The sequence below is a fragment of the Callospermophilus lateralis genome, chromosome 9 (assembly GCF_048772815.1).
Source record: "Callospermophilus lateralis isolate mCalLat2 chromosome 9, mCalLat2.hap1, whole genome shotgun sequence".
Taxonomy (NCBI): Eukaryota; Metazoa; Chordata; class Mammalia; order Rodentia; family Sciuridae; genus Callospermophilus; species Callospermophilus lateralis.
In genome coordinates, this window is record NC_135313.1 from 58345467 (window position 1) to 58406414 (window position 60948).

Genomic DNA, 60948 nt, shown 5'->3' on the forward strand with positions numbered 1-60948 from the left:
GATAAGATGCATGGTATTATTTCCACACCTTTTTATTTACTAAGAGTTGCCCTATGGCATAATATATGGTCTATCTTTGAGAGGGATCCATGTGCTGCTGAGAAGAACGTGTATCCACTTGATGATGGTTGATATATTCTATATATGTCGGTTAAGTCTAGGTTATTGATTGTGTTATTGAGTTCTATCGTTTCTTTATTCAGCTTTTGTCTAGAGGATCTGTCCAATGGAGAGAGCTGTGTGTTGAAGTCACCCATAATTATTGTGTTGTGGTCTATTTGACTCTTGAACTTGAGGAGAGTTTGTTTTATGAATGTTGCAGCACCATTGTTTGGTGCATACATATTGATAATTGTTATGTCTTTTTGGTGGATGGTTCCTTCTAACAGTAAATAGTGGCCTTCTTTATCCCTTTTGATTAACTTAGGTTTGAAGTTGATTGAGTATGGCCACTCCTGCTTGCTTCCGAGGACCATGTGAGTGGTATGATTTTTCCCAGCCTTTCACTTTCAACCTGTGTATGTCTTTTCCTATCATATGAGTCTCCTGAAGGCAGCATATTGTTGGATTTGTTTTTTTAATCCAGGTTACTAGCTTTTGTCTCTTGATAGGTGAATTTAAGCCATTAACATTTAAGGTTACTATTGATATATTGTTTGTACTTCCAGTCATGCTTATTTATTTATTTATTTTAATATGGCTCGTTTTTCCTTTTTGGCTATATTTTTTGTTCTTCCCTTTACTGAGTTACCTCCCAATGTTAGTTTTGGGTGCTGTTTTTCAATTCCTCTTCTTGTAGTGTTTTGCTCAAAATGCCTTGCAGTGCTGGTTTTCTGGCTGCGAATTCTTTTAACTTTTGTTTATCGTGAAATATTTTAATTTCATTGTCAAATCTGAAGCTTAATTTTGCTGGATACAGTATTCTTGGTTGGAATCCATTATTTTTCAGCGTTTGAAATACGTTGTTCCAGGATCTTCTTGCTTTCAACGTCTGTGATGAAAAATCAGCGGTTAACCTAATTGGTTTACCCCTGAATGTAATCTGCCTTCTTTCTCTCGTAGCTTTTAATATTCTCTCCTTGTTCTGTATGTTGGATATCTTCATAATTATGTGTCTTGGAGTTGGTCTATTACGGTTTTGTATGTTTGGGGTCCTGTAGGCTTCCAGGATTTGGCAATCCATTCCATCCTTCATATCTGGGAAGTTTTCTAGGATTATTTCATTCAATGAATTGTTCATTCCTTTGGTTTGAACCTCTATACCTTCTTCTATCCCGATGACTCTCAAGTTTGGTTTTTTTATGACATCCCATATCTCTTGGATAGATTGCTGGTGATTTCTTAGCATCCTTTCTGAGTTGACTATATTCTTTTCAAGTTGATAAACTTTGTCTTCATTATCTGATGTTCTGACTTCTATTTGATCTAGTCTATTTGTAATATTCTCATTTGAGTTTTTAATTTGGTTTATGGTTTCCTGCATTTCTAGGATTACTCTTTGATTTTTTTAAAAATCTCAATCTCCTGGTATAGCTTGTTCTTTGCCATTTGAGTTTGCCTATTTAATTCGTTTTCAAAGTATACTTTCATTGTTTGGACTTGCTGTCTAATGTCTTCTCTAAGATTCCGTTCCATCTGAGTTAGGTATGCCTTGAGTTCTTTCTCTGACCATTTTTCTGAAGCCTCTAGGTTCTCCTGTGAATTTAAGTTGTCCTGCATTGTTTGTAATCCTTTTTTCCCTTGTTTTTTCATGGTGCTCACGTTGCTTTCCAACTCTTTTGACTGCTATATTTCTGTTTTATTCTTTAAATTTGTTTTGGGTTTTATAGTTCCAGTATCTCTCCTTTGTGTTGGGAGACAATGTTTAGAGATGTTGGATTTAATTGTGATTTAAGGTAAATTCATTAGTTTCATTAGAGGCCTACAGAATTTGATGGCATGTATAGAATTGAGGTTTGAACTTAGGATTTTATGTTGAGGTCGGGCGCTTTGATGGTATGGAGGTTAGTATATGTTAGCTTCTTTGGGGGGTTGCTCAAATGCAGGCAGATATTAACAAGAGAATAGACAGGAATACTTGGAGGTAGTTAAGGGCTTAGGCGGACTATGGACCAATTCGTAGTATTCATCTATTTGCATTTAGTAAGTTGTGCGTAATCTGGGTGGTCATGCTTAAGAGAAAAGATGGGGAAAAGGTAAGGAAGCAAACCAAGAAAGAGAGAGGGAGAGAGGAAAGAAAGAGAAAAGAATAGAAAAGAAAAGGAAATGATAATTTAAAAACATAATAAAATGCAGTAAAATAAAGATTACATTTTAAAAAAATAATAGTATAATTGTAGAAAAGAAAAAAATTAAAATTAATAAATTTTAAAAAAAATTAAAAGAAAAAAAGGACACTGTTACGCTTCTATTTTCTTCGCTTCCAGTAGGTGGTGCTGTGCCTTCCGGGCCAAGATTTTTGCCCTCCGGCTGTAGGAAACAATCCGCGTGAGGCCACTCCCTCCTCCCCCCACTGGTGTCTCTCAAAACCTGTTAGCTTAGGTTTATTCCTGGTTTCTAGTCCCCTGGATTCTCCTGTCAGCCAGGCCTTTCCCAGTGTAATACCTCTTGGCAGTTCAAACTACACTCTGTGCCTGCAGTTTCCAGGGAGTGGAGCCGCGGCTTTTGGGAACCGGCACCTTATTGTTTTGACTCCCTCCGCTAGCCCCTTCCCCTAGAGCTGGCTAAACGGGTTTCGTTTCCGCTGCTGATGGGAGGGGGGAGTTGGGGGTCAGGTGCCTTTACCTTTTCCCATGCGTCTATTCACGCTCACTCTGTTAATCACGACCCCGGAAAGCCGGGGAGAGATTTTATGTGATTTCCCCGCTGTATGGAGGATGGTCTAGATGTCACAGACCTGTTCTATCGCTGAATGAGCTGCGATCAGTTGAAAACTGGCGATGGTGACGTCAGCTCTCCAAGATGGTGGCCGCTGGCTTCCTTGGTGGTCTGACCTGTGTGGAGGACAGAACTGGACCGCTTCCTTCCCCTGTCTCAAACCCAGAATTCAGCACTGAGCACAGTGAGGGCACAGCCGGCAGAAGCCCGCAGAATCAGCAGCACTGTATCTCTGTGTTGCTAGCTTGCCGTTTCTCTGGACGCTGTATCCCGTTGCACGCCGCAGTCTCTAGCAGCAGGGCGAGCCGCTGAATAAGCAGCTTGAATCTCCGGGCGAACAAATCTCTCAAGGTTGAGCCCCAGTAACCGATCCTCGGGTGATGGAAATCCTTCCTCTAGGTTTCGGTGCACCCCAATTTTGATGGAAATTCCTAACAAAATAGCTTTTGGCCGTTCTAACTCGTCATTCACCCGCACAGTGACGCGGTACACGGGGGTGATGCACTCCATTCGCCACCATCTTCTTCACCTCCATTTATAGGGGTCTTGACTGGTCATTATCACAGATTTTTACAACTGTGATAATAATGAGTCATAAACTTCCGGTTCCCAGATTTCTGTGGTTTCCCAAGGCTTTTCTTCACTAGGTCTCAGGTACTCAGTTCTGTCCCCATCTTGACATTTTGCTCTTCATTCCAGCTCTCTTTGGGCACAGTGGTTCATCGTATTACAAATCTTCCAGCCCTTCTCTTTTCTGGTCCCCATTTTTGCATCTTATTGACCAGAACATCTCAGAAGCCATCAAGTTATTTGCTGCAAATACCTTATTTCAACAACCTTTGTCTGACCATGTCAAACTATCAAAAAGAAAAAAAGGGGAGCTTTCTCTTTGTAGCATAATGTTTGAGACAATTTTATATGAAGTGTTTCTATCTCCTCTACCTGAAAGCATCATTGAGATGGATTTTATGTCTGATTGGAGCATGCTTCCCAGACCTAGTATTGTAAAACCAAAGGCATGTAAGTTTGCCCCTTGGTCATTATTAATTGGGCATACTAAGTGGAAACCTCTAGAATTGCCAAAGCTCACATCACTTGTTAGTCTGATAGATAGATAGGAGTGGGTGAAAAGAAAGTATCACTTTAATTAACGACATGTTAGAAGTTGGGGTGCTGGCACCACCAAATTCTCTATCTAAAATCCCTGTGTGGACCAAGAAAAAGGCTCTTGGAGACCAACAGTATTTTCGAGGCTTGAGTCTATGCCACCTACAGCATCAGCAATCCCTGATAGGGTTTCCAAGACACACACAAAAATGACAAGGCAAAGGGGACTGAAGCTCAGTGGCTGATCATGCAAATGTTTCTTTTTTTTCTTGATCATGATCCAAAAAAAAAAAAAAAAAGCCCACCTCAGTTTCCCTTCATGTGGGAGGGTTCCAATTTACACTAGTCATACTGCCACATGGCCATTTAAATTCATCATCAGCTCAGTGGTGATGACACACTGTATTGGTGATACCATGGAAGCATCAGAAACTGAAGAACAATCCAAAGCTAGCTCACATGCAGTAGTGACACCCACGGCTAACAGGATGGTTGACAAATCTACAAGGATCCTGGAGCCCACGCAATGGTGTCATTCTTAGGCATAACCAGCATAGGAACCACCTGTGACATTCCACAGCACCCAGAACAAGACTACTGTTGTTCTTTACCCTGGAAATAATTGTGACAGGATACTATTTTGAGATATTACCCAGAATTCCCTTTCTGAAAGGAAAAGACATGGTGCACAGATGGGCTGTTTGTACTTAGTGGACACAAGTTAATATCTCCTACCCATTAAGACCACCTGGAGAAAGGCTGGATTTGAAAAGCAACTTTCACAACAGCAGGTTATGTCCGAATTGCAAAAAGTGACAGCTCTGTCAACACTGGTCCTTTATGATTCTAATATGATTTCAGAAGTATCTGCAATTTGTACTTCCTTGGACCAGAGGTAATGGCAAAAGTCTATGAGTACTACCTCAGAGTGACCACTGGGATTTGAGGCCAGAAAATTTCCAGATGGGGCAGTGTGGTATGCATGGGCTTATATTATGATCTTGCTGTTTAGGATAATTAACTGAAACTGCCACTGTGGCCAAAGGACACAAAGTCACCTTGAAACCAGAAGCACCTATGATGTCTTGGGTGATGACCGGGAAACACCCTAATGAGAAGTCATTTTTCAGAAGAGCTGATGTTCTTAAAATGGAAATAATTGATACAGGAACATGCCAACTGGAGGAGTGCAGGGAGGATCTCACTGTAATCATGAGCTGGTGGCCTCAGATCCTCTAGGATCAACTTTGGGACCAGCTGAGTTTGTATCCTATTGTCCCCGAGGTGGTGGTGACTGATGTTCAGCTTTCAGCTGACTACTAAAAATCTGCTTGGTTTATCCTGAGCTATTTGCACTATTCTCCCTCCATACTACTCCACAAGGGTACACTGCTGGCCCCACCTGCCTTGCATTCACACAGAAATGGGGGGCTGTGTTTCTTGTGTGGTTAGCAAGTTCAAGACCAGCACATATGAAGAAAGGCACAATCTCCTCATGACTAGCTCTTCACAATGAATGGTTAACAAAAACAGGGCTTAAGAGAAGCAATGCTCAAAAGATAGGAACCAAGTAGAGTCTCTAGAATCGTGGTCCACATGTGACCACTCAGTGGCCTTCAGATATCATAATGATATCTCAGGTGACTGTCAAGTCATTTGTTGAAATCCAGATACCTTATTTCATCAGTCTTTGCCTGATCAAGACAAACTATCAAAGAAAAGAACAAGATGAGTCTTCTCTGGAATTGCTATGTAGAACTTTAAGGTTATCAGTCTACATCTGGTAGACTTGTAGCACCCTATTTCTTTGTTTAGAAAACAATTGAGTCCTTCTCCTGACTTTGATCATCCAATCTATTTCCCCTAAATCCATGAACCATCAAGGACTGTTTCAAGGTCTCATTGATCTTACCCACAGGTCCTGTTAGTGTCCTTGGATATAATTGTGACAGGATACTATTTTGAGATATTACCCAGAATTCCCTTTCTGAAATCTTTTTTAACTTTTTGTCCTTTATTCATTTTGTCAATGCATCCTTGCCTCAGGGAAAGGTTGTTATGGTGGGAAAGTAAAGAAAATTATTTTTTAAATTTCTGAAGCTTGTGCCTTTGAACATTAAAACAAAACAAAACAAAAAACCTAGACCCAAAGAGAGCTCATGTCATAAAAATTATGTGGGGGAAAGAATATGTCCCTAGCAGCACTGTTTTCCTTGATCCTGTCACACCCCTGCTTCCCTTCATCCCACTCTGTCTATTGAGCATGCAAATTTGCTCAGACTGGGGTGAAGGAGAGAAGGAGATGCTCAGTATGTATGGAAATCTGAACAAGGAGACAATGTGGGAAGCCTGTGAAAGAAATTGAGCTTGAAGGCTTGATGGTTTTCTCTTGCCCAGAAGGAGCAGAATGAGTGAACGTGTGTTTTTAAAAATGCATCTAGCAGCCCAAGACAACCTCACACACCTCTGCACTTCCTGGTACATTTTAGGAGATGGCAGAATAATTTCCCCTAAGCTTGAGAGAAGCACAGAAATGGTGAAAATAATGCAAAGATGGGGGCCTCAGTGAAATTCTTGGAGATTAGGAAGAAAGAAATCTGGATTCCTTTTTATGGTGGATACTATGGCACTTCATCCAGGATCCTCATTAAGGCGAAGGCATTTACTCCCTGATGCTGGAATCTGTAATTGCTGTAGGCAGGCATGGGGCGCACTCCTGAAATCCCATCTGTTCGGGAGGCAGGAGGATCACAAATTCTTGCCCAGCCTGGGCTATTTAGTGAGATCAGGCCTCAAAGTTAAAATTTAAAAAAGTGTTGGGGTGCAGCTTACTGCTACAGCACTTACCTGCATGTGTGAAGTCCTGGGTTTGATCCACACTACCAAAGAAATAAAAAGAGGTTCACATAATTGTTTCACTCAAAATTCTGCCCCTCTCAGGGGTGACCTGTATTCACGGACTGAAGCAGGAATAAAGTGGCCCAGCTCTCTCACCTCAACTCAGAACACCTCAGAAGTGCCATTTCAGCTCCAAAACTCCCAGAAGGATTGGTGGATCCTCAGTTGCAGCCACACAGCAAGAAGCTTCCTGTTCCTCCCAATCCAGGAAGCTTTGGGCTCCACCAATCCTGCCTTCATCCCTTCCTTCCAGGTGTAGCTCTGAGAATGCTCCCTAACAAGGATCATAACTCAGTTTTCTACTTCCTTCTGCTGCTAGGAAATGTATTCTCATTCTGCACACCTGAGCCCCAAACTTGAGAATTCTTCATTCTGCTTCAAGCCTAACTTTTCAAGATGTAGAGATAAATTAATCTAAATTTTTTCTTCACTCATCTTTGGCTTCAATTCTTTTTTTTAATATTTATTTTTTGTAGTTGTAGTTGGACACTATAACTATTTTATTTATTTATATGTGATGCTCAGGATCGAACCCAGGGCCTTGCATGTGCCTTTATTTTATTTGTTCATTTTTATGTGGTGCTGAGGATCGAATTCAGTGCCTCATGCATGCTAGGCAAGTGCTCTGCCACTGAGCTACAGCCCCAGCCCCAATATTTTTGTTTTGTTCTGTTTTAGATGCACGATGACATCAGTGTCCTAAGCCAGTTGGTAGAGACCCCTTTGCAAGTCCTATCTAAGTGGTCCAGTACTTTTCATTATTGAAGACTTGGAAGCCTCTGCTAAAATGCATTTAGAAAGAGTCTCATTTAGTGTCCCCTTAACTGGCAATAACCTAAAGAGCTATCATCGAGTAAGTGCTTAAATCATAGCATATCTGTTATAATGGAAAATTTTATAGTCCCTAAAAGTATTGTGGATGATATCTGGGTACTGACATGAAAAATGTTATTGCAAGAAAAAGAACAAGATGTTGTAGCATACTGATAGGCAAATAGGTTTTTATATCTTTATTTTTTTATTAATTATTTTTTTTTTGGTGCTGGGGAGCAAACCCAGGGCTTCATGCTAGACAAGCACTCTACCACTGAACTCTACCCCTAGCTCAGTGTTTTTATTTTTAAAAGAATATGTGATATGTGTTTGGTATATTGACATTTGTATATACATACATTTATACATACATATATGTGTATATACACACACACACACACACACACACACACACACACACATATATATACACACACACTTGAGTGTATATATACATACACATATGTTTATGGATGTTTAGAAAATGTCAGGAATAGTGCATAGACGTATTAAGAGTCATTATGGGCCTGGCACAGTGGTGCACATCTGTAATCTCAGTGGCTTGGGAGGCTGAGGCAGGAGGATTGCTAGTTCAAAGTCAGCCTCAGCAACTTAGTGAGGCACCAAGTAACTCAGTGAGACCCTGTCTCTAAATAAAATACAAAATAGGGCTCGGTATGTGGCTCAGAGGTTGGTGCCCTGAATTCAATTCCCAGTACAAAAAAAAAAAAAAAAAAGAGTCATTATGTCTGAGGAGAGGAATTATGAAGTTGAGGGGTTCAGAGGGGTATTATTTCTATTTACTACTCTAAAGTATTACTTGACTAAAAAAAAACCCAAGCATTATTTTTATGCATAATTGATTTTTTATTTCAAAAACTATTCATATGATTGTTAAGATGATTTTTAGCAGTATTCTGCTTCTATATAGTTTTCTTGTTTGTTAATTTGGTACCAGGAATTGGACTCAGGGGCACTCAACCACTAAGTCACATCCCCAGCCCTATTTATTTTATTTTGAGACAGGGTCTCACTGAGTTGCTTAGGGCCTAGATAAGTTGCTGACGCTGGCGTTGAACTCTCAATCCTCCTGCCTCAGCCTCCAGAGCTGCTGGATTACAAGCATGCATCATTCATTGCACCTGTCTCTATGCAGTATTAATGGCAAAAAAGGGAGTTGAAAATTTTTAAATTATTAGTATTATTTTTGTCACTGAAGAATGAACCCCATGTCTCACGCATGCTAGGCAAATGCTCTAGCTCTGGGCATTATGACTGAGCTCTACCACCAGCCCCTAAATTTTGTTTTAGTGGCTGAACAATTTAAACTGCTATGTGGTGACCAGCATGGCTATTAATTCAGAAACCAGATGTGGCAATGAGGGGATGAAGAAAAGATAGACACACGTAGAGAAAAACCTGGGGACAGGTGAGTAGCCAAGCCCCAATGAGGCTTGACTGACACTAGAGCTAGCTCAGCACGTTAATTATATAGGTTTTAACATCAGAAGGCTATTTATGAGAGAGTTTTAGCAAAGCAGGCCGTCTGAAAGATGCAGAGAAACTTTAAAGACATTGAGGTCAACTTGTTATGCCCAGAATTCTCTACCCCTGGGAGTTGGTGTCTGAATCCAAGGTTCCAACTATTAAGAGGCCCAAGCCTTTGCAAGTAGCCACCTCGGCCTGGTGTTAACCTTAGCAACTGGAACATCTCACTTGCTCTTTTGCATAGCTCCCAGCACAAACACAGCCATGAGGAAATCAGAGACCATGGTTCCAATGGTCTCTCGCTCTCCACAGGGCTGCTGTTTTACAATTCAGCATTTTTTTAAGGAAAAAAGCATAAAATGTTGGATATACTTCCAATGAACAAATTAGCAATTAACAATATTTTTCTCATAGAAAAATAAGTATTATAATATAGCATATTATATACTATAAGCATATAGTATAAAATCATATCCACAAAATTATATTCAATAGAAAGTCTAAACAGCTATTCCAGCTATAAGACTTATGAAAAATTAATAGAATTTAAAGTTCAGAAAATTTTATCTACAACCTCAATTTTAATGAAAATTTTCTTTGAATGTTTTTGAACTAGAAATAAATTATTATTAGACATCTTTAGTTGGTAGGTGTTCCATAGAAGCATGATTTTAAAACTACCTTTCTTGCAGGAGTCTGAACAGGAGACAACCCAGTAAGAAAGTCATTGGCAGCCAGAAAGGTCTAATAAGGATTTTATTTGTATTTGCCTTCTCCAGCATTTTCTTTTCTTTCTATCATCACCACCACCATCATCATCATCAGACTGGCTGTATCAATATTTGTTGAAATACTAGAAAAAATTCCATTTTGTTGAGAAATTCCTGGCAAGAACTGATGTGATAATATATATTTCACTGACACAGTATGAAAATATCAACAAGTAACCAGCTCCACATCTAAACCCTGCATGGGTTCGAGCCCAGGGCAGCTGCAAAAGATCTGTAACACAAATATTCAGACATCACTGTCCTCTGTTTACAAATATAGACCAACTATAATGAACCAAGCCCAAACCCTTATATTTGAGTCTGATTTTACTAATAAGTCCTGAAATTGATAAGGCAGTTGACTAAGTGGATGTCTGGTTGCAAACTGGTCAACAACATCAGAAATGTCAGCTAATTTTGGATTGACCACAGATGCTGGCTGCAGCATGTTATTGCTTCTCAGCGTAGGTCCCCAGTGTCACCAGCAGTGTGGTTGTAACTCCACTTGCTTGTCTTTCAAACCATTCCCAGGGAGCAGTCCACTCAGTTAAGATCATACCAATAAGTGACATCTTTTAGGTTTCATATTCAGTGGGGAGTACTGTATATTTAAGGGAACATGGAGTTTGAGTCAGTGTATTTGTTTTTTTTTTTTGCAGTGGGAAAGACCCTCTTAACAGCTCTCCTTCTAACCTCATAATTGTCTCTGTTTGTGTCACACAGACATGATGGAACCAATTTTCCAGCCACCCACAAGCCTATTACTCACCATGGATCTTTTGACTTGGTTTTTAATGGAGGAACAATGATGCTACTATGCTCTGCAATGCTTTGGATATGAACTCTGATCAGTGATTCTCCATTGTCTTTGTCAGCTATTTTGCTGCTGTGACTAAAAGATCTGACCAGAACAATTGCAGAAGAGGAAAAGTTTATTTGAGGGCTCATGGTTTCACAGGTCCTAGTCCACAGAAGGCCAGCTCCATTCCTTAGGGCTCAAGGGGAGGCTGAACAACATGGCAGAAGAGTATGGTGGAGGGAAGCAGCTCACATGATGATCAGAAAGCAGAGGGAACAACTCCACTCACCAGATACAAAGCCAAAGCCACACCCCAGTGAACCACTTCCTCCAGCCACACCCCACCTATCTCCAGTTATCCCTGTTAATACTGTAATCAGGTAATTAATTCACGGATTGGGTTAAGGCTCTCATAACCTAATCATTTCTTCTGTGAGCCTTCTTACATTGTCTCACATGTGAGTTTTTGGGGGACATCTCACATCCAAACCACAACATCCATTGTCCTCTGAGCCATGAAGTTAACATAAGTAATAACTAATATCTTCTCCAACAGTTATTTATTTATTTTGGTATCAGGATTGAACTCAGGGGCACTCCACCACTGAGCCACATCCCCGACCCTATTTTGCATTTTATTTAGAGACAGGGTCTCCAAATAAATGGGTTCGAGCCCAGGGTTGCTTAGCCCACTGAGTTGCTTAGTGCCTCACTTTTGCTGAGGCTGGCTTTGAACTTGAGATCCTCCTGCCTCAGCCTCCTGAGCTGCTGGGATTACAGGCATGCGCCACTGCACTCAGCTTCTCCAGCAGTTTTTAAGAAATCCTGGAGATGTGCTGCCCAGGAATTCTCCTTTGGGCTCTAAGGAGTGCAGATGAGCTCACACACTCCATTTATTGGTGACTTTGGCATCTGCTTCAACTTTCAAGTCAAGGCCACACCTTACCAGGATAGCCCCCCCGCCCCCCAGCTAAAGACTGACCCAGAGGAGGATTTCTGCCATTTCCTGTCATTCCTGCACTGAGTGGGTGTCCCCACCAGCAATCTTTACGCAAGACTCCTGTTAGTAAGACTGGCAGATCATCATCATCTCTGAGGCTCTCCCTGCTCAGTACTGCTTCTTCCCCAGTTCATCTCCACATTTTGTCCTAGTTCCCCAATCAACCTTTTACACTATCTCAGCATGTGCTTCCCAGAGGATTCAGCTGCCACAACTTTTCTGTATCCTAGGCTCTTATGAAAATACTAGTCAGTAACACTTGATTTTTACTGACAGGCATATAGGGCACCTATATGGGTAAAGTCCACTACAGAGAAAAACAATCAGGACATCTTCAAATTTGAACTTTAGGTTGTTAGTGTTGTTTGGATTTAGAAGAACACAAAAATATACCCATCACCTTAGGACTTGAATTTGAGAAATTTATCCATAGCTTGAAAATGCTTTTCTTTTTTTTTAAAAAAAATTAACTTATTTATTACAGTAATCAATGTAGAAAATCTCATGACATCTTTGGTTTATGATACTAATACTAATGGCTATTATTTATTGAGTATTTACTATATACCAGGAAATGTGCTAAGCATTTTACGTAAATTATCTCATTTAGTTCTAGAGGGCTATGTCTAAACAATATTAATTCATGAATTAGTTAATTGCTGTTAAGAGTTTCAGCATGAGCCAGGAAGTGCATTAGCACTGGATTTGGAAATTGCTATCTTGGCTATATAATAAATGTATTCATTCAAATGTTAATGTATAAAGGTGGATCTTGGGAACAGAAATGGAATAGTGCTTATAAATTTATGTCAGTAAGATATATGCCATACAAGTAAATGTGAACTTTCCAACTACACTATATATTTATAAAAACATTCTTTTCTCTATGATAAAACACCTTTTAAAATTGTGGGTTTGATAATTATGATACAGTTAATCGATATTCGATTTACATAATTTCCATCCATGTATTGCTTTTAAAATCTGACCCATTACTTCATAAAATGTGATGCAGAAAACATTATTCTTATATCAGGGAGTATCAAGGATGGGAAAAGTTGCCATAGAATAGAATCAGTCCTACTTGATAGCCAAGTGGGGACCCCTAGATATTTTTAATAGAATTGGATTTTGTCAAATGCTGTCAATTCATACTATCATATGATTTTTCCTCTTTAGCCTGTTCACATGGTAGGTTACACTGATATTTTTTGAATGTTAAACCACCAGCTTTGCTTGTATGGAATAAAGCACTCTTGGCTATGATAGGTACTTATTGTTATATTTGACTCTTTAATATTTTATTAAAGATTTTTACATCTAAGTTCATGAGAAATACTGATCTATAATTTTCCTTTCCTTTTTTTTTTTTTTAACTTCCTTTGGTTTTAGAATCAGGATACTGGTAATAATTCTTTAGTGAAACTGGGTCTGAATTTTTGTGAGTGTGTGTGTGTTTTCAAGTTACAAATTGAATTTCTTTAATGGTGAAAGGACTATGCACATTGTTTCATTGTGGTTCAGTTTTGGTATTTTGAGATCTTCCTTCTTATTTTTTTAAATATATTTATTTTTTAGTTGTAGTTGAACACAATATCTTTATTTTATTTATTTATTTTTATGTGGTGCTGAGGATCGAACCCAGGGCCTCACAAGAGCTAGGTGAGCACTCTACCACTGAGCCACAATCTCAGCCCTTCCTCCTTATTTTTAAGGGAAATAGGAAAACATTAATGAGAGAGGGACACAAAAAATATGAAGATCTTACTAATAATTTGAGAGAAAATTCATTGAAAGCAGTTTTTGTGTTTAAGATTTGACTATTAACTCATTAATCATAAATCTACACCCATAGCATGCAGTGTAGATGGGCTCTTTTTTTTTTTTACCTGTCACCCTAATTTCAGAGGGGTTTTTTTTCTATATATGCTACCTAAATTCCAAGCACAACAACCAAGTATTTCACTTGAAATCATACCTGAGTCTAAAAAAAATAAAATCTTCCTCTGCTATGAAAATAATGCTTTATATATGTTTGCCTTGTGTGTGTGCATGCTGCGGGTGGACCTTGCGCATGCTAAGCATGCACTCTCCACTGAGTTGCCCCCAGCCTGTGCTTGCTATTTTTATGGCAACCTGTTTTACTCAGGGTCCAAGAAGGGAAACGGGTTAAGAATTTCAAGTAGAGGGAAGTTGATACAGGGAATTGATTACACAGATGATAGAAACTGAATAAGCAATAAACGTGATTATGAGGTAACTCACAGACTAATAACCTCAGGAAAAAAACTTCTCCAGAAGGAAGACATCACACTACAAAAACTGCATACAAGGGAGAGCCATATGGGCCCTGTGCTCAGAGATTTGAAGGGGGTGTCATGGATGGAGGTTTCTAAACACACTGGATACCTGTTGGTTTCTCCAATGACTTGAAAAGACAAATCTAGCAGAGCCACTTCTGAATAGCGTAAACCTAAAATTATACATTAAATATTTCACAGCAAAGGACATAGACAAATAAGAAATAATTCAGTTGAAAGCTGCAAATTAAAAGTGAGTGCTTATCGTGACTTTTACTCAGCATCAGGAGACCGAGGTTAGCACAGGGCCTACTCAAATTTGTTAATGGATAATTCAGTTTACTTTTGGGGCAATGTGCCAATACAAACAGCAGGATAGTCCCTGCCAATAAAGATGAGCATCTAACAAAACACACTGCCCATTTTATAAACTTTATATCCAGGGATGTTTCCTTTGATTTTTTTTTTTGGGGGGGGGGTTTGTTCAGAATCTAGTGTAGTAGGCACCTCTGCACCGGCAGCAGCAATACTTAGATCGCAATTAATCAAATTCAGTTCACTTAGAATGCTGAGAAAAAGTAATTGAAAAAAAGAATACAATCTTATTTCCTTTTGTTAATGCCAAACAGAAATGCAGAGAAGAATCTCCAGTAAATTAACTTTTATTTGAGAATGAAGAGTAGGATTACAGTCCAGTAGACATGCATAGGCTGGAGAGGCCTCTGGTAGATTCAGAGTTAAAAGTAAAAGTTGGGGATTTTCTTAGGACAGAAAAATCCAGTTATGAAGAAAGCACATTGGGACTTTCAATGCTTGGCTGATCTGGTGAGCTCTGATTGGGGGACAGTAGCATTTACCATGTAAATTTAGTCTTAAGTTCATAGGTGGAAGTTCTGTGGACAGTTGCTAAGAAAAAACATATATAGTCTTAAAGATAAGGCAGGCTGTTTTTCTGGATGATCCTGGCAGAGCAGTTCCTGAAATAATCTTCTGTGACCTGAGCACTTTTGTCCCCCCATGGCATTCTCAGCACTATTTTAAGATGGGTATGACAAGAATGTTTTTACTTGTGTGCTCAATTGCCACACCCTTACAGTAAATAAAATTTTAGATTGGGTTTAATATGATACAGTCATGCATGGCTTAACAATGGAAATGATTCTAAGAAATAAGTCTAGGTGATTTTATCAGATTGACTAAGATGACTACAGTGTCTCCAGGTTATATCATCTTTTGGGGCCACATTGACTGGAACATTGTTATTTGCACACGACTTCTTTAGAGAAAAAGGTCCAATGTTTACATTGAAAGGAATAAAAGCTGTTTTTTACCTTGATTTAAAGGTACTTGATCAAGCACCACTAGGTTCCCCCTTCAAAGACAGAGAAGCTCCCATTTGGATGTTTTCCGTTATCACTTAAGAATCATCTCTGGAAGCTCCAAGTGTCCTTGTCATAGCATTCACACACAGCACCGTCCTGACTTTCCGAATTGAAATCAAATGTTGGTCATTTGCTGACATAGTGCTAATCCAACTTTCTATGGCAAAGATGTAATGGACCCGAACCAATCAGACAATTCCAGTACATCTGCCTTACGTTTGGCCCCGTTTGGCCAACACTATTTAAAGCTTACTGTAATGCCCAACAGAGGCCTGTGTGAGTGAAGCACTTGTAATTACAACTAAACCATTCCCATAATAATAAATACTGAATTTACTGTCTTCATTGAGGTGATCATGATTTTCTACTTTAATCTGAAGCATGATAAGTTATACAATTTTTAGATACTGAAACATCCTTGCATCCCTGGGAAGTGTCTGCCTTGGTGCATGACACATTATTTCTTATAGACTATTACACTCAATGCACCTACATTTTATCGGCAATTTTTCCATATATGTTCATAAATGAGATTGGTCTATAAATTAATTTTTCATATTGTCCTTATTCCATTTTAGATTTATGACTAATTTTAGGAAATGGGTCAGGTGGCTTCCTCGCCTTTCTATTCCCTAAGAACTTCTACATGACAGAAATTATCTGTTCACTGATATTTTTCCAGAATTCGCCCTTTAAAACTTTCTTTTGATGAGGTGGAATTGCAATTACTAATTCCATTTTCTTACTGGCTTTTGGTTGTTTTAGACTGCCAAAATTTTAGCTGAACTTTGGTAACACTGGTTTTTCTAGAAATGGATCCATTTCTTTTTCTTATACTTCCAAAAACTTTGTTATCAAGTTTATAGTATTCTCACAATTATTTAAAATCTGTATTTATAATTGTGTCTCTTTTAAAAAAAATCTAAATACTGTTCACTTGGGTCTTTTTCTTTCCTTGTTAGGACTTTGTCTGAAATATCCTTCTGATGCAGCTCACAAAGCTCAAGGGGCATCACCAGCTCCTTGCTGCCTCAGCTGTGGCTTCTCCTGGCCCATAATAGGGACTGTTTGCTTACTCATTTCTTTGTATTTAAAATATATCCACAGCTTTAGCAGTGCTATTTTGCTACACCTCCAAGTTCTCTTTAGTCTGTATTTTATCCTTTCACTAGATTTCCTTGTGTTGGTTACTATCCAAGCTGATTCACTTTTGCTTAAAATATCATTTTGAGAATGGACACAATGTTAAATTATCATTATGCATTTGCCAGATTTACAACTATAAGTGCCTACTGTACAGTGGGCATTAGACATACAGATAGTAAAAAGATAAAAAGAAATGATTCATATTAAATCAGATGTTTTCATACTGTAAATATAAAAATGATTATTCTCCTCTCCTACTGTATTTCACAATTACAGACGAACCATAGAGTATGATTACAGAAGAATCATTTTTGAAGTAAAGTTTTGGACACATAATTTCATACAAATATTTTCATACAGTACTATAATTGGTCACTTTTTTTTTTTTTTTTGCACCAGGAATTGAACCCAGCTGCACTCAACCACTGAGCCATATCCCCATCCTTTTTTTTTTTTTTTGTATTTTATTTAGAGACAGAGTCTCACTGAGTTATTTAGGGCCTCCTTAATTTGCTGAGGCTGGCTCATAGCTCACAATCCTCCCGCCTCAGCCTCCCAAGTCACTGGGATTACAGGCATGCATCACCACTCCTGGCTTGGTAATTGGATTTTTAGACAGTACTGTAACGGCAATCCCATGATAAGAAATCTAAGAGACCTGAGTTAAACTTCACAAATGTCCTGGACTCATAAGCTGTTTCCTAAAAGGACTTTTCAGTAGTTTCAATTAATTGTAATTAGCAACATTCCAATCACAACTACAAAATTTCTGACAATATTCTCTGTGACCACTACAGGCAGTGTGCTTCTGGACTCTCAGAAAATAATTCCTGAAGGAAGACAACTCTCACATGGGAGTTTACCTTACTGGAGCAAAACCAGTATATTTTTGCTCAAGAATGTTTGACTTAAAAAAGTAAAAACTAGCCGTCACTATTCCCTAACAGCCTTTTCAAGTTAACAAAAAGGGTAAAGTTTTGCATCCAAAACTGACAATTTTGCCTTCTGGTCTTAAAAACCTATAGTTAATAACTGCTGAAGAAATGTGAAGATTCTAGAAAAAAGTAGGTAGTATATTTAATTCTTCTTTTCAAACATATAAATTGGATAAATGGCACAATAGTTTCAGAATGACAGAACTAGGGCAGGGATGTAGCTCAGTGTAGAGTGCTTTGCATAGCATGCATAAGGCCTGGGATTCAATCTTAAGCACCAGGAAAAAAATAAAAAGGAATGCCAGAACTAAGCAAACTAGTGGTGTGTTCCTACATGCAAAAAAATCCTTCACATGTCATTAATCATATTATTTTTCAAGTGTATGGGATCTGACTGTAAGAAAATTAATTCCTGAAGCTTGAAGTTAATCATACATGATGAAAAGTTCCTCCAGCAAAAGCAGTGCTTGCAAACCATTTAACTCAACCCTGATTATCCATCTTTTGAAGCTTCACATTATGTACAATTAAAGGTATAAACTGAAATTGGTTGAATGACTTGGTTTCCTCTGATTAGCCATTTACAAAACCACAGTGAGACCATAAAACTAATTGTTTCCCCTCTGGAGTTCCATTATGGAACTTACTGGTTTCAACATTGAAGAGAATTCGTGGTTCCTATATTCTATCAATGGGGAATAGGATCTGTCTTTGACTAGGAAGTTTAGTTCTGATATTCAACTGGTATAAGTACAAGGTAGTGCTGGTTAAATTAAGACCTTTCCTATAATTACTTACACTCTGAAAGTTATTCAAATTTCAAATTTATTTGTAGCTTTCAAAATCACACAACAGATCTCCATTTAAGCAATAAGTCAGTCACCTGTGGTAAGTTTGGATAATGAAAAATCTAAAAAAACTCAAACCAAACACACTTCTCTTACTTTCTCCATGACAATATACACATTGGAAATCTAAATTCCAATAGTTCTCCTATTGAAAATAGTGAGATTTAGTACAAGCCACTTCACTATGATTTTTTAAATGTTTACAGAATATTAAGCCTCCATGGAAGAGAACCCTATTTAAAAGACATGATTATATTTTTAAAAATCTAAATTAACTCAGTTTATTTCCAAAATAAGAGTTGATCCATGTTTTCAGTTTATCACCACACAGAAAACATTGTGTATAATAATATGGTAGACTTTCACTTAAATATTTTTATGTAAAAACCTTACAGTGCAGGAAGAGATCACTATTAGGTATGAAGACATCAAAAGCCTGCCAGGATATTAAGTAGAGGGCAGAATAGTTTTGTTATCTCATCCTAAAAACTGTTGGCACATTCATTAACTGCCCAGGTTATAAAAATTACTTTGTATCTACTTCCTGACCTTCAATATATTTTTATATCCATGCTGCATAACATTAATGCTGGTAGACAAAATAGCTCATTTTAAGAATCTAAAAACCTTTCAGGTAGCTCAATGATTTAAAACCAACTAGGAAAAAACTCTCCCAAAATATTTTTTGTATGCAATTTTCTGTCTATTACCACAATAACAGTAAAAAAGCTGTGTACCTTTAAAAGAAGCAAAAGGAAAGTAATTTCACTTTCCTTTGAAAACACAATTTCTTAGCTCTTAAATAGAGAAAAACTAATTTTCGTGGGGAAGGGAAAAATATTTCCGAAGTAAAAACATCAAGTTTATGTTAGTAGTACAAATGTCTCATTTAGGAAAGAAAGTGAATATTTTAATTCAAAGGATTCTAAAATATTCATTACAAGAAAAAATTAATTTAAAGCTAAAAAACTGTAATACGTTGAATTAACACAAGTCATGCATTAACACATCCTATTGCTTCTTATAAAACCCTTGATTAAGGAACAGTAGATTAGGTAAGGTATCTATTTTTCCAATATTTGGTCAGACTAGCTAAATCCTGCCAAAGACAAGTCCTCTGGGTCTCAGGACCCTCATCTCTTAAATGAGGGCACTGGACTAACTGCCTGCCCTTTAACACCCCTCCCAATCCACAAATTTATGTAATTAGTTTCTGACAGGTTCAAGAAAGTCTATTTTGTGCTGTGTGACTTGGCTTTTTAAAAAACATCATTCATATTTATAGGACATAATGTGATAATATGACACACGTATAAGACATGTAGAATTGTCAATCTCACATAATCCTTTTAAGAATGAGGTGTTTCAACTCAATATACTCTGCAGATAATAAACACTCTCCATTTAAGTAATGAAGCTATGCTTAAATATTTAAATTTTTACTTCAAAATTTATGTTCAATGTATTTCCTTGTTCCCTTAAAAGAAGGTGAGATACAAACTTCAAAGAGTCCTGGACACGCCAATGGGGCGATCCATGGGGACAAGTTGGGCTCTGGTTCTAATTCTGTGTGATTCTGAGTCATTGTGAGTGAAAACCAGGATGATAACACCTGCACTACAGCTCTTCGTTTTAAAGACCAATAAAGTTATAATGAAGCATTTGTAAATTACAAATTACCACACAAATGCAATGGATTGCTGTAAGAAGCCCAAACTGATTTTCCTCAAAATCTGGATTTTAGAAAATATACATATTTTTTGTAATCACTTAAACAAACTAAAAACAAGGTAACCCACTGGTTACCTGACTATTCTCCTACAGTCCTTCTCTTCTGTGTCTCATCATACTCCTAACTACACCAGGCCTGAGATTCAATGTCTCTCCTAAAGTCTAGAAATCTGACCTTCAAATAAGTGGAAACCCAAATTTAAAGATCTGTTACTTTAGCAAATCTAGCATCACCACTACTCACCCTAAAAGAGTGGTTCTAAACAGGCCAGGCATCAGACTCATCTGGAAGTGTGTGATCTCTGGGCTCCAGCCTTAGAGGTTCTGATTCAATATGTGTGGAGTAGGACCCAGAAAAACTCTACTGTTTTCAAAAAGCTCCCCCAGGTAATCTCAACAACTAATTAATTCAGTTTTGGGGACTCACTGCTTTACCCTCAATTTATTTTCTATAATTTTAGTACCTGCTAGTTTTGTTTTTAATATAAAAATTTTCCTTACATTAATCCTAAGCATACTCAGGACATACTACCTCTGATCTTGGCTTAGATTCACAGGGAACCAGTCATTACAATCCATTATAATAAAACAATCAATTAACTTCCGAGCTAAGACAATGGATGCAGATGCTATGGTGGCTGTGACTACATTGACAACTATGTTCTGCTTTACCTATGGTTGGGCACTGAAAAACTTGAAGACCATCTTATTGTGACTACTCAATAAAGAATGGCAGAACTCCTCCAAATAACAGAAAGATGACTAACCAGCTAAAGAATATTATTCAAAAAATGTTTCTAGTAGACATAAATGTAAAGTATTTCTTTAAAAAACTACACAGCTTCCTGTGAGAAATCAAGACTTCCACACTTCTGAAGTCCACCATTAGAAGAAAGTTGACCATAACTACAGCTGTTTAAAAATATGTTCAGTTAACTGTGAAAATATATGTGTAAAATAGGTATAATTTTATCCTTAGGAGATTTAATAGGCACAAATGGAATTCAGTTTCCATTTATTCTACCCAATGAGTTAATTGTGAAAATGACACATGAAATATTTGGTATAATGTAGTTGTGAACACCATCCCTTCCAAATGTAACACAAAAACCACACTGGACTTTCCCAGCATCTCAAGCGCCCTTAGGCACTGCGGAACGTGGTCATGTCCTTTGGCTCTCTGCTGGGGACACACCAGTCATCAGCTTCATGGTTGGTGTTGTAATGCTTCCAGGCAGCTTTGTTATACACGGGGAGTCTCTCAATCGATTCTGTTGACAGAGCCTGAAAAAAACAGCAGAAACTCTAAGTCTGGCATTTTTGAGAACTCATTAGTTGAGAAAACATAGAACAGCAAAAAACTTACTACAAATTCAATAGAACTCAACTGTTAATCATAATACCACCACATATTTTGCTTTATGTATGTATACATTTTAAAGTGTACATACTGGAAACAGGTTGCTTACTAAAACTGTGGCACCAATCAATGTGCATATTGATTGAGACTATTGTTTTCCAGGTCGCCTGGAAGCTGCTGGATTCAAATTTTACACAAGTAGATGCTTCTTACAAAACACAAGCCAGACCAGAAGTTGGCTACTTGAAAAAGTCAGTTAACTGCAAAACCAAAAAAAACTTGATACACATACCTTAATATGTACTTTAATATATGTACATAGATTTAATGAAATCTATTTTAGTTAATACTGAAGAAATATTTTTTCAGTACAGTCATTGTACAATAAAAAATTTAACATAACATTATCAATAAATATAAAACTATGTCTAAGGCATTTTGGCTTCTGCATGAACAATTCTTCATCCTGGGTTTGGTCTTGTGTTTTCTTCTGCTATTAAAGCGACCAATTTCAATCACACCACATGTGATTTCTGCATCATGCTTAATTTAAAATTTCGCTATATCATTACCATCAATTCACTGTTCTACTTCAGCTTCCTGTAAACCACTGGAACCTGAGATAAATGGCATTCTTGCTATTTTCTTCAAGTTAGGATTTTTTTAAAATTTCAAATTCAGGGTGCCAGCATCCCTTAAGATGTAGAAAATAATGAACTAGAAATTTCACCCTGAGAGTGCAAACTAAGGTTTTTGATATTGATGATTTTAATGATTTAGTAAGATTTACTGTCTTCTATTTTTTTCCCAAAAATGGAACTAAAAACCTTTTACCTATATGTTTATTTTTCGCACATAACTTCTTCTGCATTTCCTATAAAATAGGTGCCATCTAGTGGCCATAAAAACAACTAGAATCACCAAATAATTAGGGACCAACAGCCTGCCACTTAACCAGTGCTTTTTGTTTTGTACTGGGGATTGAACCCAGGAGCACTTTACTACTAAGCTTTATTTCCAGTTATTTTTATTTTTATTTTGAGACAAGGTCTAAATTGCTTAGGGCCTCACTAAATTGCTGAGGCTGGTCTTGAACTTGCAATCCTCTTGCCTCTCACTTTCCAAAATACTGGGATTATAGGCATGAGCCACCATGTTCAGTGCTATTTAACTAGTGACGCGTCTCTGTGCTTCTGCATACCAGTAAAATCTACTGAAACTTCTATAAGCACATCTAACACCCAAGGCCAGTAAGCCAAGCACTACTGTTCTGCCAGATAAGCAATATATGCTCAATCAAGAGTCACCAAGGCTTATTCCAAATCTGTTTATGCAATTACATCTGTCATTGTAAAATTTAATCAAATATTACATTAACAACATGCAAAAAACAGGGGAGGATGTCTTTAAAAACTAAGATACAAGCTTTGGAAAGATTTGCGAAGGAAAGGCACATAAAAATTTTGGTCAACTTGGAGTCAGATGCTATCTTTAAAGGACTGCATAGAAATCCAAAAAGATTATGCCATTGGTTGTTTCTTTGTTTAAAGAAACCAAAACAATGAACCGAAAGTATAGCCTGTTCAAGAAAGACAATGTGACACTCCAATCTGCAGACTCTGCAAAGAAAAGGCCCTGGAAGTATGTCAAAAGATGGGTGGATCAATGGGTTATATGTTGAAATCAGTGCTGTGTGATATATAACTTCAGTTTTCCCTCCTTTAACCCAGTTTTTCCTGTTAACAAGCACAGTCCTGATCGTAACAAATAAGAATGCTTGTGTCCCCAGAGACCAGGGGATCAACTGTCAAATGGATGACATCCCATGTAAACGTTTTTTGTACTTTAACAGCATGAGGTAAAATAAAATTTCATTACATTTAAATGTTGGTACCTTTTTTAAACTCCAAAGAAATATTAAATCAAGAAGATTATAGTTATTACCTTAATGTAAATAACTGCATCTGTCCCATATCCCTCTAAGGAATACAGCTTTAAGTCTCCTTGAAAGTACTGTGCATAAAGACGTGATATGGGCAATCCATAACCAAAACCAGCCTGTTTGATGAGAAAAACAAAATCTATTCAGAGAGCCACATACTGAAATACTTTTCTAATTAAGATAAACACCACTGAGTACCCCAGGGCTAGCAGAACGTGTACCTGACAGATCGGTTAGTATGTAGGTATTAATTAATTGATTAAGCTGAAGCTTAGCTGAGTACTACATTAGCTGATCCCCTCTGGTTATTTAAAACTTGTTGTTCTTTTTATAAAATGTCTTATGGAGGTCTGGAAAATCATATTTGCTTTTCTTTGCTAGGCTCCTCTAGGGTACTCAAAAACTGCTTTTGGCAAGACTACGTAAAACTCAATATCTTTTGAAAAGCAGAAGAAAAGCCTTACTAGACATATCTCATGATTCCACACCATGAATTTCCAGCCTGTGTTCTAAACCTGGAGATCACCTGTAATAGGTCTACTTTCTTAAATCTCACTGACAGGTCACTTCCTTACTTAAAAACTTCACCCCCACTCCTACCATCCCCACTCACTGCCTTAGAGATAAAAAGGCAAGCTTCTAACAAGGGCTTTCAAGGCCCTTAAGGAGATGCGCTTCCCACTTTCCCATCCAGCAGAACCACATCTCCTTATGTTACTTCAGTGTTTACTTCTGTGTCTGTTCATCCTATTCCCAGTATCTGTACTGGCCTCCAATAAATCCTACTAATAACTCTTGTCATATAACATAAAATCCTTGGATGTAGGTAAAACAGTTTTTGTTACTGAATATCATGTTCAGTGACATTCCATAGGGTGTATTAATTAAAAGTTTATGTGGACTCAGGAATCAGAGTGCTGTTAACAAATTCAGGCTCTGGCTTCTACATTCTAGCAACTATTAGTTGACTTTTCTAACCAGAACTGTTAGAAATTTGCACACTTATCTCTGCTCTGGGAGGCTGACCTAAAGAGATTATGTCAATGGAGGCCTGTGCCCTTTGCTTCCAGAGAGTCCTGTCACTGGGAAACCCAGCAGGGGGTCTGAGGGAGAAAAGGAAGGGTATTCCTTTCCCTGGGTCCTTCCGTGTGAGGGGCCTTGGGTAGGATGCTTCTCCTCCAGAGTCAAGAGAGGCTCTGCAACTCTCCCCACTTCTGGGTTCTGCTAACTGCATCTTTCAGTTCTTTTGATCCACAGTAGTGACAGTTTTATAATAAAGAAGGCCTATTTACAAAGAGACTAATCATATAAGCATGAGTTAGGATGTATAGGAACCCATTTCCTTGTAAATAATCCTTCTGTGAATTATCATGAGTGAGCTACATGTCTCTGCTATTGGGATCCTGGCTGATATGATAACTGGTTCCAGAAGTGGCCCTAAGAAAACACACCAGTAGGTAGCTTAGGCTCCTAGGGTACCTGACCCACTTTATCAACTGCTTCTCCATTGATTACACCTGAGGATTCATGGGGTGTCTCTCATGAACAGTTAAGAGAAGAAAACCAGCATGGGTCTAGCCCTGATGGATCTAAGCAGTATGCTTGTACCAGTCCATAGTGGGCTGCCCTGCACTGTAACCCTTATGGAAGCAAGAGAGGGCCTGAAAGACAGAAATCCCAACAGCATGGAAAGGGGCAAAAAGGCTGGCTGGATGGCTTGTCATGGACTCAGAAAGAACAAAATTCTTAACTGATAAGCTGACCTGGCAGACAGATCTGTGGATACAGTTCTCTGAATGGGCTTATGGTATGAAGTTGTTCTGTCCATGCAAATGCCCACTAGAAGGCATTCCTGTGAAGGAAGCTCTCCATAATCAGGTGAACAAGAACGTTACCCGTGTTTATACGACAACCTTTCTCCAGCTAGCACCCCCCACCCCTACCCCATGCTTGCTGATTGGGTCAATGACGAAGTATGAAGGCAGCAGGAGGGAGGCTCCATAAGAGTCTAATAAACAGTCTTGCCCTGTCCAAGGCTGCAGAGACACAGAGGGACGCCTGCCCTTTGTCAAGCCTCCCATTTCCCAAAAAATCCACATAAATCATGAACCAATACTTGTTTGTTATTTATTATGTGCCAGACACTATAGAAAGCATTTTTTACATATATTAATTCGCTTAATCCTCACAATTAACTCCATTTTCAAGCTGGGAAAACTAGGCATTATAAGTTCAATAAATGGTTCCCAAAGGTCATACTTCTGGGCTGTGGTTAGGATGTACAGGAACCCAGTTTCCTTGTAAATAATCCTTCTGTGAATTATCATAATGAGTGAGCTACATGTCTCTGCTGTTGGGATCCTGGCTAATATGATAACTGGTTCCAGAAGTGGCCCCAAGAAGTCAGGAACCAGAGTCTGGACCTATTCACTATGCCACGCTCCACAGAAATTCTACAATATCTGCCTACTTCCTTCTTCAAGTTAGAATTCTAGGACATCTGTTTATTGTCTACATTTGACACTTGATACATGGGAGCAACATCTCAGGTGGAGAAGCACATTACTTAAGGATCATTTCAATTTGGCAAGATGCAAACTATTTTACTATATAGTCACAGAATATCTGCTGTGTAACAAGTAAAACTATTAGAATTAAGTCCTTCTGGTAATTTCCTAGGAAAGGTTTAAATAGGTCCTTCTTATACATTACAGCCTGATGCTAATATATATGCCAGAGAAGTGTCAAAGCCTGGGATAAGAGAATTCTTCTAGAATTACAGAATATTTGGCAAAGTGCTGTTTTGGGGGCCTAAGATCAACAAAAACAGCATTAAAATAATTATAATTTAGGCCTATCACACTGGTGATTAAACAGATCAGAATTTCAGTCTTATTTCTAAGTCTAGAATATGAGCTCTTTCTAATTTTAGATATTTGAGGGGAAAAAATCAACATTACAGATTAAATCTGTGTTGATCAAATACTACTAAAACCAGTAATTTATTTTTCACATTAGAAATAGTATATCAAAATATGGTTTATCATATAGAAATCTGCCTTTATATTACTATCAAGCCTGGCAACAAGAACTTCAAAATAATAATCTGTCCTTCATCAATTTCAATTAAAAAAAAAAATAAATCAGTATTCCAGAAGACTGTCTGTTCAAATTTAGAGAAAGGTGTTTTTTTAAGAGCTCCCCTTCTTCCCTGTGGAGCACCCTATACCATTTGTTTAACTGGTTTATCCAGCAGTCAGAGGCTGCCAGAGGCAATTCACAAAACCACATTTCATTCATTTCTGGGTCACATACCAGGGGCGCTGCGCGGGAAGTCTCCACACGAGGCCGGGGTGCAGTTGAATACATGTAGTTGAAGAGTCTGTCAATTTTCCTCAAAGGAACACCACCTCCTCGGTCACTCATCTAAGATAAGAAAGGATCATGCTCTATGACCAACTCTCATCAACAGCAAAATAACAACACAGACACAGTGTCACAGTTTAACTGCTGGTAGAAGACTACTGCTTTTGAAAATGAATACCACACAGTCCAAGCTGCAAAGCATTTCCCTCATGGTGTAGCTAACATAACAACTTCTCTACTATGTGAAATTCTAATATATAATTCATCACTGTTGCTGTACATATTTCCTGAAGTCTCACTATCAGAATTGGGCACAAGCTAAACCCATCCTGAATTAACAATCAAGTTGTTATTCCTTTCTGGTAAGCAGTAGAATAACTAGGATCAAATTAGAAATGCAAGTACACTTTAATCCAACAATGACACTTCCAGAAATTCATCCTAAGAAAATAAACAGAAAAGTATGAGAACATCCATCACAGCTTCGAGTAGCTAAGACTGGACAGCAACCTAAATAGAGGATTAGTTAAGTAAAGAACATTCTAAAATAGCCATCTAAATGTTCTATATAACTAGTTGTACTGGCATGAGAGAAGTCTACAGAATATTATTAGGCAGCAATGAGCAAGATAGGAAATAGTAATAATAAATCTAAATTTTGTAAAACTTATTTCATAACAAAGGCCTAAAATGATATATGATCTTTGCTTTGGAGAAGTTGATTTTCTTCTTTTTTGTTTTTAATTCTGAATTTTTTTCATGATTACTTTTATTATATTTTTTTAAAAGTACAATTTTCATTTTATAGGGAAAAAAACAAAAGTACCTCATTGTGGTCACATCTAAAAGCAGTTTTATAAAACAGGACACTGGATAATTTTCTGGTGAGTTGTAAGGTACGTAGGTCTTTATATTATTCATATGTCATTTTCAACTCAAATAATCACATCATAGACTGAACTGAGTAAGTTATTTACACATTATTTTTACTGTTTTCCTTTACGGTTAATACGGACTCATTTTCTTAGCTGTAGTACAGATTATATTTTAATCTACTATGGCTACTTTCCTTTGTCACAAAATTAGAATTGATTCTATTACCTACCATGTTAATGTGCAAACAAATAAGCTTTTAACATATGTATATAGTTAATATATTTATAAAGTTTAGCTGACTGAGTTCTAGTTCAGTTTTTAATTATTTAAAATCTTTACAGTATGCGGATACTATTTTAAAATAGAAATTATATAGCTATTTTAATTTAATTTAATTCTATTTTAGTTTGTGATGTTAGGAATCAAACCCAAGGCCTTGAACAAGCTAGATAAGCACTTTACCGCTGAGCTGTAGTCCCAGCCCTATTTTAATCTTTAATTAAAATAAAATAAAATCTGATTTGAAATATCATTTGAAGATCTACCTCTAATATATCTAAAACTAATTATAGTATAAAAGTAGATAAAGATTTTATTAAGAACTTGTTTATAGCATTATGCTTGAAATTGTTCTTGGCTATGAATTCAAAGTCTTGTAAAGTGACTTATTTTAGTAAGACGAACAGAGAGCTCTGGGTATTTTCAGAAGTTCATTGATTTGTTTTATTTGTGCTTTAATGCAATGCTCTGCTGCATATTTTCTGGTAATATAAGTAAGGAGTGTTGGTGTTCTGTAAATATTAAGTAAGTAAACAACATATTAGAATAGATATTAAGATAAAAAGGTAGACTTGAATAAATATTTCCTGCTTTTCCTTAATTAACCTCTGGTCAGAGAGACTGCAACAATGTGGCAGATAAAAAAACAAGCTGTCAGCTGCCTGACAGCACCACAGGAGCTGAGCGTTAAGGACAGTGGATTGTGACAAGCAGCATTTTCAAGCAGGGAAAGGGGCAAACTAAGCCATAGGAACTTTAAAAGTACACACCTGCAATCCTAGCTACTCACAAGACTAAGGAAAGAGGATTCCGAGTTTGAGGCCGGCCTGGGCAACTTAGTGAGACCCTGTCTCAAAATAAGACTGGAAATGGGCTGGGGATGTAGCTCAGTGGTAGTGTCCCTGGGTTCAATCCCTCATACCACAAAGTAAAATAAAATAAAATAAAATAAAATAATAATAATAAATAATTTGGAGAAGAAACATCTAGAATGTAAATATAAGCCTTTGTCAAGGAAGGGACAATGAAAGAAGTAAGTAACCCAATAGGAAGGCTGATGATGAAAAACTTGCCAATTATTTTGGAAGTTTTTCTCTCCAGTGAACAAAAATCACCACTTTTCAGTGTAATCTTACCAAGAGCTGCCATCTCTAACTTCCTGTTCTCCATATCACTGGGCTCCCTGGGCTAATTCATGTGAATTTCAAGCCCAGAGGAAAGGAACCACTACTGACTTGATGACAGCTCTAAGCCAGGGCATTTTCTAGCCCTGTACATGTCAGAACTCCTGCAGTCTCTTAGCCAACAGCCTTTACACTGTCAAGATTGTAAAATCACCAGCAGTGAATGAATCAAGACATGTACATTTTAATTGAAAAGACATACGGCTTAAAAAAAAAAAAGAAGAAATAAGAGAAAAAACATATGACTAAAACTCATATTATTTAGTATAGACCACACACAAAATCTGAAAGAATAGCTAGGGTTATAAGACAGAAAAAAAACAACTTATCCATAAGATTTTTAGCAAGAGGGATAAAAGATGGAAAATGTCAATAATATGAACAAGTTGTTGTTAAAAGAATAGAAAACAAAACAAAACAAAGCCTAGGCCTTAACTTTGAAAATCCAGGGTAAGTAAAGGGGATGAAGCTGTACTGAAGAAAGTTACAGTGATCACTTAACATACAAAGAGAGACTGTGAGAGGAGATGAACTCATATGACCCCAGATGTGAGGAGGAAGAGCAAAGTATGGAGGCAGAGCCTACTACAGGCAGGTTTCTACAGTGGCTTCTAGAACCATCATTTCAAGACCCTAATAATACTTTCTATTTTATTTTTAAAAGTGTGACTGAGATATAAATTACATATCATGAAATTTACTCATTTAAAGTATACATTTCAATGGTTCTTAATATATTCACAGATAAAGTTCAACCCCTACCACAGTCAATATTAGGTTATTTTCATCACCTCAGGAAGAAACCCTAGAACCCTTAGCTATCACACCTGTGAGAAATAGAAAGTTCAGTGGTCCATTTTCAGAATATAGTATTTAACCTTAATCAGGATGTAAGATCCAATTGTAGCCATTTTAACTATAGCCCTTCCCTTTGCCCACCCCAATTTTAAAATTGGCTAATGATGTAGATTATAACCCTTAGCTCCTCCATCAGGCAAGGGGGAGTGCTGGGTTAGGGATAAAAGCAGGCGCACTACCCATCTAGAGGTGCTTGCTAGCCAGGTTCCTTAGTGTGCCTTTCTGGCAGAAGTGAAGTTTGCCTTGTCCATCCACTTTCGAGACGTGTTTGATTTCTTGTAGTACCTCAGTGTTTCTAACACACCCCTGGCCAATAACTAATCTATTTTCTATCCCTATGTATTTGTCTGTTCTGAATATTTCATATAAATGTGGCTCATAATTTGGCCTTTTGCAGCTGGTTTCTTTCACTTAGCATAGTGTTTTTAATGGGGTAACATCTATCTTACAACATATATCAATACTTCATTCCTTTTACTGCCAAATGATATTCTATCACATATAGTTTATATACCACATTCGGTTTACCAGTTTTATGTGTGTGCGTGATACTAAGGATCAAACTTATAGCCTCCTCATGGATGCTAGACAATGCTCTAACAATGAGATACATCCCAATCCCTTTTTAAATTTTGAGACAGAGTCTCGCTAAGTTGGCCCAGGCTGGCCTCAAACATGGAATCCTTCTACCTGAGCCTTCCAAGTAATCGGGATTTACAGGCGTGTGCCACTATACCCAGTTTTGTTGAACTATTTGTTCTATTTTTATTTATTTATTTATTTATTTAGTATTGCTAAAGATCAAACCCAGGACCTTCCATGTGGCTAGAAAGTACTCCCCAATCCTTACCTATTCCTTAGTTGATGAATCTTAGGGTTGTTTTCAGTCAAATAGTTTTGACTATTATAAATAGTGCTATTATGAACATTCATATGTAAGTTTTTGCTTAAATACTTGTTTTCAATCCTTTGGGCTTCATATGTAGGAGTGGAATTGCTGGGTGATTACATACATTTCTTTACATTAAATGAACATAGTCCCTAAGCAAAGTCTGTCTACCAGCACAGAAAGAATCTCTGCTGAGTGCCTAAGAACTCAGTAAACCTGTATCCATATGGTGATGGAGGACCTCAACCAATGGGAGGCTGCAACAGACCAGCATGCTAAAGCACAATGAACATAAGCAAGAAAAGGAACAAGAAAGATCATACCACAGTATAACATAAGCACCAACACAGAAGACATACGGATTTATTCTGAACCAAATAAACTTCAGTGGGCAAGTAGCTGACACTACTAACAACAACAACCACAACAAAAGAAACATTATCATCTGGGTTACAAAAAAAGTGACACACATTCATATTATTTTTAGAGCAAAATGATTCACTATGTACTTATTTATTTGTGCTTTGCCTTATTAAAGAACAGCCAAGAGAGACAAATAGATAAAAAGAAAGTCAGAGGAAAGACGAGAGAGCACAAATAAATTAAAAAAAAATCAATTTTTTTAAAAAACTAAAATTTATATCCTCAGGGCAATACAAGAAAACTAAAATATAATACTATGAAAAAGAATAATAAAAATAAGAATTCTTAAATATATATAACAAGATTTATAATAAAAATAAAAATTCAATAGAAGGGCTGGGAATTTAAAGTCATAAAAATCTCACAGAAGAAAAGTTAAAAGATTAAAAAACAGGAGGTAAAAAAAGATATGAAAAATCAATGATGACTTCAAGAAGCCCCACATCCTCTGGATATGGCAACCAGAAAGAGAAAAAAGAAACAGTGGGAAGGAAAGCATCAAGGAAATAATGGATAGTCCAGAGTTCAGCCCAAGAGGTAAAGAAAAGTGCACATGGGTCAGATCATGGTGCGATTTCAGAACACAATTGAAAACAACTCTTGAGAACATCAGTTAAAACATACAAAACTAAACAGTAAAAACTGGTTACATACAAAAGAAGAGGAATTATAATAAACATGTCTTCTCAAAAGAAATAGCCTGAGCATCATCAGCAAAAATAACAGGGAATCTCAAAAGAAATAGCCTGAGCATCATCAGCAAAAATAACAGAGAAAGGAATTCCAAAAAGTATCTCCTCCAACAAGATGCCAAGAAAAAGGCAAAAATCATCAGAATCAACTGTCAGAATCCTGGAAATTAGCCAAAGGCTTTCAGCAATCTGAGGGAGCATTTATTCAAGAAAAACAACCAAATCTCTATAAGAACAGTGAGCTTTGAGGTGTTTTAAGGTGTCCTATTCTTATCATATCCCCCTCCCCCCCAAAACATGGCATTAGTGTGAAACCAGCAGCTTGGCAGTCCTGGGAACACTTTATTTGGTCAAACTCTGAGCTCCCAGTTCAAAAGTCTTGCACACATCTTCATCCCTGAAAACATTTGTCAAAAATAATTATAAGCAATAAGATTGATGTTCCTTAGGCAGGGGACAAGCCAGAACAACAATAAGGTGAACAAAAATGCTTCCTAGTAAAAAAAAGTCAATGGGAAGGCCATGGGGCTTTAAAAAGCTCAGTGACAGCCTGGGAATATAGCAAGCCACATTCATGCCCAGGGCCATACATAAGCTTAGAAGGCCCTAAGCTCTTGATCCTAACTGACCTTGAGGCTCAGTGCAAATAGGATCTAAATGTGAAGGCAGAGTTGTCAACTGCCTGGCTAAGTGTTGAAAGTATGTTCCTATATGCACACAGTCCCTTGACAGAGACTGGAAGTTACTGGTTCTAGTCATTTAAGGAAATCTCAGCCCAGTCATTAGCTGACCACTAAGCTAAATGAGCAGACCACTAAGCTAAACTTCAGCAGCCACATGAAAAAAAATATGGACTTTACAGGATTAGTTAAAATTTTAAGATATGGAAAGGAACAATAAAGTATGGCCCCAAAACCAGACGGAAAAGGGAATTAATCAATTGAAACCTGTTATCTGAGGAAACTCAGTAAACAAAGGCTTTAAAGCAGTTATTTTATTTATTTATTTTTTTGTGGTGCTGATGATTGAATCCAGGGCCTTGCACATGCTAAGCAAGTGCTCTACATCTCAGCCACATGTGGGAAGCCGTTCTAGTACGTGATTGGGCACCTCCCTGACTGGGTGTGAGGCATTCCAGCCAAGCTGTGTCAGAACTAATCCCACCCTTTTTAGGTGCAAGAGCCCGTCCATGTGGGGGTGTGACTGACCATTGACCCTGAGACCAATCACTGACCCTGACCTTGGAATGCTGTCCCCCTCGTCCTTCATTGGATGGAATTTTCCCCTGATTTTCTTGTTCCCCAATAAAAGGCCACTCTCTGGCCGGCCCTGCCTCTCTCTCTCCTGCTAGTCTCTTGTGTAAACCTCGCTACCCCACCAGTGGCTCGAGGCAGGAGCCAGAGGGGGAGCCGTCTCAGACCTGGTCAAAGAAAAAGGTACTGGTCAAAGAAAAAGGTAAATTGAGTTCATGTGTGTTTATTTTGATGTCACTAGTTAACTTCTATGCTATGAACCTCTAGTATGAAGCTAGCGTGCTGGTCGCATGGCTGAGCCACATCCCCAGCCCTAAAGCAGTTATTTTAAACATATTCCAAGAATTAAAGTAACACAAGGATATCATCTTGACATACAGTAAAAAATAAAATAACAATAAAAGATACATATCCCAGATCCCAAGTGGATGCTCAATACTACAGATAGCACCTAATCCAACATGTATTATGGTTATTCCTATATGTCCAGCAGCATTGCCACACAGATCACAGTTTCTCTATCCTTCTGTGTTTTATGCCCCGATAACTCCTTTGCATCACTACTCTTCAATTTGGGGTCATTATTAGATAAAATAAGCACTTATTAGATAAAATTGCAATAGTCAATCTTACAAACAAGATAGACACTATATGAGTACAGGTAGACAGTAAATATTGGATGGGTATGCTGGATGAAAGAATATTTCAAATCCTGGGAGTGATGATGTAATGGTTCAAAATGGAGCAGGAAGATGTGAGATTTCATCACAATACTCAGAATGACATGTAATTTAAAACTTAAGAATTGTTTATTTCTGAAATTTCCATTTAATACTTTCAGGCCACAGTTGACCATGGGTAACTAAAATTATGGAAAGTAAAAATGCTATACTACTGTATAGCAATGAAAAAGATAAAAAATAATATAAGAGAACCAAATCGAAACTTGGAGGTTTAAAAGTATAACAAATGAAAAATTCACTAGAGGAATTCAATAGCAGATTTGAACACACAGGTGAAAGAATCAGGACAATGAAGACAAATTGACTGAAATCATCCAGTCTGAGAAACAACTCATTATACAAATGGGATCCTCAACAAGATTAACAGCTGATTTCTCACATTAAAAGCATAGGACCAGAAGGCAGTGGGATGGCATATTTAACATGCTAAGTGAGAAAAGACTACAAACCAAGGATTTTATAGCCAGCAAATCTATTCATCAAAAATGAGAAAGAAATGAAGACATTCACAGAGAAGCAAAAACTGAGTTCATCAATATCAAGAAATACTAAGCTAGATGCAGTGTCACACACCTCTAACCCCAGCCACTTGAGAGGCTGAGGCAGGAGGATCACAAGTTCAAAACCAGCTTGAGCAACTTACTGAGACTCTGTTTCAACATAAAATTTTTAAAAAGGTTGGGGATTTAGCTCAATGGTAGAACACCCCTCACATGTACCAAGTCCTGGTTTCTATCCCCAGTACCACTCAAAAAAAAGAAAGAAAAGAAAGAGAGGGAGGGAGGGAGGGAGGAAGAAGGAAGGAAGAAAGGAAGGAAGGAAGAAAAGAAGGAAGGAAGAAAAAAGAGAAAAAAGAAATATTAAAGAGAATACTTTGAACTAAAACAAGGACACTAGACAAAAAATTTAAGCCACATTAAGAAATTAAAGTGCACCAATAAAGGCAATTATGTAAGTAGATATAAAAGATAGTGTAAATATTCTTTGTTTGTAATCTTTTTTTCCTTTTATCTGATTTATAAGTCAACTGCACAGAACAGTGATTACAAATCTGTGTAAAAGATCACATAGTGTACAAAAACATGACTATAGCAGCCAAAGGACAGGAAGAACAGGTTTATATAGAAGCAAAGTATGTATATTCTGTTGAAATTGAATTGGTATAATCTGAATTAGATTGCTATAAATTAAGTAGTTAGCTGTAATCTCCAGGATAACTGCTAACAAGTTAACTCAAAGAAACAAGGCTGAGGGTACAGTAGTGGTAGAAAGCTTGAGAAGCATGTGTGAGGCCCTCAGTTTGATCCTTAGTACCACCAAAAAAAAAAAAAAAAAAAAAGAAAAGAAACAAATAAGAAAAACAAGGAGGGAATTCAAATGGTACACTAGAAAATAACCAAAAAAAGGCAGCAGTGATGGAAATATAAAGGATCAAAAAGATAGAAGGCATAAAAAACAACAACATGGCAAACATAAATTTTAAGTTAACAGTAATTACATTAATTATAACTGGCCTGAAAATTCCAATCAAAAGCAGACACTAACAGAATGGATTTTTTTTTTTAATCTATATGCTGTCTACAAGAGACACACTTTAAGTCAAAGATTAAAAGAAGTTTAAAATAAAGTCTGTAAAGATACATCATGAAACAGAATAAAGACAGCTGAAATAGTTATGATAATGTCAAACAAAATATACTTTAAGATAAAAATTGATAAGAGACAGGGCCATTTTAATAATAAAAGGTCAATACACCAAAAAGATAAAACAATTAGAAATATATGCATTGAATATGAGACAAAAATTGACAAAACTGAAGAAAAAACAGACAATTCAACAATATTATATATGAGATGTCAATACCACACTTTCAACAATGAATTGAACTAGACTGAAGATCTACAAGAAAATGGAGGACTTGAACAACACTATAAACCAATGAGGTTTAACAGAACATGGATTTTTCTCAAGTCCATAAGGAACAGTCTCCAAAACAGACTTTTTTGTTGGGCCATTTGACAAAATCTTGATCAATGTAAAAGTAATGAAATCATACAAAGTAATAAAACTAGAAATCAATAACAGAAGAAAACGGTGAAAATTCACAAATAAGTGGTAAACAACAGACTCCTGAATAACCAGTGGGTCAAAGAAGAATCCACAAGGGAAATTAGAAAATGCTCTAAAATAACTGAAAATGAAAACAATATGTAGAAAAAACTTATATGGGTCAGTGGTAGAGTAAGTGCTTAGCATAAGCAAGGTCCTGGGTTTAATTCCTGTACCAAAAACAAAGCAAAACAAACTTATGACAGAGAAAGCAGCGTTGAGAGAAAAATTTATAACTGTAAAATGTTTCAAAGGAATAAACTAGACTTCCACCTTAAGAAATTAGAAAAATGAGAACAAACTATTACCAAAGCAAGGAGAAGGAAGAAAACAACAAAGGTGAAAGTGGAAATTAATGCAACACAGAAAAATGATGGAGAAAAATTAATGAAACTAAAAACTGGTCTTCAAAACTATTAACAAAATTGACAAATCTTTAGCTATATGGACCAAGAAAAAAAGATTTGAATTAATAAAATCAGAAATGAAAGATGAAGCTGGGTGTGGTGGTGCAGGCCTGTAATCACAGCAATTTGAGAGGCTGAGGCAGGAGGATCATGAGTTCAAAGCCAGCCTCAGCAACTTATCAAGGCACTTAGCAACTCAGCAAGACCCCTTCTCTAAATAAAATACACAAAAGATCTTTATACAAATGGATCTATATAAAATATTATTTTTTTGTCTGACTTTTGCCATTCAACATTAAATTTCAGAATGCTAAAAAAAAAAAAAAAAAAAAAATACACAAAAGGGCTGAGGGTGAGGCTCAGTGGTTAAGTGCCCCTGGGTGCAATCTCTGGTACAAAAAAGAAATGAAAGATGGCTTCAATAATGTATCTTTTTAAAAAAGTTAGAAGAAAGAATTTTGAATGTTTTCATCATAAAGAAATGATAAGTGTTTAAGTAGGTAGATTGGTTTAACCTGACTTCAATCAGGACACCACTACTTACCTTACAAAATAAAAACTATTAGGAATACTATGAACAAGTGTATGCAAAAATTAGATAATGAAATGGACAGATTTCTAGAAAGACACAAATTGTAATAAATGGCATAGGAAGACAGAAAAATCTGAATATAGTAGGTAACAAATCTATTATTTATATTTACAAGTATCTATAAGTCTGAATATATAACAAATAAAGAAATTCAACTAGTAATCAATAATCTTCTCACAATGACATTCTCAGGCCCAGAAGGATTCACCATGGAATATATCAAATATTGAAAGAGATAAACCCTTCCAAAATAAGAAGAGGAGGGGACACTTTTTAACTCAGTCTATAAGGCCAATATTACCCTGACACCAAAACCAAATAAGTCACAAGAAACAAAAACTACAAACATACCTTATTAATATCAATATAAAAATCCCCCCAAAAGACAACATAAATCATCAAAGGGATACATATCCTTAACATGCAATGTTGGCTCAGCATACAAAAATCAACCAAATATATCAATTAACAAAATTTTTTTTAAAAAAGTCACATGATCATCTCAATATTTGTAAAAAGAGTAATTGACAAAATCCAACATCCTTTCATAATAAAAACACTCAATAAACTTAAAGGCAAATTTTCTCCATGATAAAGGGTAACTATGAAGAACCCACAGCTAACATCATACTAAATGGTCAAAGATTCAAAGCTCTCCCCCAGGATTAGGAAAAACACAAAAATGTCTCTTGACACCAATTCTGTTCAACATTGGGATGGGGTTCCAGCTAAACCAATTAGGCAACAAAAGAAAATCCTGATAGAAAGAAATGAAGTAAAATTATCTCTATTTAAAGATGACATGTATATAGAAAATCCTAAGTATTCCACAAAAAATACTAGAGCTAATGCAAACAAGTTCAGCAAGGATGCAGGATACAAGATCAGTATGCAAAAATGTTATATTCCCATACACTAGCAATGAACAATCCAAAAATGGAACTGAGAAACCAATTTACAACAACATCAAAAAGAGCAAAATACTTAGGGAAACACTTGGCAAACAAGTATAAGACTGTACACTAAAAACTTCAAAACATTACTAAAAAAATTAGAATAATTGGAATTTCTCAAAACTAAAAACTTCATATTTCTAAGACACTATCAAGAAAGTGAAGAAAGGCTGGGGATATAGCTCAGTTGGTAGAATGCCTGCCTTGCATGCACAAGGCTCTAGGTTCAATCCCCAGCACCACACACACACACACAAAAAAAAAAAAAAAAAAAAAAAGAAGAAGAAAGTGAAGGAGAGCTGGGGTATATAGCTCAGTGATAAACGCTTGCCTAGCATGTACTAGGGCCCTAGGTTCAATCCCCAGGACTGCCCCCCCCCACAAAAAAAAGTAAAAAGATCTCACTGAAATTGCAAACTTCATTAGGTAATAGCATCATATATATAGTATGTATATAGAAAGAACTCTTACATCTCTGTAATAAAAACCCCAATCCCAATAGTCAACATAATAAGAGGGCAAAGGATCTTAATTAACATTTTCTCAAAGATATACAAATGTCAAATTAGCAAATGAAAATATGCTCAACATCATCATGGTCATTAGGGTAATGCAAATCAAAACCACAATGACATACCACTTCAAGCCCACAAAAACAACTATAATCAAAAAGACAGACAAAAATAAGTATTGGTAAGAATGTGGAAAAAGTGGAAACTTTAAACATTTTTGATGGGAATATAAAGATACAGTGACTTTGAGAAATTCCTCAAAAGTTAAATCTAAACCTAAGAGTTACTATGTGATTCGGCAGTGCAACTCCTAGGAATATACCAAAGACTGATAGGGAACAGACAGACATTAGTGGTGGGAACATGAGGTTAAGGGAATAATTCTTTAAAGTAGGCCCATCATGCTGACCCCCACATGTTTTCACTTTTGAAAAGCAGCCCTACCTAGCTTAAGGCAACAGGATATGTTACATTCCTAAGGAGCTTAATTAATATTTTCTGTTATTTACAGAAGAAATGCAGGTCTGAAATAATGCCAGTAAAAAGAACATAAGTTACCCTGAAGGAGGGGACTTCTGTGACCTTTACACAGACCAAATCCCAGAGAGATAAGGGTAATTCTCCTTACCATAAAATCTGTAAAAACAGGTTTCAATTAAAACCAGTCAGCATGAGCCAAAGTGACTCAGAGCTGTCATACCAGTGGGGATTTCAAAGTCTAATGTCATCCTGCTGTCAGTCAAAAGTCAAGAGGCAGATTTGGGAAGGATTCTGTGGAAACTTCCCTAAGGAACCCCAATAAAAATAGGCAGGAGAGGCACACTGTCCCCCTCCTCTCTGAGAGATCCACTCTCTCCCTAGACAGTGTTCCCATTTCCCCTTTCCCATTCCTTTGAATAAACTCATGCCTATTACTCTAAGTAACATGTCTGAAATCTTTCCAGCATGCTTGCAAGAATTAGGGTTTGAAGGGGAGCCTTCATGCTGCTCAGTTTCCCAAAAGACCCCAGACCTGTAACAGAAGGACTGAAATACACATTCACATAAAAACTTAAGTAGTATTATTTCATCATAACCAAAATACTGAAAAAAAACAAATGCCCATCATCTAATGAATGGATAGTCAAAATGTGTCATATCCCTCTAACTGAACATTATTCATCCATAAAAAAAAAATGAACTACTGATACATGCTGTAACATTATACTAAGTGAAAGAAGTCAGTCACAAAAGACTACATACAGCATTTATATGAAATGTCCAGAGCAGGGATTTCCATAGAGAGAAAGTAGATAATGGTTGCCAAGGGCTGGAAAGAAGAGCAAATGGAGAGTGACTATTAATGGGAGGGAATTCAGATTTTTCTTGGGAGTGATGAAAAATGTTCTGAAATTAGTCAGTTGTGATGATTGCACAACTTTGTGAATACACTTAAAAAAAAGAAATCAATGAATTACATGCTTTTAAAAAAGAAAAAGCACCTTCAAAATTCTGCATGATTATTTTCAACCTTTCCATGTATGAACTTAATACTTAAATACATGCAGGCAGAGCAGCACCTGTAGCTGGGAGTGAGGGGACAAGTATTCCATTAATGTCTTGATGCTCTAACTCCTAGGCTACTATAACAGAAAGCTAATATTTGCATTTAAGATGTGGAAAATTTCAGAAATAGTATTATCAGAATACTCCTCAGAAATACAGCAATAACTACCAGAAGAAATAACTCAAAGAGTATCTGAATTATGAGGCCAACAAATGGCCAGGAACTAACCTGTCAGATTTTTATATTCTCCACATTTTATGTAATTATTTTAAAAACAGAAACACTATCATGCTCTTCAGAAACTGGGTTATCGGAACACTGTAGTGGAAAGGCCTGACACTGAGATCAGAGAACTGAATTTCATATCCCATGACATTGGTTTCCTGTGTGATCCTAAGCTAATCACTCTTACCTTCCTCATCTTTAAAACTGAAGGTAAAATTACCTGTGTCCTAAATAAGGAGCTGTTACAAGAACCAGATAAAACAAAGCAAAAGGAGACTGAAAAGTATTGTTTAAAAATAAAAAAATATTTACTCTTTCCATTAAAATATAAATAACCAAATGTTTTTGATTTTAGTTATCAAAATAGATACTCATAATTACTACTGTCTGTCTCTAGGATTTACTTCAATTTGAACTACTTGGATTAGGGACCACATCAGAAACAAACTTGAAATAATTCTATAATCTGCCACATAAATGAAGCACTGTACTTATTATGTGTTAGAGACTAGATTTCTTTCCCCTGAGAGTAAAATAGGTCTGCTAGAAGCTATGTATATGGTTATCCTTGCATTCCTGTACATCAATTTGAAAAAAGTTACCTTTACAGTCAAATCCTCATTACCCAATGTAACATGAACTTGAACAGGGGGGTAAACACCTTTGTCAGCATGGTGTTCCATAGTTGCTCTCATTGCATTCTGAAATACATCAAGGTTATGTTAAGAATAAAACTTTTTTAAAAAAGAGAAACTATAATTTTCAAGTACATGTGCACTATTTGAATTTAATTCAAAGAATTATAATTCTTATAACCATAAAGATTACTTTAAAATTTTTTTGAGTCAATTTTGGGAGAAAGTTGAGGACTACTTTCATTTAAAGATTCCAACTAAATTCTGCACATTTTCCAAAAGTTGATTTCTAAATACTTTAAACTAGTTAACATTAAAGTAAGATTCCATCCAAACACTTTCAGAATTTTAGTAAATACTAAGCAAAACTTAGTTTTGAAAACTCAGTTTCAGCTCTACTTTTAAGAACTAGTTTAATTCTTATAAATTTCTTTAAAAGAAAATAAATTTCTTTCATATAGTAGAAATGCCAATAGTCTTATAATAGCTTCCTTTATTGCAAGTTTGAAACTAAAGATATTTATATTGTAAAACTGTTTGACTAAAGGACATGAGGTACTCAACGCCAATACACTGTGAGCATTAAACACAAGTAACATGACACGTAGCACTGGAGTAGAAATTGATAAAGACTAGCTATAACTGCTACGGGTGTAGCTCAGGGATAGAGCACTTGCCTAGCACCTATGAGGCCTTGAGTCCAAAGCCCAATACTAGGGGTCGGGGAAGACACAACTAAAAAAAGCTAAAGTCGGGACTGAATTTGGAAGAGCATGTTGGCACTGGCACACCATTCAGGACTGAGTAGCCCGAGAAAGAGACTGCGTTATCCCTATCCAAGGCACCTCAAGAGGGGGTTCCAACAGAAAGCTATTGTCATCGCTGGTATGATATAAAATACAGAATATGGAATGCTTCTCATATTAAGCATCATTGGTCTTCATGTGACTGAAATTTCAAGGAAAAGAACATTTTAACACTTTAAGTGCCAATCACACTTAACCACTTTGTTACATTCTGAAAGGTATTAGATGCGTTCTTACAGTCTCAGAACTGAAAAACATTCTTGAACACTTGCTTTTCTGAGATATTCAGTCAATTTCTGTGTTTCAGTATATTTTTATTTTACATAATCAGACATAAAGCCACCTCTTCTCTATTCTGGTTGCTGATGGCTGAAGACATAGTAACTAAAGTAAGGCAAATACAGGCTTCTGACTTAGGGCAGCTGTCTTCAGCCACAGGAACCAGTGCCATTGATCACCCACTTTCATATCAATCAACAAGTGTCATTGGAGGAGAAAAAGAAACACCCTCAACTTTACCAGTATAATTTTATTTAGTTTTCAAATTTTGTTATAAGGAGCAAACATAATGTAGAAGCCTTGTGAGTCAATATGACTCAAAAGGCAAGCATACCAGTGGAACTCAAGGGTAGAAAAAAGATCATTCTTCTAAATATTTTGACTTACAAAAACATGAATATAACTTTGTCAAGCACCTATAATGGGCTGTCATTGCATTGGACACTTTCGCATGTCCAATCTTCATAAATAATATTGATAGTATTATCCTTGTTTTACAGGAGAAGAAACTAAGGAGTTGAGTGACTTGCCCAACGTCACACATACTAAATGACAGAAATGGAATTCAAAGTCGGGTCTTTCTAACTCTGAAGTCTGAGCTCACCACTACCTAAAGGTGCCTGACCTTACTTACAAATGGCTGTTCTCCAGCAATGTGGCATGAAATGGCATCTTTTAATGAAATAGAACCCAGAGGAATATTTGACTTGCAGAGCAAATTCCTATCCTCAGGAAAGGACTGATAAAGGTTATGTAATACTATTTTACAAACCTTGAAAAGTTCAAACACCATGTGATAGAGATGGGATGGTACATAAACCACTTGTATTGGTTGTCCTGGTGATTTTGCTATAGAGCAGAAGAGAAAAATATGAAAGTACAGAGAGATGTGCTTAAAGCATTTTTAAGAATAAATTGTGTAGTGATGAAAAGAAAACATTCACTATGGAGGACAGTGTTATTTGGGGGAGAACTGCCACAATAATTCTAAATACTTCTTCACTGTATTAGTGTTTGAACCCCACACTCACTAATAGTGAAAACTGACAAAGACAAGAGTCCTGTGGTCATTTTTCACAATCTGGCATAATTATCCTCCCATCCTTCTCTATAAGGGTAAGTCTTTTTAAAAGACCTCAACCTTTAGGCAGGAATTTTTCTTTCCAAAGAGTATTAAAAGTCTACAGATTCCATAGTCTCCTTCATATAAATATATATTTTAAAACCATTTTCTAAAAGTTGCATTTGGGTGGAATGCTGTCTATTTTATCTCAGGCATTTATTTGTATGGAAATCCAGCTGAATAATAATAAAATAATAATCATAATCATAAAAAGTTAGCACCAGTTTCTCAAAGGGTAATAATTCTGCATTTGAACATTTAATAGGAGCAAGCTGGGGGTGGGGAAGGGGAACAAGTGTACCTAGAACAGACCTTTAGAAGAGTGAAGAAATGAGACACACCATACTTTAGAATAATTCGACCAATAAATCAATTTTAAACTCATCTAATAAATCAGACTGTCCTCTGAATAAACTCCCCCTTGGGAACATGAATGGGATATCTGGAAACTGCCCACAGCAGTTCATGTTCCCAAACTATCATTTGTGCATTGAGATTCTTAATTAGTAAATGGCACATTGTGAATCAGAAGAGTCAACATGGCTTTAGAAAACCACCAAGCAACTCTATTTTCAACTGGGCAATTTCTCCCACGATGCTCCCATTGTAGGGTCCAGAATATGGCTTAGTAAAAGTCTATTTAATTTAATTTTTCCTACCATCTTCTTAAAATTGTCAGTCAAACTACCATACTTTCAGGAAAAACAGTGATACTCATTAATCTTCTAAGACATCTAAACCCTTTTTGTCCAAAAGAGTAAAAGACAACCATCAGAGAGAAAATGATCTCAAATAGATAAGCATTTTTTGTTCCTATCTTATATGCCTAGTCTTTTCATTTCCTCAATTAAAAAAAAAAAGATATACAAGTCAGGAAGTCAAAAAAAAAAGGGGGGGTAACCTTTACATTACTGAAAGCATACATAAAAGTCAAACGTAATTTTCCTGGCATCCAGAAAATAAAATATAAGCAATGAATCAACACTATCAAAAATAAGGAAAATTGAACAGAAAAAGCCAAAACATTTTTCACAAAGAATCCAACTAAATTATATGTGTGTATACACACTTGTATATATTTTATAGGATTGCTCTTCAGCTTTTATATCCAATGAAATGTTTAGTAAAAAAATTTTTTTTAAATCAAAACAAATATAAATTCTTCCTACAATTCCTTCTCAGTAGTCATGACACTAATCACTGAAAAGACAACATCATGCTTACCATTTAGTTCTTCAAGTTCTAGTTCAGGAGAGTTAATATAATACAAATCACAGAGACGCCTAGCATTTTCATAGCCATCTAGTGTAAATCAAAACAAAAAAAAAATTAAATAAATCTCCATAAGTTTCACGCATTAAGATGGCAACAATACTAACAAATGAAAATTTAAAACTCTCTATAGAAGAAAATAAACTTCAATAATCTTAGGGGGAAAAGCGTAACATGACAAAATCTAAAATCCATGAAGAAGAATGACAGATTGACTACAATAATTGAAAACATCAGGGCTGGGGTTGTAGCTCAGTGGTAGAGCACTTGCCTACACATGTGAGGCACTGGGTTCAATCCTCAGCACCACATAAAAATAAATAAATAAAATAAAGGTATTGTGTCCATCTACAACTAAAAAATATTTTTAAAAAATTTAAAACATTAGTATGAGAGAAGATACCATAAACACATCAAAAGAAAAACAGCAGGTAAAGAAAATATTTATAATACACATATCAAAAACTAAGACTTTGTGAGGATTTAAGAAATAGGTATTCTTGGGCTGGGGATGGGGCTCAAGCGGTAGCGCGCTTGCCTGGCATGCGTGCGGCCTGGGTTCAATCCTCAGTACCACATACAAACAAAGATGTTGTGTCCACCAAAAACTAAAAATAAATATTAAAATTCTCTCTCTCTCTCTCTCTCTCTCTCCCCCTAAAAAAAAAAAAAAAAAAAAAAAAAAAGAAAGAAAGAAATAGGTATTCTTATTCATTGTTTGATATCTTTTTCCTTTTGGATGTATCAAAAATTTAAATGCATTTAAGTATTATAGGAATCCTGCCTTATAAAATACTAGCAAATGTCAGAATAAGGATGTTCACTGAAATATTGTTGGTAACAAAAAAAAAGAAAAGAAAATAAAACCACCCAAGTGTGTATTAACAGAAGAATAGATTAATACATACTGATAAAGTCTACAGAACCATTCAAGAACATAGGGTGGCCAGGCACATTGGTGCAGGCCTGTAATCCCAGTGGCTAGGGAGGCTGAGATAGGAGGATTGTAAACTCAAAGGCAGCCTCAGCAACAAGAAGGCGCTAAGCAATTCAGTGAGACCCTGTCTCCAAATAAAATACAAAATAAGGCTGGGGATATGGCTTGGTGGTTGAGTGCTCTGAGTTCAATCCCTAGTACCATCCTCCGCAAAAAAACAAAAACTTAGGGTATATCCATATGTATCAACATTATAAGGTATCTATCTGTAAGCTTGTAGAAAAATATATGGTATATCCTATATTCCACAAACAATAAAAATAGGCATGATCAACAATTTCATACATGTATGTACACATGGTACAAAGAGAAAGAATATAAAAAGATGTAACCTAAAATGTTATGAATTATTGCTTCTAGAATAAAGAATTAAAAAGAGAGTAGAGATTTGAGTTTTTTAATGTGAAACAGATAGATACCTTCAACAATATCACCAAACTTTGCTTAACAAAGACTTCTATCAACAAAACATTCATCCTATACATAACACACAATTAATGTTATAAAGTAATTTTCAAACTCACACATTTGCTCCTAACATTTTGTTTCATGATAAAGTAATAGGTGTTTTAGTAGCAAGAAAAACATTCAACTATTTTGACTTTTATAACCTTTCAAAAGAAGAAATGTATTTACCTTTAATAACTTCCACTACATTGCAGTTTGGATTTATACTACCAATGTGTTTTCGATGAGATGGACTTCCTTTTCCACCAAACAATAAAGCTATCAAAAAATAAAAAACAAGTAAGCAAATCTACCTAATGCCCTTTTCCAGGTTTGATAACTATTTCTTCAAATGGTACTAAATAGAATAGCTATTTTCTTTAAGCATAAAACTGGCATTTTACATTCAATAAAAATACGCCTTTTTAGTCTACTTACTTTTCTTAATAAGCAAAAAAGTACAACTAAATGCTCTCACTAAAGGGCAGTTTTCTAAATGAATTTAAAATACTCAAACACACTTTATTCAGCAGCTTCTCTCAACTTCAAGACACTTACAGTGCTGATTTAGTAACATTCTGATTGAAATTCGACTCATGTAGAATCGATCCAAAAAGTACTGCACATTCTGGCTGGTGACAGGATCCACCCCGAAGCTCTCCTTGTATTCAATCACACCTTGGGCCATTGTGGGAATAACGTCGTTGTGTCGGTTTCTGATCCGTATCACAGTATCTGTGAAGCTAAAAACCCCAGTCTGTTAAAACAGCCAAATATATTGACAAGTGAGTTTAATACTAAAAAATAAGCTTGCCAGATGTGCATGTACAACCAGAGAAATGAAAAGTTGTGCTCTATTTGTGTAAAATCAAAACAAACAAAATTAATTTAAAAAAATAAAAGAAAGGAAGGCAAAAAAAAAGCTTGCCAGGTGTGGTGGGGCATATCTGTAATCACGGCAACTCAGGAGGCTGAGGCAGGAGGACTGCAAGTTCAAAGCCAGCTTCAGAAATTTAGCAAGGCCCTAAGTAACTTAGTGAGACCCTGTCTCAAAATAAAATACCAAAGGAGCTGGGGATGTGGTTCAATGGTTAAGTGCCCCTGGTATCAAAAAAACAAACATAACATCAAAGCTTAGCCAACTATAATAGACAAGAAATCCCTGGTCCAGTCAAAAGAGCTTCAATGTCTGTTTTCCTACACCTACTTAAACAAATTTCAGATCATAAAATATACTGAATCCATAAAGGTATGAATGAAATTTTAAAAATTTAATTCTTAGACTCCTAAGAGTAAGGCTGCCACACAACACAATTATAATTATTAACAGTTTTCTTTAGTTATTATCAACTAAAATCATCTAAGCACTCTATAAGGATGGTATTCCAAGTACATTCTGCATAAGGGGAGGCAGAGCACTTGCTTCTAGGGAGTACATGCTCTGTACAAAATCAAGATGAATGAACCAATGAAGGCTGTCGGGATTGGAACTATTCCCTAGAGTTCTAAGGGAGAAAGAACCGCTTAAAATAGAATAGTAAACAAAACAAAACAAACCCTCTAATTTCATTCATCCTATGAGTCCATAAAATAGAAGAGGAAAAGTAGACTACTGTACTAAAGGAAAAATCAACTCATACCGCCTTTCCATTTCTATCACTTAGGAGACACTGCATGATTAATTTCAGGAACCAAATAAAAGAGGAAAGCAGTCTTTATTATGAAATAACAAAATCAATCTTCTAACATACCCATCAGAATTTACACTTCCAAATGAGTGCTTTCCCATTCAGAGTCATCGCCTTGAGTACTATTAACTTATTCCAATGATGTTCTTACTGCTCAAACCACTTCTGGAATTCCTTATTTGTAATCAGCTTTAAAATCAAACTACAAACAAAATACAAACAACGAGGTTCCTCAAAAACAACAAACAATTCATAATTCCAATGCCCTCTTTATTCATTTACTTCACAGTTCTCTTAAAAAAACAATATGGGATGGGTTTGTGGGTCAGCTGTAGAACACAAGCCTAGCATGCATGAGGCCCAGGGTTTGACACCTCACGTCACAAAACAAAAACAAAAACAAAACAGTATTGGGCTGAAATTGTGGCTCAGTGGTAGAGCACTTGCCTCACACGTATGAGACACTAGGTTTGATCCTCAGCATCACATAAAAATAAATAAATAAAATAAAGGTATTGTGTCCATTAAAAAAAAAAACACAGTATTATTCTGTATAACTGCTCATCTTATTTTCTATTCAGCTCTGAGTGATTGCTTTCAGCAGATTCTATAGCTTCTATAGAAGATTCTAATGTTTACTTTTAAGTAAGATTCCCTGGGTTCAAATCTGGGTCCTACCATTTGCTAGCTATGTGACCTCAAGTCACCTACCCTCTTTGTGCACAAATATATTATCTCAGTGGAGTTGTCTTAAACACTAAATGACACCACTCATGTAACTAGGCACATAATGATTTTTTAATTTTATTTTCATACCAAAATCATGTTTAAAAAATTAAGAGTTGCTATCCAGTTTAAAGACTGTTCAAAAACTTATAGCAGATTCTGAGGACAGATAGTCTTTACATTTTGAGCAACATTCTTAAAAAGAAACCTGCTGAGGTGACTACTCTGATTTATCGATTTGTATGCTGGTTAGGAAATCAGTCACATCACTTACATTACCATAGAGATGTACAATCATGTTTTTATAGTCTTTTAGTATAACAAAAGAATTGAAATTAGATGCCAGTCTTTCACAATTGGAAGGTTTTACGTTTAAAAACTAGACTTGTAGCTTTTCTTTAAAAACAGAAAAATTCAGATGATTTGAGCAGCATTTCCAAATGGTGATGATTGGTGGTTGACTGAGGGTGACTGTCCACTGGAAGGCCACACACTCTCCAAGTTTACAGTTCCAGTGGCACTGAGGCCATATCCAGATTTCTACTGATCATCACCCTTGAGCCTTTTTGTCTTTTCCTACTGTGAAGAACACGCAGAAATTTTTCTTTCCAGCCCAGCTCATTGATAGATATTACCTGCCTTACCCATATGAGCTGCTATAAATACATAGATATATCATACGTTCTAAAGTAGAAGGAAGCTAAAAGTTCATCAATTTCCCTACAGTGGTCCAATAGCAGGTTTAAATGTAATACATTTATGTTTTTTTTTTAATATTTTTTTAGTTGTAGATGGACACACAGTATCCTTATTTACTTTTATGTGGTGCTAAGGATCAAATCCAGTGCCTCACATACGCCAGGCAAACACTTTACCATTGAGCTACAGCTGCAGCCCCCATTTATGTTTTTATATAATGTTTAAAGGATATAAAAATTGTGCTTGGAATAGAGTCAAACTCATATACTTACTCATAAATAGCTTTAGCATCTTCGGCACTTTTATCCTTAAACTCAAGAAGCTCCTGAAGACTCTGAATATACCTGAAATGCAAATCTGGGTTAGAGTTTTCTTTTTTTTTTTTTCTTCTTTTGGTAATGGGAATTGAACTCAGGGACACTAAACACCTGAGCCACATCCCAACCCCTTTTAAAAAATATTTTATTTAAAGACAGGGTCTCACTAAGTTGCTTAGGGCCTCACTAAGTTGCTTAGGGCCTTGCTAAGTTTCTGAGGCTAGCTTTGAACTCTCAATCCTCCTGCCTCTGCCTCCTGAGCCACTGGGATTATAGGCATGTGCCACCACACCTGGCAGGGATTAAAGTTTTCTACATTCTGAAAGTTCAATATTGTGAAAATCAGCTTTAAAAACCTACTTTAAATTTTAAATTTAAATTTTAAAATAAAAATCATAAAATTTTATAATAAAAATTATAAATAAAAAATAAAAAGGGATAGTGATATAGTTCAGTGGCAGAAAGCCCCTAGGTTCAACCCCTAGAAAGCCAAAATAAAAGGTCGAATTTCATTTTAAGATTTCCTATTTCAAGGTCTATATATTAAAATAGTTTTTAAATCTTTCAAACCCCACCATGAATTACAGTATAAATACTGACTGTCCTGAAAACTAAATCTGACATGCTAACTGACCATGTAATCTTGGGCAAATGGCTTGTCTCAGTAAAAGGAGGAGGTTAGCTTACCTTGCTCTAACAATCTAACTTAAATGTTTGTATTTTAAAAGCTTAAGTTTAGATGCATATACCCAGTCAACAAATATTTGCTGAGAGCCTATAATCTACCATGTTTCTTTTACCATGTGGCTTAGAGAGAACTAAACACAAATATGAAATCATGAAAATAAAGGTTTTCAATTTACCTCACATTCAAGACAGCAAAACACCTATTTATGAATGACCAAAATGAGAAAGGTCAAATGACTTCCTGAAGGTCATGCAGCCATAGTACAATGGCACTACAGGGCCAGTGCTAAAATTACCTCACAATCACTTAATCACCTGCTTCAACAGTGTTAAGTTCTACTTCAGCAGTTTATCTACAACTTCTCTAACTTAGCAGGCAACAAGGACAATGAAAGTATTTTTCAAACCTGTAAATCCATACGCTGGTCTAGAAAACTGATTCTGAAAAGCAATAGGCTTTACTTGCTTTCCAAAATGCAGAACACCATTCTGAAGCTACTATTCTGTTTTAACCCTTAATTTTCTCATCACTGGTAAGAAAAAGTATGTTCTTTAAGAGATATTTGAACACCTACCTCTTCTAAGACCAGATTTCAAACAGCAGCATATGCTACTCTTTCTTTTTCTCATTCCCCAGAACTTCCTATCCTCCCACCTCTTGGTCCCTTTCCTCTACTGATCTCCCTTTGATTTTTAAGAGATCCACCACATCTTTTTTTCCCTTTTTTTCCCCTCAAAGTTCCACACGAGAGAAACATATACCCTTGACCTCTGAGACTGACTTACTTTGCTTAACATGATGGTCCCTAGTTCCATCCAAAATCCTGCAAATGCCATGATTCATTTTTCTTTATGACTGAATAAAATTCCATTGTGTATATATCCCATATTTTCTTTATCCATTCATCCACTGATGAACACCTAGCCTGCTTCCATAGTTTGGCTATGGTGAATTGTGTTGCTCTGACCATGGTATGCATGTATCACTGTAGTAAGATGACTTTTAATTCTTCAGGATAAACACTAAGAAGTGGAACTGAGTTTACAGTTCAGTTATAGAGCACTTGCCTAGCACATGTGAGGCACTGGGTTTAATCTTCAGTACCACATAAAAATAAATAAATAAAATAAAAATATTTTGTCCATCTACAACTAAAAAAAAATTTTTTTTAAATACTAAGTAGTGGTATAGACAGGTCATATAATGGTTCTATACCTAGTCTTTAAGGAACCTCCATAAAGGTAGAATATGCAACTTCTACAAAAGAATTTTAAGAAACAAGAAAAACTTCCTTCAGAAAATTATATTTTCTCCTTCAATTCCATGATGATTTCTAAAACATTGCCTCTTGGGCTGGGGATATGGCTCAAGCGGTAGCACGCTCGACTGGCATGCATGCGGCCCGGGTTCAATCCTCAGCACCACATACAAACAAAGATGTTGTGTCCACCAAAAAATAAATATTAAAATTATCTCTCTCTCTCTCTTTCTCTCTCTCTCTCTCCCTCCCTCCCTCTCCCTCTCCCTCTGTCTTTAAAAAAAAAAAAAAAAGAATATCTACTAACTTAAAAAAAAATAATAAAATAAAAATAAAACATTGCCTCTTATTTAAACCACATTTATTCCAACCATGATGGCTCAGGCCTATAATCCCAGAGACTCAGGAGGCTGAGGCAGGAGGATTGCAAGTTCAAGGCCAGCCTCAGCAACTTAGCAAGACCTATCTCAAAATAAAAAAATTAAAGGCCTAGGCCTAGGGATGTAGTTCAGTGGTAAAGTGGCCCTGGGTTCAGTCTCTAGTACCAAAATATATATATATGTATATATAAACACATTTATAACTGTTCCATACTTGAACCAGATAACAACTGATGATCATATATGCAATAGTCCTACTTTTTTTGCTCACTTTTAAAATTGATGTTAGATCAGGATTTCACTGAAGCTATAACTCCTACAAAAGGAAAATTAGGATTTCCATGATCAATTGGGAAATGTCTTACAGTTAAACTTTTCTATTTAAGACTTAACTTTGGCCAGTATATGTGTACTTTTTCTTTTAAAAAAAAAAAATATATAGTCCTTAAGAGCATAAATTTTTAAAATTAGTAACATTAACAACAAGGGCTACTGATAGGTGGCCACATAGAAATGTGTACCCTTAAGACCTTCACTATCATTTTTGGAAAGAGAAATCACAGTTTCTATACAATTTCAATAACTTCACTTTTAAAATGGAAGAATACGATCAGTACATGTTGCATGTACATATTGAAACATCACACTGAACCTCACTAAAGTATATAATAAATACATGTTAATAAAAAACTGAGTAAATTTTAACTTTTGTGATTTATAAAGATACATGCAGTTTACATGCATACATCCCTTTAGCAAAGGCACCTTTACTTTATCAACCATATGCACCCTTTAATAGCTTTCATCATTCTGATGGCAGCAGGGTATAGTACAGCCCAGTGAATCGGGGTTTGAATCCCAGCTCCACTATCTGTGGTATCCCCTTAGGCAAAAGACTTCACCTATACGTGACTTATCCTCACCGTGTAAAATGGAGTTAATAACTACCAAGCAGGGTCACTGAAGATAATGAAGGTAATGTACATAAGTATCCAGCCATCAACAAGTGGTAGATATTTGTCTTATATTAGATTATAACATCCCTGCATATTTAATAACATAAATCTTAATTTGGTATCTGTATTTCTGTGCACATCTGACTGGTTTTCTCAAAACCAAGGCATGATAAAGCCCAGAATTCAGATGACAACCCTAGATATATAACTCTCTACCCCACCCTACCCCTAAAAAGCAAAAGAGAACTACTGCTACCACCATAAGATTCCACTGAAAAGTAAAAAAGCATTTGGTTTAACCTTGAGTAAAGTCCATGATTCCATCAAAATTACAAACACAAAATGGGAAGGTTACCAGCTTTGAACCAATTGAACAGATGGCGTCCTGAGAAGATTATCTGGAAGAAGACTTATTTCTTTCATTATATTTGCCAGTCTCACAGGTAACTCTTGCCGCAGAAACATAAATGAGGTCTTTTCACAAGCATTCACCGATCCTGAAAATAAACACAGAAGGAAAAACAGTTATGTAAAAACCTAAGGCACTAGAAGTCAAGAAGTAGGGAGAAATGCAGGGGAGTTACCTGGTCAGGCCAGAGTGGAAGAATCACAGAAATCAAAACCACCAATGCCTGTTCAGCAACCATTTTCAAGCAAGACCTAGCCAATTCGTGGAAAGCCACATGCACCTCCTTTATCTCCATTCCTATATCAGAATGCTAAGCTGGATAAAAAAAAAAAAAAAAAAAAAAATGTCCTTTGGCAAGTTGCTTCACTTAAAGTTAAGCCAAAAGGTCATATTATTTCAGCAATACATTTTTAATTAGTTGAATCTTGCTGCTTTAGCAAAGGCACCTTTACTTTATCAACAGCAGAAACTATGTTATTACAGGAAAACAACCTGTGAAAATGTAATAGTGGTATACTTTCAAACAAGGTCAAATTACCCTATTCACCACACTATAGTCATTTTAAAGTAAAAGTGAGAGTGATGGTGTGTTTTGAGCCCAAACAAACAAAAAACCCTCAAAGAAACAAAACAAAGAAACCACCACTACTTGCCACCATAAACCACTATCTTAAGATAAGCTGGCAGCCATACTCTTATCTTTCAAGCCCACTAGCTATATTAGTGACCTCACAGCACTTACAACAATGAAGATAACTTTTTCTTCTCAAAACTTTTGGACTTTTCAAAAGAGTCTAGGTTGAGTTTTCCCTTTTCCCCTTATGGCCCCCAGATGAGAAGTCAAAGTCAAATGCCTAATTTCCATTCCTTCTGCAATCTGTTGCACACATTCCAGACAACCTGGATGAAAAGTGGTAAACTCCACAGTCTCCTGCACTCCTGTACTTTACACATGCTCAAGATTCATTGGCTACTTAAGCAATGAATGTGCTGTTGGTGGAAACAGTCTTAAGCCACTGGCAAGGAAAACATTCTAAAGAAACACTGGGCCAGTTATAACTTGCTTTCCCTATATTCATGCCAATTCTATGCAATCATCGTATGATTGTACTTATCATCACTCTACATATTTCGAACGCTATTCCCGGAGATGCCTGCACTCTGGACTCTCGCCCGAACCTGGCTCCCCCACAGGGGCCTGGTCCCGAGAGCGCACCTGCACACGTGCACAGAAAGAAGGGACGTCATTCTGCCTACCCACCCTTCTGATTTGTTTTCAACAGCACAGAGTAAAAAAGCTACACGCCCCCAGGTATTTACCCGGCCTGCTAGCACCAGCACCCTCAAGAGAGGAAGGAAGAACATGTGGTGGGGGGGGGGGGCGACTGAGGAGAAGGGGGAGCAGAGGTAGCCGCCCCCGGTCTCAGCTCCGCGCCCGGAGCCGCACAAAGGCCGGAGGTCCGGGCCGCGCTCACCGAAGTCCAGGAACTGCTTCATGGAAAGCGGCGACGGCGAGAAGCGCGCGTAGAAGTCCACTTGGCCCGGAACGCCGCGTTCCGACGCCGGGCCGGAGCCCGAATCCGAGGCAAGGCTGCGGCTGGCGCTGGGGCCGTAGGCGCGTAGCCCCGGGCCCGGGCCGGCCGAGGCGGCTACGCGCACCAGCCGCGCCAGCCTCATGCCGAGCCCAGCCGGAGGAGCTGAAGCCCCCCGCGCTAGCTCGCAGCTCAGCGCCGCGGCCAGGCGCTACGTGAGGGACGTGGCGGGCCACGGGAGCGGGGAGCGGCTGTCACCGCTGGGGCCACCGCCCCCTCGCGGGAGCCCCGCCCCTAAATGGGCGGGGGCAGGTGGGAGGGAGGCGGTGCTAGGGACGCCGCGAGTGGCGGGCGCCCGAACTCTGGAGCAGACTCGGGCTGGCGGGGTAGGGCGGGGGACACCTCGCGAGCTCCTGGGCAGCCAGAGAGTGGCCGTTGGCACCCTGGGTCGTCTTGCCCGGCGCTCTGTGTGGCGCGCCTCCTTCCCACGACCTTTCGTAACAACTTTCACCTTCCGGCTTCCTCTTCCAGTTCTCTGTCAAAAGGCTCTAGGCTCTGCAGGGTCGGACTGGGAGCCCCTTCCACAAATACTCCTCTACAAAGTCCCACATTTACCATTCTTATTTATTTGTTTATTTATTTTTGTAGTGCCTGGGATTGAATTCAGCTTCGCTCATGTTAGGCATGCACTTTACTACCACCGAGCTACATCCCTCAACCAAGCCCCACGTTTTACAGGTGACAAGGGGAAGCACCCTTGCCAAACAGTGGTACCTAAATACGAACGATGGACACTTGCGCGCGCGCGTGCGTGTGCGTGCGTGTGTGTGTGTGTGTGTGTGTAAGGGGGTGTCCCTAAATAACTTTACAGCGACTGCCGTCCCAGGAAAAAAGTACTGGCAGCCCGACTGGAAGAGCAGAGCTCTCTGCACGCGTTTTCTGCACTGTCAGCAGTGTATTTAAAGTGTCCTCTTGACTGTCTTCTTAGTGTCAAAGCATGGCTGCTCCACCCTTTCCAGGTTTCTAAATAGTAAACGTCGGACTAAACAATTTATAATATTAGTTTATAGAGCTGCAAAGGATGCAATTACAAATAAGAGGCACTTTTCTGTCCTCTCTCCACTGCTGCTGCACCCTATGACCACCCCAGCTAGGTATGTCTCAGGTGCAGCAAAATGAGTTTACCATTGGCATGAAGTTTATCAGTTAAATAGAATTTATATGTCTATCCTCAGCAGTTACTAGTACAAAATAACATTTCATTTCTCCATGGTGGTCAGGTCTTGGATTGTGTAAAAATAGGAGAAATGAGATGACAGATTATGTTCAGCACAAAGGGGAACATTGACTACCTGGAAACAAATGTAGTGATTGGGCTTCTAGTGGAGGAAATGTAAAGTTTTTCTTCAAGCCTCATGAGCCCTTAGTTAGAATGGACGCCTGAAACAAAAGACAGATGAATAAGAGAAAGACAGTTGTTTATTAACATGTATATTTCATGTATACATGGGAGATATCCAGAGAAAAATTCTCCAAAAGTGACCTTGAATTCCAGTTTATAGAGCCTCTTCAACAAAGAAGAGTAAATTTTTAGAAAGTGTCAAGATGTAGGAGGAGGACTTTAAGTCTCCTTTATAAATGGAAATTTCCTTTACTGAAGAACAACTTGTGCCCTGTTTTTATAGCTTTCCCTGTGTCTGCTGGCTTTTCAGTGGCCTTTAGTTCAAAATAATGCATATGCCAAAAGAGGCATATTTGGGGGTAGTATATTCTGGCACCCTTCAACACCATATCTTCAAATGTCAAAGAGCCTGCTCCATGAAAAAGGATTAGGTTAGGTTTGTTCTGGGTGGGCCAGACAGCAGATGGAAGACCAGTGGGTGGATACTGTAGAGAGACAGATCTGACTCAACATGGAAAAACTGGCAATGGTCGCAGCTATTTGACAGTGAAATGGGCAGTCTTAAGAGAAAGAAAGTGACCTTGTCAATGCCCGTTAGTCAAAAGTCTGGACAAGAGCTTTATAAGGATGATACATGGAGGATTATAGGGAAGCAGGGTGATCTAATTGTTAGGAATTCAGGGTCACCAAGATGATGGAGGCAGGGTATAAGAAAAAGGCCACTAGAGGACAAGACAGGGAGATGAGTCATCATGTCCCTGTTTATAGTGTCCCATTACCATGACAATTTTCACCACTGGGGACTCATCACCCATGATAACTCCTACCATAGGTGTGATATTCTAAAATAACCAGTGGGAGCAAGTGGGATAAGTTCTTCAATCAGAGCCACATAGGGAAGAGAATGCCTCACAGCTCAGCATATAAAACATGAATTTCCAGATATGAGGCCCTCGAGCCTCTATCTCTTGCTTGGCCCACTCCACTCTATCTTAGGAAATGCTACTTTCACCTTCACTATCAATAAATCTGTACCTTACCTGTTACTTCTAGGTATCTTGATCAATTCTTAGTTCAGGACATTGGACCCCAGCTGGATATCCAATAATAATATAATGAAAAGAGCCTGGGTTCTGGTTTTAAATTTTGACTCTGGCTTGTGCTAGCTAGGTGCCCTTGTGTAAGTTTCTTAACCCCTCGACTTCAGTCTATTTACCTAAAAAAAATAAATAAATAAGTATGTCTATCTTACTGGGTCACTGTGATATCTTATAACAATGTTAGCACAAATATTTAACAAATGGCATCTATTTTTATCATTATTACTGTTTTTGATTATTGCCTTATTAGGATTTTACAAGAACCACTCATATACATGTTTTGCTTAAAGTATACTTTACCAAAGCTCTGGGAGAAAACAATTTAAAGTTGAATATTAGACATCCTTAACATAGCCCTTCAACCATTTCCATTACTTCAACCTCTCTCATTTCCTTCTTCTTTCTTTTTTCTTTCCTTCTAGATCACTCCCAGAGCTCTGGATTCTTTTTACTCTCCCAGGCACAGTATTATCCAGTTCTTTTCAACCCCTATCTGCAACTTGGTTGCTTTCCACTTGAGCATTCAAGGTACCCAGCTGAATATTAAGTTGCATGGAAGCACCAAGGCCCAGCAGAAACCATAAAAGTTATTTTACCAAGGTTCTTCCAGAATATAATCACCTGTTTTATAGTATTTTTTTCTTTCCTCCAAAGTGTATTCTCTGAGCTTCTACCAGATAGGGAAAGATTATATAAGAGCACAAATAAGTGGTATGTCAAATCCCCCCCTTCCCACCCACACGCAACCACCATTGACGCTTTGCTTCTTTAGGGAAAAGTTTAAGGTCCAGAAGCTGGAGAGAGACTTAAGGGACTCAACTAAGAGGCTATATATTACTTACCTATGTAGATATAAATTTACAACTGTAACAGTGATCCACTTTATGCTTTGAATGTAACCCTTGCTGCTCTGCCTCTGCAATTTATTTTTTTAATAATAACATTATTGTGTAATTTAGATCTTTATTTCATTTATTTATATTTTTTTATGTGGTGCTGAGGATGAACCCAATGCCTCACAAGGCTAGGCAATAGCTCTACCACTGACCTACAACCACAGCCCCTGCAATTTATTTTTAAAGTGGAGATGTTTCTTTCTCTTCCTCTCTCCCTGCTCCTCCCTAATCTCTCCCTCTCCCTAATCTCAGGGGAAACAGGATTACCTTTCTTCCCCATCTTAGGCAGAGTTATCTGTCTCTGAGGACACACCCACCATAGGAATCAAATAATCCAGACTTTGGGGATGTACAGAAGATCTCAGAAATGACTATCTTCAAAATCAACAAGTGAATTATAACTCCAACAAAGAACATGTGGAATGTAGCCTTTGAATCACCTCTTTAAAAGCCCCCTGTTCCTGCTGATGGGCAGAATCACAGTCTTTGTGACAGGAGTCCCTGTGTTTCTCTTTTGCTAGCAAAGCAATAAAAATTTTCCCTTTTTCTCAAAACAGTGTCCTTGTAATTGGATTGGCATCAGGAACAAGGACCAAGATTTCAGCAATATAACCATACTCTCAGACTTCTTAAGATTTTTTTTTTTTTTAGCTAGCCAGACTGTGTAAATTCACTGAGAATTTGTGATCCATATTGGGTGGATTTGACTCAGAAGAGGCGGGGTGGGCGTGGGGATGGAAACAAGCTAGGCTGTATTGCCCTGTCTCTATTACATGCTGGCTTTGTGGGGTTCAGAGAACAAAAAGAGAGAAGAGTCATATTTATTCCCCTGGACTCTTCCTGCTAGGCCATGGTTTGTGTTCCTCTGTGTGGCTCCAGTTCCCTCCCCATGCACAATGAGCATGTAGTAGAAGTTTTCCTCTATTGCTAAAGGGGTGCTTCACCAGTCCTGGCTGCTTAACTCAACCTACATTCCTATAAATAGTTCTTTCATCAAACACTCTTCAGTTTCCCTTTTGAGTGTGCTAATATTTCCTGCCTCCGACTTCTGTTTGATACACTAGAAAGATAATTTTCAAAACAAAGGTAAAATCAAGACTCTCATACAGCTATAAAATGAACACCTGCCAAAATTTTTATTTAACACATTAATTTAATGAGAAAACCAGAAAAAAAAAAAAAGGTACAATCAGTTCAAAGGAGAAGTCGAACAATAGCAATACAGAAAGGAATTTGCAAAGGCTACAAAACTGACTTTTCCCTAGGGAATCAAGGAGGGTGGTCGCTCTATCTGGCAGATTTATTTGCATTGTTATAAGTTATCTCCAATTTACATAGTTATAAAACTGGAATAGTTATAAACCCTGGAAAGTTTTGCTTTAAGCAATGTTTAGCATTCCACCAAAGGACAGTTTATTCCTATATACTTTTGACTTCTTTCTTGAAGGGGTACAGTCATTCAAGTCATTACCAGTGCCCATGATGTGGAGGCCATCTATTCACCAGGATTTGTTTTAGGGGAAACACAGGTTTTCTTTGGAATAAGTACTTTGATATGCTGCTGGAGTGGAAGGAGCAATCCCAGAGGAAGGCTCACAAAGAGCTCTGCAGGAAGCCAGAGGAGGAATTCACTTTGCAGAGCAAAGGGGAGGGAGAGGGGGCAGATTGCTCAGGCTAGTTCAAGCAGTGAGCACTATTCGTAACGCCCACATTCAGTGGTTTACTAAAAAAAAAAATGTAAAACCATGTGGAGACTGAATCCCTTGTGCCTTTGTGCAAATTGGAGGAAAAAGGCAGACTTTTTTATTCCCCCAGGAAAATTGGAGCCAATTGGGACAGCATTTGTACCTAAGGCATATAAGTGGGGGTGAGATGGGGGAATATGAAGTAGTAAAGCCCTAAGAATTTTTAGACACAAACAAGTAGATCTCTGGACTTAGACAAATGGGAATTGGTAATGTTAAAAGATAAAACTCAGGGCTGGGGACATACCTCAGTGGTAAAGCACTTGCCTATCATGTGCAAAGCTCTGGGTTTAAACTCCAGTAAAAAAAAAAAAAAACAACAACAACAAAAAAAAACTTAGACACATTAAAAATTTAAAGATCTTGAACAGACAGAAGCAATTCATGCTTTGGGCAACTCTGGTCTGCTGGGGGTTCCTGGTTCCAACGAAGGAGCATGAAGGGAAGGCAAGAAGATGACGCTGGATCAACAGGCTTATCTGGATCATTCCAGTGAAAGGATCTCAGTTGAGGTTATTCTGCAGTCTGCTTGGTTTATACTGAGTTGGGTTTCAGTTTGCTTATGTAGGAACCCAAAGCCCTGGGCCCCTTACATATAATGACCTCCATTTAATTATTTTAATAGTGATTTGAATTTAAGCCTGAGGGTTAAGAAATCTTCTGGCAAGGTCTGAATTATATATGTGTGCAAGACCAGAATGCACTTCCCCCAAAAGTATAGATTTGTTGAACTGAAGACCAAATGAAAGATCCAAGAGAGCGCTCCACCCTCCCTATATTGATCTAAAAACAGGGCATGGATTTCGAAAGACAAGGTTTCCTACTCTTTCCCAGGAAGAACAAAGGTTAACCATTAAAGCCAACTTTAGATACTTAACAGCCTGGAGATGGTTCCAGAGGAATTTATATCTACAAGTTTCATTAGCCTTTATCTGCCATTCATTTGCTATCCTACAAGTTGCTGTCTCTAGACTCAAAGTGCTTTTCCTCTGTCACTACAATTCATTGTTCTTTGTTGAAGATGCTGTATAAACTGTAGTTCAAAGTTACCTCTAGAGAACTATTCATTTTCCCAGGGTTTCTCATGTACATGAATTATACATATTAATAAAACATGTTTTTCTTTTATTAATCTGTTCTTTTAACAGGTATCTATTTTAACTAATATTATTTTTTTCCCTACATATGAATCGGGTAGTCCAATGTCTAGTTTCAGCACAGATTTTCTTTTATTTCTTCCACTTCATGTCTTAAGTTCTTAGTTATTTTTCTGGGGTTCATTTGTTCAA

General features: G+C 37.2%; 1 protein-coding gene across 2 annotated transcripts; it reads right to left on the reverse strand.

The window, feature by feature from the left end:
• Nucleotides 1–18323: 18323 nt before the first annotated feature.
• Pdk1 (pyruvate dehydrogenase kinase 1) lies at nucleotides 18324–54781 on the reverse strand. Of its 2 annotated transcripts, XM_076866797.2 has the most exons (11): nucleotides 54460–54779; nucleotides 52931–53072; nucleotides 49249–49320; nucleotides 46422–46606; nucleotides 46053–46142; nucleotides 44372–44449; nucleotides 42797–42873; nucleotides 40907–41005; nucleotides 26712–26822; nucleotides 23399–23512; nucleotides 18324–21378 (listed from the first exon to the last, which is right to left on the reverse strand). In XM_076866797.2, exons 1-11 carry the CDS (start codon nucleotides 54659–54661, stop codon nucleotides 21238–21240), a joined length of 1311 nt encoding a protein of 436 aa, XP_076722912.1. In that variant the 5' UTR covers nucleotides 54662–54779; the 3' UTR covers nucleotides 18324–21237. The 2 variants fall into 2 exon arrangements, with proteins under 2 accessions (XP_076722912.1, XP_076722913.1); XM_076866798.2 differs by lacking the exon at nucleotides 23399–23512 and having other exon boundaries at nucleotides 54460–54781.
• Between the last annotated feature and the right edge of the window lie 6167 nt (nucleotides 54782–60948).

Excerpts from the sequence above, each read along its gene's own strand:
- Pdk1 (XM_076866797.2), bottom strand. The coding sequence starts at position 54,661 with ATGAGGCTGGCGCGGCTGGTGCGCGTAGCCGCCTCGGCCGGCCCGGGC. Across the intron at positions 26,823-40,906 it reads ATGAGGATTTGACTGTAAAG|ATGAGTGACCGAGGAGGTGG; the intron begins GTAACTTTTTTC and ends TTCTTATCTTAG. Across the intron at positions 23,513-26,711 it reads CTTCCCGCGCAGCGCCCCTG|GCTGGTTTTGGTTATGGATT; the intron begins GTATGTGACCCA and ends CTCATCAAACAG.